General features: G+C 46.0%; 3 protein-coding genes across 7 annotated transcripts in view; all 3 read right to left on the bottom strand.

The window, feature by feature from the left end:
• Window positions 1-283: 283 nt before the first annotated feature.
• Window positions 284-8,990, bottom strand: LOC137534582 (oocyte zinc finger protein XlCOF8.4-like). 4 transcript variants are annotated; one of them, XM_068256146.1, is made up of 7 exons: window positions 8,722-8,990; window positions 5,687-5,814; window positions 5,152-5,286; window positions 2,808-2,886; window positions 2,619-2,698; window positions 2,400-2,487; window positions 284-1,666 (listed from the first exon to the last, which is right to left on the bottom strand). In XM_068256146.1, the coding sequence occupies exons 2-7, from the start codon at window positions 5,765-5,767 to the stop codon at window positions 1,116-1,118; spliced, it is 1,014 nt and encodes a 337-aa protein (XP_068112247.1). In that variant the 5' UTR covers window positions 5,768-5,814; window positions 8,722-8,990; the 3' UTR covers window positions 284-1,115. The 4 variants fall into 4 exon arrangements, with proteins under 4 accessions (XP_068112247.1, XP_068112248.1, XP_068112250.1 ...); XM_068256147.1 differs by having other exon boundaries at window positions 5,687-5,817; window positions 8,722-8,796; XM_068256149.1 differs by lacking the exon at window positions 8,722-8,990 and adding an exon at window positions 7,766-8,697 and having other exon boundaries at window positions 5,687-5,817.
• An 8,131-nt stretch (window positions 8,991-17,121) lies between these two features.
• Window positions 17,122-45,547, bottom strand: LOC137534581 (oocyte zinc finger protein XlCOF8.4-like). The gene is made up of 7 exons (XM_068256145.1): window positions 45,528-45,547; window positions 34,953-35,067; window positions 31,339-31,524; window positions 28,898-29,021; window positions 28,686-28,783; window positions 28,447-28,567; window positions 17,122-18,558 (listed from the first exon to the last, which is right to left on the bottom strand). Exons 2-7 carry the CDS (start codon window positions 35,028-35,030, stop codon window positions 17,918-17,920), a joined length of 1,248 nt encoding a protein of 415 aa, XP_068112246.1. The 5' UTR covers window positions 35,031-35,067; window positions 45,528-45,547; the 3' UTR covers window positions 17,122-17,917.
• Window positions 45,548-50,598: 5,051 nt separating this feature from the next.
• The window catches only part of LOC137534570 (gastrula zinc finger protein XlCGF53.1-like), a 21,561-nt gene continuing 11,211 nt past the window's right edge, over window positions 50,599-60,948 (bottom strand). For both annotated transcript variants that reach the window (XM_068256131.1, XM_068256132.1), the window contains exons 11-15: window positions 60,764-60,861; window positions 60,519-60,630; window positions 58,624-58,721; window positions 57,733-57,838; window positions 50,599-51,673 (exon numbers count right to left, since the gene is read on the bottom strand). In XM_068256131.1, the coding sequence (XP_068112232.1) occupies window positions 51,051-51,673; window positions 57,733-57,838; window positions 58,624-58,721; window positions 60,519-60,630; window positions 60,764-60,861 (1,037 nt within the window). In that variant the 3' untranslated portion in view covers window positions 50,599-51,050. The remainder of the gene's footprint in view (window positions 51,674-57,732; window positions 57,839-58,623; window positions 58,722-60,518; window positions 60,631-60,763; window positions 60,862-60,948) is intronic.

The following is a 60,948-nucleotide window of genomic DNA, read 5'->3' as shown; positions in this document are numbered from 1 at the left end:
AGCAGGGAGTGGCAGAAACAGCACAGAGGGGCCCAGGAGAACATAAGGAATAGAATGGTATGCTTTTTGCTGTAAAATTTTTAGAGTACAGAGTCTCTTTAAGGCCGCTATCGAACCATCCTGGGCCTCCATAACACCTGATCAGTGCCACAGGCTGATTGCCTCCATGCCACGCCACATTGACGCAGTCATTTCTGCAAAAGGATTCCCGACCAATTATTGAGTGCATAACTGAACATAATTATTTGAAGGTTGACTTTTTTTGTTTTAAAAGCACTTTTCTTTTATTGGTCGGATGAAATATGCTAATTTTTTTGTGATAGACGTCCCTGATGATCTATTTGAGAAAAGATTTCTCATGGGAAACTGGGTATCAGCTACTGATTGGGATGAAGTTCAATCCTTGGTTACAGTTCGTCTTCCTGAAGTAGGTGTGTAGGTAAGAAGGGTCTCACAGGGGTTTCAAGACACCTAATCTGTATACTTGTTTTTCCAGTAATAACTTAGACATCATAACCATGAAAAGGACATAGTTTTTCTAGTGGAAACTGTGCCTGCTGTTACTCTGCATGAGCTCTTCTGAGCCTGTGACATTGCAATTGTAGGATCTATCCCTTGGATTGCAACATCTCAGGTACACAATAACAACCTGAACAAAGTTGATAAATCAAACATATTTATTGCAGTTCACTGTTTTGAGATTTTAACTGCATTTACCATAATGAGAATCCATTCATAAGGGTTAACCCCCTGCCCACCATAATGTGTAAGCTGGGTGGGTGGAGATGGGGCCGTACCAATCTCCCTTCTGCAGTCTTTCACTCATATAAGAAGCCTGTGGCGGATGTCAGGATGGTATGGCCCATTTACTGCATGAATCACATACAAGGGATTCTGTTTGTTACCGTTACCTGTCCGCCTCCAAAACTTACAAACCCACAGGAATTACAACAGCCCTACTGACTGGCTGCTGGTACGTGAGCAGTAACATCATGATCAGGTAAGTGTTTCTGCTGAATCTCCAGCAGTTGGCAGCATTGCCTTTTAGTTATCATATGGATATTGGGGTAACTCTAGAGGGAGTGGGTTGACCCTTCGGCAGGCTTTGGCAAAGGTCACGTCTTGCTGCCGGTATGAACTCTCTGGTGATAGAGAAGATTGGCCTTCTGTGCAAAACTTTTACCACAGTCTGTACAAATAAAGGGTCTTTCACCTGTGTGTGTCCGATTGTGGATCACCAGGTGCGACTTGTGCTTGAATAACTTCCCGCAGAGCGCGCAAGAAAAGGGCTTTTCTCCAGTGTGAATGCGCTGGTGCTCAGAGACGTGAGACTTGCGGGCAAAAAATTTCCCGCACACAGCACAAGCGAAGGGCTTCAGCCCCTTGTGGATCTTCATGTGGCGGATCCGGTTGGAGATATGCGTGAAACTCTTCCCGCACTCCGAGCACGGGTAGAGCTGTTCATTAGGCCGCTTCCGTGTCCGTGTGCTAATGTGGTCTGGTAGCCAGTCTGAGTCTGAAGGGTAGGAGGAGAGAGCTGCTGACTGCAGGCCGGCTACTACAGAGTGGTCCACTGAGGAAGCTTGCATGCCGTCCACGTCTTCTGTCTTCAAATGGGACAACAAACTTGGTGAATCTCCTGTGATCGATTGGCTATAGTTTCCATCTGTAATGGATACAACATAATTAAAAGCTGCAAGAAGAACTATATTATAAGGTCCGATCACTGTTCGATCGTTTTGCAGCTCGATTTGTCATTGAAGAGAATTGAAAAAAGGTAAGAAAAACGAGCGGTAGATAAGAGAATAGAGTGGGAATCGAGCGGCAAAAACGATCGCCAGAATCGACCTGTGTATTCCCAGCATTAGAGAGTGGATTGGTAGAGTTAACGTGTTGAAGGATGTTGCGAATCAGATTGCTCTTCAGCATGATAAGTTGGAGGCCTTTAATGAGAAGTGGTAGAAATGGTCGGAGTTTTATGAGTCAGCAGAATATTGTGATGTGATATTAGGATGAGGGAATATACTGTAATTTGTAGGACAGGTAGTTCTTTTGTGGTTTGTTTTGTTTTTCTTTTTGTCTGATGAGGATCTGGATGTATGGGTCTGGAAGGGGAGGAGGGAGGGGAATGTTTTTGTGTTTGTTCTTGTGTTTTTCATTTGTATGCTAAAATATGGAGGGGGGGGGGGGGGGGGTGGAGAGTAATGTGTCCTATGGTGAAAATTGTAGATTTTTTTGTGTATATGGAGGCATTCTCTTTTCTTCAATAAAAATTATTATATGAAAAAAGGATCCTCCTTGCCTTTCCTCTGAAGAGTGAATCTTATTGATAGTGTCCCTCACCCCAACCAACAAATAAATGGCTAAGAAGGTGCTTTTGTTTAGTCCACGCCGCTCACCTGATGTGATAAATGCAGGGCATTGCTCTTCTAAATACACATCTTCACCCTCTACAACTTCTACTTTGATACCAATTAAGTCTTTAACCTATAGATAGAAAAAAAAACTAATATGAAACAATTTCCACAACAACCAAAATGAGTTTGCGAGTACCACATAAACTCTGTATTGATCACATTTCATCTAGTCACTATGGTGAAACCCTCAGATCTACCTACCGGAAATTGGTGAGGGTTACTTTCCCGGGAATGAAGAGATCCTGTACGTCTCTCCGATGGTTTTTTGTCACTGAATTCATCTGTAGGAAACACACACACCGAATAATTGTTTTTATCTGTCAGTCAGATGGCACAGGGAACTCACTGGACCCCTCCAAGTCGCTCATCATTAAATGGAGGGCTATTTACCTGTTGATTTAGGCACTGACTTATTCTCTATCTCGATGTTCTTGTCCAAATCACTGCCGTCCTCTTCATGCTTCCACTCCTAACACAAAGAAAATTATTTTTGTACTTCCAAAAATTCAGCTTTATAACATTGGGCTTAGTTATAACACCATGAGGTGAACTGGGCACAACAAAGAGATAGAACATGCAAAGTAATACAATTCTTCCTTCTTGGACTTTTGGGGATAAATAAGCCTAAAATTGAATTATGAAATGAATTATTTGGCATCAACTCTTATTTGGGGATAAATAAGCCTAAAATGAATTATTTGGCATCAACTCTTAGGCCATCAATAAGAAAGTCGTGTTAGTGTTCGAATTCTGTATTCAGAAACCTGATTTAACCACTTGAGGACCCACCCTTTACCCCCCCTTAAGGACCAGCGCTGTATTATGTGATCTGTGCTGGGTGGGCTCTACAGCCCCCAGCACATATCAGGTAGCACGCAGAGCGATCAGATCGCCCCCCTTTTTTCCCCCCTATGGGGATGATGTGCAGGGGGGGTCTGATCGCGTCTGCGTGCAGGCATGTTGCGGGGGGGGCACCTCAAAGCCCCCCTCCGCGGCGACATTCTCCCCCTCCCTCTCCTACCTCCCTTCCCCGGAGATCCGGGCTGCACAGGACGCTATCCGTCCTGTGCAGCCTGTGACAGGACGTCCCCTGTCACATGGCGGCGATCCCCGGCTGCTGATTGGCCGGGGATCGCCGATCTGCCTTACGGCGCTGCTGCGCAGCAGCGCCGTACAATGTAAACAAAGCGGATTATTTCCACTTGTGTTTACATTTAGCCTGCGAGCCGCCATCGGCAGCCCGCAGGCTATTCACGGAGCCCCCCGCCGTGATTTGACAGGAAGCAGCCGCTCGCGCGAGCGGCTGCTTCCTGATTAATCAGCCTGCAGCTGGCGGGCAGTACTGCGTCGCTGGTCCTGCAGCTGCCACTTTGCCGACGCACGGTATAAGCGTGCGGTCGGCAAGTGGTTAAGCCGAACTTTGCACTTCAGCACCCGAGCTACGGCATAGCCAGGCCTTCACCGGGTGCATCACTGGCACTTATGACTGATTGGAGGAGCGGCCTGTTACCATGGCAGTGAAGGACTCCTCGATGACATTTGTATTTCGGAAGACTCAAGTTTGTTGACATCGCCAGCTGCTGTGAACCTTACGTAATAGCGCTTGCCGCAAATTAAACCATAAATCAATGTAGTTGACAACCATAAAACCAAAAACCTGTAAAAGACTGTATATGAGGAGGGGCAGGGCCACAGCAAGCCAGAGGGAGTGTCTAGCCTCTATCTTGTAGAATGCACGCCTCTCCCCCCCCCCACCCCCATTTCATCACTCGGAAATATAAATACAAGCTTGTTAATTTAGTGCAAAGTCTGCTGTATGCCGTTACTACAGACATCCAAATACAGACTATGTGCAACCTAAAGGTGGCCATACATCAGGTGCCTTGGCGGCCGATCGACCATCCGATTCGATTATTATGATCAGATGAAAATTTAAGCCACCAAGAGTACAATGATGCAACTGGACCGAAATTGGTCGTGTATCGATCTGACATGCTGCCGGATTTAATCAGGGCTGATAACAAGCAGGCTGAACAGTGAAGGATGAAACAGAGAGCAGGGTAGGTGTTTCTCTAATGTTTCCACTGATATATATGGTGATATACATGAGGGTGCTTCGTCTCTGGTTCACTTTAAGGGTCAACAATAAATTATATAAATCCCTCCACAATGCAACGCGTTTTGCAGGTTTGATCCCGCTTCATCAGGCAATAAAGGAGCATTAAACTTGTACAAGTGTGTAGAAAGCCAAGCGCCTTTCTTTTGTGGAGTGATTTATTACATTTATTGCTGACCATTAACCAAGAGTCTTGCGTATTCCTGGAGGAGGTAAGTCCACCACAACCATTACCTGCTCTTTTTAAATCTTTAACAAATTTTAACCTTTTTGGTGCCTCTGTTACAAACTTCAGTATTTTGTCTAGGCCACCCTTGGTGGAGGGGTGTTAACCCATTCTTCTTATGTACAGAGAGTGACTTTTTAACCTGAGTGGAGTCAGGTCTAATCTCCCCACCTGCCTTCACAGTGGTTGCCTTGGTGGTAATGGAAGAAGTCAACTACTTTACCAATCATATTTTTGTAGGCACCAGACTGTTGCGTCTTCAGCTATCACCCAGACATTCACAAAATATACACTGACTGCCATCATGATCACCCAGCAGTTATTGACCCAGCAGTTATCCCTCCTGCTGTGTTATTGCTGCATTTTGTTTTATAATTTCCAGCATGGCTTACCTCTCCCGACAGCAGGTCTATGATCTTGGTGGTGACTTCTAGAATTTTCTTGTCATTAATTTTCTTCTTCTTGCCTCCTGGATGACTCTTTGGACTCAAATGTTCTCCAGAGGTTTTCTTCACTACAGTGTAATCCTACGGAAAGAAGCAGAAATAGTAATACTTATAAACTGAGATGTTCCCTGAATCCCTTAGTGGGCAGCATGGCGGCTAAGTGGTAACTACTCTCTCCCTGCATTACTAAACCCCAGGTTCCCACACCAGAAAAGACACTTTCAATTTATAGTTTGTAAGTTTTCCACACGTTTGAATGTGTTTCCCCACACTTTAAAAACATACAATGGGTTAACTGGCTTTCTACTCAAAACTATGACCTTCTGCCTTCAGCCACAAACACGGATTCCTGTTCTCTGTGAAATGGTGTCACGTTATGTAAGTAAGTATATGCCACTGTGTCATAGAACAGAGGCCCTGTATTAGTATACTATTAGTGATGCATCATGTAATGTAGTGACACTCCCAGAATTCTCCTCACCTCTCCAGTCAGCAGGTAGATGATCTCCAGGGTGAGGTTTAATATCCTCTCAGTCATGTGACCCAGCTCCTTCTCCATCATGGAGTCCTCAAGGGTAGTGTCGGGTCTTGGTCGTAGCAAGATAATTGCTGCTGGTATAATACTACATATTAGTAATGTGGAAAAAAAATTGAAGACTAGCTCCATAACAAAACTGACATTTCAATGGTGCTGGGAAAAATAATCTCCTAATTTCATCTCTCTTCTGTGACTCCAGTGATTAGATCTGATCTGCTGCAAAGTCATATTACCTGGCTCTGTAACATAAACCCAAAAATACTTTGCTGCCATGGCTCTAATGCTGAGGATACACGGTACGTTTGTGTACCGTGTATCGACCAGCTGATCCGGCCAGCTGAGAATATTCAGCTGGCCCGATCCAGCCGCTCGACCCGTACCCGCTCGATTCCCGCAGATTAGGAAGCGCCGGCGGGGTCGAGCGGTAATCGATCCACGCGGACGAGCGGGGACGCAGCTGGGGTTGATCCGGCAGCTAATCAAGCCGCCGGTCGACCCGTCTATTCCCACCATAACAGTCATAAACATGTGGCGAACTCACAACAACCAAGACTTGTTAACAATGGTAATGAAGGCAAGAAACGTTTGCTTCCAATGTCCTGGAGCTAATACTATACTTATACTCCCCTTCAATGGTCACACCCCTTCCCTTGCCTCCCCTGGGTGCCCTTCACGGCCTTAGGGCCCATCTCACAAGGGTCATAAGACAAGTGTGGCCACCATGATCTTCCCACCCGTAACAAGTCCCCTGTATCAGAGGAAGGGAAGGTTAGTAGTTGGGGTCCCCCACAGTTCTGGGCTTCCCTGCAATCCCCCCATGCAGGGGCTATTCTTATCTAGTTACTCCCCTGCTAATACTAATAGTCTTGTTTTTGTTGTTCTTCTCACAAGCCTGGTTATGCCACTTGATTCAGCCGAGAACCTCTCTATGCACCCCCCCTCCTATCATGTCAGTACCCCCTCCCTTTAGATCATACATGTCAAAATCTGGCCCGCAGAGCTATGAAATTTGGTCCCCAAGTGGTTTCCCCACTTTGCATCATGTTTGGCCCACAATAGACCACCAGGGAAGCTATATTGGAGATAAAGCCCTAGATCACCAGGGAGACCATATGGGGAGGGAGTGGGAAAGCACTAGACACCAGGGCCCTGTAAAGGGGAAGGAAGGAGACACTGGACACCAGGGAATTGTATAGGGGAGGGAGGAGGGGGGACACTAGAAACCAGGGAACTGTATTGGGGAGGGAAGGGGCCACTAGACACCAGGGAACTGTATAGGGGAGGGAGGAGGGACACTAGACACCAGGGAACTGTATAGGGGAGGGAGGAGGGTCACTAGACACCAGGGAACTGTATAGGGGAGGGAGGAGGGCCACTAGACACCAGGGAATTGTATAGGGGAGGGAGGAGGGACACTAGACACCAGGGAATTGTATAGGGGAGGGAGGAGGGCCACTAGACACCAGGGAACTGTATAGGGGAGGGAGGGGAGACAGACATCAGGGATCTTTTTAAGGGGGCCACTAGACATTGAGATTGGTCAGCAACTTGGTCTCAGTGTTCAATATCGGCCCTCTTTATACTTGAGTTTGACACCCCTTCTTTAGATTTTAAGACTTTGGCAGGGCCCTCCCACCTTGTGTGTCCTACCTGATCTTGCATCCTGCCCACAGAATAATGTGATGAATTACTGGGACTACTTCTCCAGTGTATGATCTGGCATTGTGTACCTTATAGCTTACTGTCTGTATTGTGTTGTCTGTCATCCCTGTTATCATTGCCTGTAACCTTATGTATTGTACAGCGCTGCGTAATATGTTATCACTATATCAATCCAATCAATAATAATAAAAATGCTAGGACCTGAAGAATTAACATGCAAGAGCTACAGACAGCAAGGATAGACTTTGCTTATAATTGGATGAATAGTGTGGGTGTAATATTGCTACAACCTATCTAATCCCTAGCAGTTCACCCAATCACGTTAGCTGCATTTCTCTACAAACTTTCACGCTGACTCACCTCAATCATACTTGTGCCAAAAGTATTGGCGGCAGTGGATCAACAGGACAGCCAGGTAATGTGCATTAGTTAAAAGGAAAGAAATATGTCAGCCTTCATACGTCTTTCAACTTGGGATCCATGTCTTCAGTTGACAGCAATCACTCTCACACTACTTTCCCACTAGGCTAAAGCAGGAATTGTTCATTAGTGGGTAGCTGTACATCTCCGAGGAGCAGACTGGGATCTATGAATTGGTTTGGTAAGTACTTTTCTTTTTGCAAAAACTACATAAACACATACCTCTCAACTTTTTGAGAAGAGAAAGAGGGACACATAAGCCATGCCTCTGCCACACCCCTAGTCACGCCCCTGTCATACACCTAGTCACACATACCATAATGATTTCATAAGAAAAATAAGTTGTTTTATCATTCAAACCACACTGGTCTTTTCTATCCTGGTTAATTTTCCTTCATATTAACATTTTAAAGTTAGTAATATATCAGTTTAAAGAATGGGAATAGAGTTTAGAGTCAAACACATTTTTCAGTAGAGAACTATATATATTTACATAGAAAGAGGGACAAATGAGGAGGAAAGAGGGACAGGGCTCCCAAAGAGGGACAGTTGGGAACTATGCATAATCATTTATGCATAGTTACAGTCATTTAAAATAATGTTTTGTGGAATATATTAAAAGCAGTGCCTAAACTAAGACTATACATTGGAGGACCAGGATTTCCATGTAAATACACCAAGTTAAAGATTTACATATAGTTTTGTATTATAATGACAGCCACATTTGTCAGCTAAGCATGCAATGCAATCACACCCTACTGCATACAGTGTTGGAGATTACTAGATTTACTTATTACAAATACCTTCACAGAACAGACACTCTATTTCTGGGGGGAAAGAAGCCATATTTATGTGATAATATAGTAATGATAATGTATTACAACGATTAATATTACCTCGATCAGGAGTTATACCATAAACTCAGATCCTTCACGTTTGCCATCAAACAGGAAGCAGAAGAACTACAGTAAGTGAGGATTCTGGGAATTGTAGTCCAGTAAACTTTTCTTATTGCATTAGGCCACAACAAAATGGCTCCCCGTGTTAGCCTAGAAATGTCCACCTAGTTTAGGGGTCAAGGAGAGAGAAGTTGCTAGTGTGAATGTAAAGTCCCAGGCAAAATCTATCCGGTTTACTGATCTTGAAATTTACAGGTGACTAAACTCAAATTTTCTGCTTTCTTCTTAAGGTCTCTGTGGACTACAGTAAAATGGCCGACATAGTTTATCATTACAGGAAGTTAGCCAGAATACAGATCTCAGGCAAAGCAGACACAGGAAGTTCCAGGTGAGAAGTGAACAGGGAGGAAGTAGATAGCAGCCATTAGTGGGACTGGCAGTTAGAAATTGAATGATATGAATAAATATAAAATAATATGGGGTATCCAAATTATAATTATTATTATTATTAGTTAGTACTAGTAGTAGTACTATTTGTATTTATTACAATTTCATTTTTTTTCAGGGCAATACTGTTCTTATTAAATTAAAGTATACTATCTTTTTTTATTAGGCTGAACAGGATTTCAGGATAATTCAAAAGATTCCCTCATTGAAAATGCATGTTCAAAAAATAATAATCCCTGATAAAACTGGATGCGGTTAAGTCCCTGATGTTTCAGAATATTTGGTTAACGAGTGTTCCAAAGCCAGTATACAATATACCTGGTTTCCCGGATAGCTCAGGGGTGTGCGGATTATTCCGCATATAGCTAATCACTCAGCCTAGGCTAAACATTACTGGAAGGGCAGGACTACATTCAATATGCAGTCGTATGTAGCTATAGGAAGTATTTATGATGCTGAAACCAGGAACATGACCTTGAAAGTGGGTATCCTTAGGGTTGCCAGGTCGGCTGATGGAGAAAACCGGACAGGGGGTGGAGTTAGGGGTGGAGTCAGGGGCGGAGTCAGAAGCGCACTTTTATGTAGAGTGGGGCTAAGCAATGGGCTTTTTTTTTTTAAAAAGTATAGTATTTATATCGCACTGACATCTTCTGCAGCACATTACAGAGTACATAGCCATGTCACTAACTGTCCTCACCAGTAGTACTGGTCCAGTGCACATAAGAGACAGTTTTTCACCAGTAACTGCACATAAGAGACAGCTTTTCACCAGTAAATGCACATAAGAGACAGCTTTTCACCAGTAAATGCACATTATAAGAGACACCTTTTCGCCAGTAAATGCACATAATAAGAGACAGCTTTTCTCCAGTAAATGCACATAATAAGACACATCTTTTCACCAGTAAATGCACATAATAAGAGACAGCTTTTCACCAGTAAATGCACAAAAGAGACAGCTTTTCACCACTAAATGCACATAATGACAAACAGCCAGTGTTCCCAGTATATGTAGCCAGGGATATATGTGCCCAGTATATGTAGCCAGGGGGTATATATGTCCCAGTATATGTAGGCAGGGGTGTAAATGTCCCAGTATACGTAGGCAGGGGTATATATGTCCCAGTATAGGTAGCCAGGGGGTATATGTGCCCAGAATAGGTAGCCAGGGGGTATATGTGCCCAGAATAGGTAGCCAGGAGCTATATGTGCCCAGAATAGGTAGCCAGGGGCTATATGTGCCCAGAATAGGTAGCCAGGGGCTATATGTGCCCAGAATAGGTAGCCAGGGGCTGTATGTGCCCAGAATAGGTAGCCAGGGGCTATATGTGCCCGGAATAGGTAGCCAGGGGCTATATGTGCCCGGAATAGGTAGCCAGGGGCTATATGTGCCCGGAATAGGTAGCCAGGGGCTATATGTGCCCAGAATAGGTAGCCAGGTGTCCCCCCCCCCCCCCCGCAGGAGGAGAACAGTGCAGCAGAGAGAGAGCTGGGAGCAGCGGTGGAGAAGGGGGGCAATCTCCCCCCCCCCCCCCCTTGCCTTCCCTCACCTTAGGGTGCTGTCTCTCTCCCTCGCTGTCTCGTCCTCCAATATGATGTGCAGGCTGGCGGGTGGCTGCGGGCGGAACTTACCTCTGTGTCGCAGGCGCCGGAAGTTCGGGTCCCGCAGCCGCTGAGATTCGAGTCCGACTCAAAAAACATCCGGATCAAAGATCCGAATCATTCATGAGCCGGCTCATGAATGAGATTCTCAGCGGCTGCGGGACCCGAACTTCCGGCGCTGGAGTGACACAGAGGTAAGTTCCGCCTGCAGCCACTCGCCAGCCTGCACATCATATTGGAGGAGACAGCGGGGGAGAGAGAGCACCCTAAGGTGAGGGAAGGGGGGGGAGATTGCCCCCCTTCTCCACCGCTGCTCCCAGCTCTCTCTCTGCTGCGCTGTTCTCCTCCTGCGCTGCGGCCTGCGGGGGGGCTCTAAACCGGACAACTTAATTGTCCGGTTTAGCATGTTTTTTTACACCGGACACAGCGCACAAAAACCGGACTGTCCGGTGTAAAACCGGACACCTGGCAACCCTAGGTATCCTAAATAATTTACTACCTTCTACTATATGTCACTACATTGCCTCTTTAAGGCCTGGGGCACACCAAAAACCGCTAGCAGATCCGCAAAGCGCTAGCGGTTATTGAAACGCTTTTTCTCATTTTTATGAAGCGTTTCAGCTAGCGTTTTGGGTAGCGTTTTTGGTGTAGTACATTTTATATATTGTTACAGTAAATCTGTTACTGAACAGCTTCTGTAACAAAACTGGCGTTTTTCAGAGCGGTTTGCGTTTTACCTATACTTTACATTGGAGGCAGAAACGCCTCCGCAATCCAAAAAATGCCTCAGCCCAGGAGTATGCGTTTCAGCAAAACGCCTCCTGCTCTGGTGTGAACCACCCAATTGAAATACATTAGCCACGCGTTTCCACAGCCGCAAGCGGCTGTAAAAACGCGAGAAGACCCGCTCGGTGTGCACCAGCCCTTAATGAGTACTGTAACCTTACCTGGGGTTTCTACTGCCCCCCCCCCCCCCCCCCCAGCAGAACAAAACGATCCTCTGGTCCCCGCCGCAGCTTGCTTCCATTTTTTTGCAGCCTCCAGTTCACAAATAAGTGCATTTGCGCGGCCCTGACTGTGCCGTGTCCTCGCTCCTGCTGACATCGCCAAGAGCTCCCTGAGCAGGCACAGCTCCGAAGATGTCAGCGAGGACGCGGGCGGCTAGGGCTGCACAGATGCACTTGTTTGCGGAGGGGGGGGGGGGGGGGGGTCGGTTTAACTTTTTTTTTTTTAGAGGTTGCATTACTCATTTAATGATAAGTTAGTAGTGTCGGAATTGCACCAAAAACAAGCATGCAGCTGTTGTCAGAAACACCTGATCTGCATATACTTGTTCTGGGTCTATGGCTGGAAAGTATTAGAGGCAGAGGATCAGCAGGGCAGCCAGGCAACTGGTATAATAAGAAATAAATATAGCAGCCTCCATATCACTCTCACCTCAGGTTCAATTGAAACAACCATGCCACAAATTCAAGCTGACTTCAAACGTCTAATTTGCATGCTTGTTCAGGGTCAATGGCTAAAAGTATTAGAGGCAGAGGATCAGCAGGGCAGCCAGGCAATATGCATTGTTTAAAATAGTGACCAGACGTCCCGGATTCTAGGTCCGCTGTCCCAGGCTGCATGAGGTCCAGGGAAACGTCCCGCTTTCAGCAGCGGGACGTCCCGTCCTCGGGACTCTGGCCACTCTATCCTCATGAACTGGCAGCGGCGTCTATAGACGCAGTGCTAGTTCATTGCCCGCAGCCCCGCTCCAGCCTCCTTAGTCTTCCGGTGTCTGTTCCGACACCGGCAGGCGAGCAGGGCTACGGCAAGATGGCTGCTGAAGCCCTGTACTGGAGACTATTTGTGTCTCCAGTACAGGGCTTCGGGCGCCATCTTGCCGTAGCCCTGTCAGCGCGGGAGACGAGCAGGAGGAAGGTGGTCCCAGGAGCAGCGCGCCAGAGGCCGGAGACTTCTGCCAGGTGAGTAAATGCTTTCTTTTCCAGGTGAAATTTGCTCCCATTACGTTTCTTTTCTGGTGAAATGTTTGCCCGCATTGCATTTCTTTTCTGGTTAAATGTTTGCCCGCATTGCGTTTATTTTCTGGTGAAATGTTTGCCCGCAATGCGTTTTTTTTCTGGTGAAATGTTTGCCCGCATTGTGTTTATTTTCAGGTGAAATGTTTGCCCGCATTGCGTTTCTTTTCTGGGGAAAGGTTTGCCCGTATTGCGTTAATTTTCTGGTGAAATGTTTGCCCGCATTGCGTTTATTTTCTGGAGAAATGTTTGCCCACAGTGCGTTAATTTTCTGGTGAAATGTTTGCCCGCATTGCGTTTATTTTCTGAGGAAATGTTTGCCCGCAGTGCGTTTATTTTCTGGGGAAATGTTTGCCCGCATTGCGTTTATTTTGTACTGACATGTTTGCCCGCATTGCGTTTATTTTGTACTGACATGTTGCCCGCATTGCGTTTATTTTGTACTGATAAGTTTGTCCGCATTGCGTTTATTTTGTACTGACATGTTTGCCCGCATTGCGTTTATTTTGTACTGACATGTTGCCCGCATTGCGTTTATTTTGTAGTGACATGTTGCCCGCATTGTGTTTATTTTGTACTGACATGTTTGCCCGCATTGCGTTTATTTTGTACTGACATGTTGCCCGCATTGCGTTTATTTTGTACTGACATGTTGCCCGCATTGCATTTATTTTATACTGAAATGTTGCCCGCATTGCGTTTATTTTGTGCTGACATGTTGCCCATTGCGTTTATTTTCTGGTGTCCGGGGTAACTGTTGCTGCATTTATTATTTAATGGTCATAGATGGCTATGTTTGCTGCTTTGTGGTTTCGGTATACTATTAGCATCACACAGTTTCTGCACACCCATGATGCAAAGTCTTGTTTGACCACATCATGGCGTAAACACTGCTTTCTTATGCCTCGCTGTTACATCATTACGTTAGCTCCGCCCATACAATGTCATGACCACGCCCATTTTTTGCCCCCCCCCCCCCTTCATTGCTGCGCGCTCCTCAGTCCTCCCCACTTTCGCAAAAAAGACTGGGCCATCACAGGGCCCACTGGGTAGAATCACAGCTTCCTACATATATATTTGTAGCCGACCTACCAACATGGCTATTCAGTACCTGTGCAAAGTATATTATCTGTGTAATAAGATTGCTGGGATTTGTAGTTCTATGAAATTCAGCTCTGAAACAGTTGATAGTTTGCTCTGCTTGCATTTTCCCTCCTACATCTAGGTGGAGAATGCCTGTCACCAATAGGAGAGCAGCTTTTACACTGTGGAGATTTTTAGCCAATGAGAGAATGCCTTAGCTCATAGAATAGGGAATGTGCTAGAAACTGCAGTGATCCTGTTGCAGAGGGAACTAGAGGAGTCTGGAGAGATATCTGGGGGATTACATAGTGTTCCACACACAGAACTGAGCTGTCTGTGAGCTGAAATCCTTCCTCCATAGTCTCCTGTGACTTTATCCTTTCTGAAGAGGAGTGTACAGATCACTGACCGTTTCCTCCTGCCTCATCTGAAAGAACTATTCACTAGGCCAGCTTTCAGTGAGTGATTTTCTGTGGATTGTAACTTTCACATACTCAGGCCTCCCAGGGTCTTATGCAATGCAGTTTGTAGTTAGGACTAGAGACAAAAAAACTGTTGTATTGGCCTAAAAATCTGCTCTGGGGTGTCTAGGCCTATCAGAATAGTATCATTCATATATATCTAATAATCCAGCTTGGATCATCTTCCTGCAGCTTCTCTCCTGAGTGAAGCTCCTTGTGGATTACAAATACTGTTTTATATACGAGATCCGACTGCCGGCCTACTACTTACAATAGATTAACATTGGCCAATGTTTAGGGAAATTAGCCTAAATGTATATCTGTGTTTAATTATAACAGACTGTTTATACATTTGTCATTTAAAGTGCACTTAATGATTTACTGTGATTTTTTGGGGGATTTTACATATCTTGATTTTCTGGTGCTTTTTTGGGCCAAACCTTTTCCGGAGACTATGGAGGTGTATATCCCTATTGCATTCATTCGCAAGCAACTGTTGGTATTCCATTATTGCCATAACTGTGAATTCAGATGCTATGACCTGTTAGACTATATTGCGAGAAGGTAAATTGTTAATTGTATCTTTATTTCTGAGTCTCCGAATCCAATAAAATTGCTTAGCATAGGGGCGTGGCCAAGATGGCATTCTGAGCAGATGGCTTTCTCTGGAGCTCCGCTGCCCTGCAATCATAATCGCTCACATCGGCTCAGTACACAACACGACCCAATCTTGCTCAAAATTGCTTAGCATATTATACTGCTGGTTTATGTGTATCACCGGAGGTTGTGGGTGACACCGGAGTTGGACAAGAGCAGGACCCATCTAACATAGCTACACCTACATATACATTTAGCTCAGTTGAGTGAAAATTTGGACACAGACCATATGGTAGAGTTGAGTTAAATGTTGTGCAGACACAGAGAATGGTGGACTGGGGTACAATTCTCAGATAAACCTGGCCCATTTACCCTAGGTGTCCCTTTATGCTTCCTCCACCTATGAGCAGCTGAATGTTCATTTGTCATGTATGAACCTTGGACAGGACGTGAGACACAGCTATAGCCAAGTAGTCAAAGCCCCAGAGCCTGATAAGGGGCGTAGGGGCAGGAAAATTGTCATATGACGAGGAATTTTTTTTACCATTGTTCATTCAATAAAGACCTCTCCCCCTTTGAAAAAAGTTTTCATACACATAAAATCACTAGCGTAGATCCAGTAATTATGTCACACACTGGCCTAGACCCCTCAGCATTCAGTGCAGTGGGGCAGTGACCAATATGGCAGCTGTAGCAATTCCTAAAATGTCTTGTACTCCTGTTAGCTGTCCTCGGCGACCATTGCTGAAGGCAGCTCTTGCTTGCTCTCCCTCCTCACTTATGATCTCTTACCCAGGAGGGTCTCCTCTGTAATGCCTACATTTCAGGGCAGATCAGTAGGTATAACTGGATACTAATTGTTCCCCTTTCAGCTGCAGTTCACTGATCATGCCCTCTATTAACACACATCCACCTCATCATGCTGCTTATAATGTGACTAAGTCATGTGACAGGCATAGAGGAACATGTCTAAGGTAACAACAATTACTGACCTGCGGAGGGATGCATTAGGAGGACCAGAGACTCTTACTGGAGGTGCCAAGGCCCATTCATATCATTTCAGGCAGCCATTCCACATACAAACACACTGCTTGTCGATTAGCTGAGAATTATCTTCTGTTCTGTGGAGAGGAGAGGAAGAGCAAATTGACTGTGGTCGTTTTCCTGCACGTCCAATTACTGTGGGTGTCTGGAGACAGCCATTCACACTATGAGGAAGTAAGTGCCTGAAGCGATATGAGCGATTGCTTTGGGCATTCTATGTTGCAAACGTGGACAGGCGTTTGCTATACACCTATTATAGTTGTGCCTCTGGTTCAGAAGGAATGCTGTAAAGGTTCACCACCAATTCTAGTAAATCGAGGGGTCATGGAGAGGATGTGGCTGGAGCACAGAATTGTTTGGTGTGATGTAGATAACTGTAATGGGGGTGGCGCCATTCTGCCACTAAGCCTTCCTCCACTGTTGAGGCATCCACACATCCCACACCCCTTGAACTAAACTGATACACTCCAAACCCACCCCATACCTACAGAGGTCCTCAGTCTTGGTAGACATCATCCATCTCTGCATGGACTGTGCTGCTCCTACCTGCACTAGATGGGGTGGGGCTGTATGGACAGCCAGAAGCTTGTCTAGTGCAGGTAGGAGCAGCACAGTCCATGCAGAGATGGATGATGTCTACCAAGAATGAGGACCTCCTTAGGTATGGGGTGGGTTTGGAGTATATCAGTTTAGTTCAAGGGGTGTGGGATGTGTGGAGAACTGAGGATTCAGATGTAGATCCTACAAGGAAGATAGAGGTGCTCATTCCTGTCTCATCTATGCCACCCGGCACAACTTGTTACTGACCCAAGGAAGCAGGGACAGCCTGTGAAATGCGTAGTCATTATGCTATAAATGTATTTTCTAGAAGCCATTGGATGACTGGCTCATTCTTCTAGAGAGGAAGGCCAACCTATCACTCTCAATTTTAATCTTTTAATGTATTTAATATTCTGGGCGCCTCATTCATCATGGAATTCACCATTATTACATTGCCCACAAAACAGCAAATAGGTTGGAACTAACTGGGTAAATGTGTGGTACATTAACTAAGTCTTAACTGCATTAAGTCAACCAGGATTTGTAAAGTGTTCTGAAATGGTCCTCAATCAATACCATACAATAAACACAGCAATAATCACACACTTTATTGACAGTTATATAAAACCATTATTGACACCTAAACATGTTACAGCATTTCCAGTGTAATTCTCCTACAGCCACTGGTCTCCATCCAGTGAGAACTCATATCTGTTGAAGTAGCTTCTTGGTTGGTTACCTAATTTCTATAGTTTCAAGAAAAAACTAAATGTTTTGAGTACTCAAGACAGACAAAGCAAGTCAAACCATCTGCCAGTTGGGGAAAAAGTCTCTTGTGTCCCTGCACGCTCCTCCCAAATCCTGGCACTGTGTCTCCATCACTTACCCTTACCTTCTTGTCAGCCACTAGCAGCTTCTGTTCCATGCCAGAAGAGACCTTCCAACATTCCAACCTAGTATCCAGTAGTTTCTAAGGTTCATCAGGTAACAGCTTGGCACAAAGACAGGAAGGGTCTTTAGGAGAAGATGTGTTGGCCTTCTAAGTATAAGGAAGTATATTGTGTAAGTTCCCACACATTTGCTAAAAACTGAGGTTTGAGTTGACACATCCAACAATTTATTCTTCCTAGCACAGTTCATTGTCACTTGCAACCACTGAATGAGGTTTACCAATTTACAAAGACCTGGGGATAAAGATGATTAATTTTCTACCAAGGGATCTCTAATGCTTATCAGAACTTTCCATCTATGAAAAACATCTCTTGCATTCCAGACATGAAACAGGGTTTGTGATCGGTATGGACAATAAAACTTGTTAAAATGTAAACATTTTGGCTATTTCTGAAAGTGAAATGTTGTTCTGGTGGTCACCAGTCTTCATGTATGACACACAGGTGTCTTCTACCTTCGGTGAATTTCCTGATGTCTACCCAAGTCCGACCTCTGGGCAAACCGTTTCCCACATATAAAGCACGGAAATGGCTTATCACAAATAGACAGCCGAAGATGGTTGAGAAGGGAAGATTTCTGCGAGAAACATTTACCGCAACGAGCGCAAGGGAAAGGCTTCTCTCCCGTGTGGACTCTCAAATGTCTCACCACATCAGACTTCTTGGCAAAGCATTTTCCACACACTGAACAAGGAAATGGCCTGATTCCCTGGTGGATCTTCTCGTGGTTAACCAGAATGCCCTTCTGTGTGAAGCTTTTCCCACAATATGAACAGGAAAATGGCTTCTCACCGGTGTGAAGTCTTTGATGCATGAGAAGACCCCCATATGAGGTGAACCATTTTCCACACACGGTACAGGGAAACATTTTGTTCCCTCTATGGCCCATATCATCCATGTTCTCCAAATTATTAGGAGAAGATTCATCAGGGTGAAAATGGTCGAGTGATCCATCTTCATTGTGAAAACCTGAGAAGGCATTTGGGGTATCAGGCTCTTCTTCTAGAGAGTCTTGAGAAAATTCATCTTCTTTCAGATGTCGATCTGGAGATAAAAGTAGACGACCTTCAGATATCTTCCTGACCCGACCATCTGACAAGAATAAAGCAAGAGAATATTTAAAAAACGGAGGTCATTTTCAAGTGAACACAAGTCAATGTTACATCATTCTAAAGCACAGTCTGACAATGTATATGGTTTAACATATATAAAAACGTATACATAAAAGGCACCACCATTCTCCAACTGTGAGGAACTCGTACACTGTTGGATTTCAGCCTGGCCACATGAAATAGCTATTAGCTATTTAAATATGAATATGTACAACTTTGTTAATGTCCTAATCCAACCTCGCACTTTTCAAATGCGTTTGACAGCAGATTTCTATCACTTAGCAATTCTCATTGTTTTGTGCATTGCAAATCTGTATATTTTGAGATAATTACTAAAGTTATCAGGCTGACTCCTACAGTCCCATTCCCTGCTGAGGTGACAGTGTGACAATACTAGGGAGAGAAGATAGCCTTTCCCTGTGTGCACAAGTCATTCAGCCATCGGACCCCTACTCCTTTGCTGGCAAAAGATTAACTCTCTGTGGCCAGCACTGCAACTAGAGAAAGCAGAGATCTATAATAAGGGCTAAGCTGCCGTGCTGGCTACAAAGAGTTCACTACTTCAGTTGTACAAGGAGGAGCTTGAAGATGAACCCTGTTCATTAGCTAGGGAACATCCACACTGCTGCCAGCCCCACACATGTTGGCGGGATCTCGGGGTCAGGTGACTCACTTTTCCTAAAAAAATTTCACTGGAACAACTGCATCAACTACACAAATTGTGCTACTGTACAGGCAAAGCCGCACTTGTGCATGTACAGTACATCTGTTTCAAATGTTTTTTTGCTTCTCATCAGCACATGGATTGACATTGCTGTATTGGATAGAGCTTGGACCAGTAATACAAAGTACCCAAACAGCTCATGGTGACCCAGAACCATTAGGCAAGTAAAAAGAGCTAAAAGAGACCAAAAACCCCTCTATTAAAAAGCAATGCTAAATGTATTTTTGCCTTTTTTTAAAAAAAGAACTTATTTGTGATAACTCAGATATAAGTGAGCAAGTGTGGTTTCCCAGGATGCATCACTCCTGAATATGTGAATATGCAAATCATCTCTTCATGCACCTCAGTGAAAACCAGGCACGCATCCAGAACTGCTGCTGTACAGTGAACCTATAGCTAGTAGACATTACAAAGACCCATCATCCCAACATGCACACAGCCTGTTTTGGACTTTCTGGTCCTCATCAGTGCATGGTATGGATTGATATGGCTCTATTGGATAGGGCTTGGACCAATAGTAAAGAATACTAAGACAGCTTATGGTGACCCAAAACCACTAGGAAAGTATAAGGGGCTTAAAGTGAACCAGAGACGAAGCACCCTTGTGTATTTTACCATAGAAATCAGTGGGAACATTAGAGAAAACATTTACCATGCTCTCTGTTCCATCCTCACTGCTAAAAGTGTCTGTTATCTAGCTGAGATAAGAATCCCGGACTGAGCATTGAGTCTGGCTTTGCTATAATGACTCAGCTATAATGATTCCTGAGCAAAGCCAGCAGGGGGCAGGCTTGGACTTGAAGACAGCAAAGAACACAGTCTCAGCTATAATTATTCTGTAGCAAAGCCAGACCGACTGCTTAGTCGGGATTCTTATCTTAGAGGTGATAACAGGCAAATTAAACAGAGAACAATGTAACAAAGAGCAGATTAGGTGTTTACTGTCATGTTCCCACTGATTTATAAGGTAAAATACATGAGGTTGCTTCATCTCTGGTTCTCTTTAAAGAGACCATAGAAGCCCTAAAAAAAAGCTATGCTAAATATCTATTTTTCATGCCATACACTGATGAAGAGCAGAAACTCTGATATGGCTGTCTGCATGTTGTGTTGATGTGGCTCTGAAATATGTATAAGCTACAGGCTCACTATACATCAGCAAAAAGAACAAAATGCATTGGGCCTGATTCACAAAGCGGTGATAACTCAGTTATCACGCCTAAAAGACTTTAGGCGTGATAAACTTTGCACTAGCAGAGTTATCGCTGCTTTGTGCTGCTGATCGCGCGAAGCTCATGCGCGCAAAGTTTTAGTCCCAGGGCTTAATGGGCGCTGCGTGCGCACCGCGCTGCAAAACTTTGCGCGCTGGAGCTTCGCGCGAGTTACTTGTGATCACGCCTAAACTAAGTTTAGGCGTGATAAAGGGCTTTTCACAGGCGTGCAAAGTGTTTGCACCGCTTTGTGAATCAGGCCCATTGGGTTTGATTCACTAATGATAGCACAGCGTAACAGCACGAGTTAGCTACTGTTATGCGCGCTAGTGAATCAGTGTGCCTTAAAGAGAACCAGAGAGGAATAAAATAACATATTTATACATACCTGGGGCTTCCTCCAGCCCAATCAGCCTGGATCGCTCCCACGCCGCCTTTCTCAGCTGCCTCTGTCCACCGGTACTGGGTCCCGTCATTTCGGCCAGTCAACGCAAGCGCAGTGCGCTCCCTCCGTACTGCGCAGGCGCATGCGTACAGAGCCAGAGGGAGCCCCTGTGCATGCGGAAGACTGTGACGGGAACCGGTACCGGCGATAGAGGCAGTGGAGGACGGCAGCATGGGAGCGATCCAAGCTTATGGGGCTGGAGGAAGCCCCAGGTGTGTATAACATCTTTTTTTCATTTTTAGAATACGTTAGTCTCTGGGTCTCTTTAAAGGATACCTGAAGTGACATGTGACATGATGAGGTGGACATGTGTATGTACAGTGCCTAGCACACAAATAACTATGCTGTGTTCCTTTTTTTTCCTTTCTCTGCCTGAAAGAGTTAAATATTAGGTATGTAAGTGGCTGACTCAGTCCTGACAGGAAGTGACTACAGTGTGACCCTCACTGATAAGAAATTCCAACTATAAAACACTTTCCTAGCAGAAAATGGCTTCTGAGAGCAAGAAAGAGATAAAAAGGGGAATTTCTTATCAGTGAGGGTCACACCGTAGTCACTTCCTGTCTGAGCCACTTACATACCTGATATTTAACTCTTTCAGGCAGGGAAAGGAAAAAAAAAGGAACACAGTATAGTTATTTGTGTGCTAAGCACTGTACATACACATGTCTATCTCATCATGTCACATCGGGAATCCTTTAATGAGCGTTTCCTGCACGCTACGCATGCTAGTGGCAGCGTATGGTGTGTAATCAGGCTCAGTCGGGGAGCAGGCACTCTGCACACACTATGCTGCTGTATTGCAGCAAAGCGATCGCTAGTAAGTTCACGCCCATTCCACTCCTCCCGCCCTGAGCCCCTTCGGGTCCAGTCACATTATCGGACGTGATCCCCGCACTCTGTTTGGCCCTATAGGCTGCATGCCACTTGACAGACAGCCTAGTGGGCCAATCAGAATGCGGGGATCATGTCCTTTAATGTGACCAGACCTGAAAGTGCTGAGGGGAGGAGGAGTGGAACGGGCGTGAAGTTACTAGCATTCGCTACACTGCAATACAGCAGCATAGTGTGTGCTGAGTGCCCGCTCCCCTGACTGATCCTGATTACGCATGCTACTCTGCCACAAGCATGCGTAGCGTGCAGGAAGCCCTCATTAAGGCACGCTGATTCACTAGCGCGCGTAACAGAATCAGAAATCAGAATCACAAATCTTTATTTCGCTAAGCATGACTGGGTCATGCCCGGAATTGTTTTTGGCACAATACATCTAGCTCAGAAAAAGAAGACATAGATAGAGACATAGATAGAAAGCAACGAGCCGTAGAGGCATCAATTAGCGTGAGTTAGCATTACATTACATCACATTACATACCGCTATACCTTGCATTGCACTATACATTGCATTGCCCTATACCTTATATTGCATTGCCCTAAACATCCCCACATATCACAGTCCCCAGTGTGACACCGAGGTGTCTGACAGTTAGTCTAGTGAGCTGGTTGGTGCGGTTGACTGATCCGCCATGGCAAAGACCGCCCGCAGCTCGTCGGGGCTTGCATTGTTGGTAGTATGTGGAGGGAATTTAGGAGGTTGACTGCCGAGGGGAAGAAAGAGTTCCTGTGTCTCGTGGTCTTTGTGGTGATGGCCCGAAGCCTCCGTCCCAATGGCAGCAGGCTGAAGTAGCGGTGGCCTGGGTGTGAGGGATCATTGGCAATCCTTAGAGCCCTGGATTTCAGTCTATTGTTGTGTAGCAGGGCAAGTGAGGGGAGGGGGCACCCAACGATCCTCTCTGCTGACCTAATGACCCTCTGAAGTTTGTCCTTGTCGCTGGCAGTGGCCCCAGCATACCAGACCAAGATGGAGGAGCAGAGAATTGACTCAATGGTGGCGGAGTAGAAGCTGGTTAGGATTTCTTGGGTCATGCCGAACTTTCTCAGCTGGCGGAGGAAGAAAAGTCTCTGCTGGGCTTTCCGTTGGGTGGCAGTGATGTTGGGCTTCCAGCTGAGATCACTGGAGATCGTAGTACCCATGAGCCGGGCGCATGGCACTCTGGCTACCTCAGTGCCGTCAATATAGAATAATCAGTGCCGTCAATAAAGGTGGCCATACACTGGCCCGATTCGCGGCCGTTTCGACAGCAGATTCGATCCTGGGATCGAATCTGCTGCCAATCATTCGTGGTAAACGCACTCGCCGATCCGATTTCCTCCCGAAATCGGATCGGTCCGTCGATTGCGCAGTGCGGGAAATTACCCTCGATCGCCCGCGGGTAGGGAGTGCGTCGCTAGCGGCGGCCGATCCGATCAGGTATACATTACCTGAAGCTGGCTCCCGGGCATCTTCTCCGCGCTGCACGGCTCTGTTCCGGCTCCATCCCGGCGCTTCCTGTGTCACTCCGTGACCAGGAAGTTCAAATAGAGGGCGCTCTATTTGAACTTCCTGGTCACGGAGTGACACAGGAAGCGCCGGGATGGAGCCGGAACAGAGCCGTGCAATGCGGAGAAGATGCCCGGGAGCCAGCATCAGGTAATGTATACGGGGGGGGGGGGACAGGCGGCAGGAGTAGCTCAACAGATTGTGATCGGTTTCAGGCTGAAATCGATTCACAATCTGTTTGCAGTAAAGGTAGCCATACGATCCCTCTCTGATCAGATTCGATCAGATAGGGATCTGTCAGCTGGTCGATCTAATGGCAAATCGACCAGTGTATGGCTACCTTAACAGTAGCTAACTCGTGCCGTTACGCTGCGCTATTGTTAGTGAATCAAGCCCAATGTTGGCAGACATCAGTAAAACTGAAGCAAAGTTGTAATGATGAATGACCCAAAACTCCTCCACAATGATGTGAGACACTGATAAAGCCACACAGAAAACAATTAACCTTATTGCTGATAAATTTGCTTCAACAAGCTACTGAATCACTGTTTTTTCCCACAGGGCATTTTAGCTTTGTTTTTAGCACTGTAGAATCTGTTATATGTTGTTCAAAGTTAGAGTTAGAGGTTTTAAATCATTTTAGAATCTGCTAAGGCCCAGAGAGATGACTTTTATTTATTATGTCCTTATTAGTAAAACCTTAGAACTGAAAGAAGGTGAACTTTCCTTTTCTCATGACTCTAGTCATTCTAGAGTCTGTTCATAAAGTTAAAGAAGAGAAGTGGTCCAAGAAATAAGCCTTAACCACTTGCCGACCGCGCACTCATAACGCGCGTCGGCAAAGTGGCAGCTGCAGGACCAGGCTAATTAATCAGGAAACAGCCGCTCGCGCGAGCGGCTGCTTCCTGTCAATTCACGGCGGGGGGCTCCGTGAATAGCCTGCGGGCCGCCGATCGCGGCTCGCAGGCTAAATGTAAACACAAGCGGAAATAATCCGCTTTGTTTACATTTGTACAACGCTGCTAACAGTAGCAGCGTTGTACTAGATCAGCGATCCCCGGCCAATCAGCGGCCGGGGATCGCTGTCACATGACAGGAAGGAGCCTGTTAGAGGCTGCACAGGACAGATCCGTTCCTGTGCAGCCTCCGATCTCCGGGGAAGGGAGGGAGGAGAGGGGGAATCCTGCGGTGGATGGGGCTTTGAGGTGCCCCCCCCCTCCCCCGCCAGCCACACGCAAGCAGGAGCGATCAGACCCCCCCAGCACATCATCCCCCTAGTGGGGAAAAAGGAGGGGCGATCTGGTCGCTCTGCCTGGTGTTTGATCTGTGCTGGGGGCTGTAGAGCCCACCCAGCACAGATCAGCAAAATCAGCGCTGGTCCTTAAGGGGGGGTAAAGGCTGGGTCATCAAGTGGTTAAAGAACACCTGAGGTGAAAATAAACTAATGAAATAAACAATTGTCTCTATCCTTCTTCTCCTAAAAATGACTTTTTAAAGATATTCCATAGATTTATTTTATATTTAAATCTACTTTTTAAGTTTTTACTGTTCTATTGTTTTTGCTCAATGACACATTCATTGATTAATTACAGAGCTAAAATCTATGAACAATTGACCCTTTTATGTCTTTCCTGCTCTCAGAGGCCATTTTCTGCTAGGAAAGTGTTTTAAAGTTGTAATTTCCTATCAGTGAGGGTCACACTGTAGTCTGACCCAGTCCTAACTCAGACAGGAACTGCCACTTACATACCTGATGTTTCAGGCAGAGAAAGAAAAAAAGGAACACAACATAGTTATTTGTCTGCTGGGCACTGTACATAGACATGTCTGTCTCATCATGTCACATTGGGTATCCTCTAGTGTTGTCCGGATCATGAACGATTCGGATCTTTGATCTGAATCTCTTTTGTGAGTCGAATCATCCGGATCATCAAAATGAACGATTCTGTTCACAAAGAGGGTGGAGCCAGGAGCGGCACGCCCCCCTCTCAGCGGGCAGCAGGGTCCTGGAAGCAGAGCGGAGATGGATCGCTCAGTTGGAGGGGAGCCAGCCTTGCATCCAAGGACAGGTAGATGAGAGAGAGGGGACATAGGTGCCACTGCCAGATATGTGTAGAGCACACGTACTGGCTGTAATGTGCTGCTCATTTTAGGCTGTCTGTTCGTGCATAGTGAACAAATGGGAAAGTTTGGGCTCAGAAGCACAGCTCAGTAACTTTGCAGACAGCATGCTGGGCTACAATGACAGGGTGGGCACTGTGATTGCAGTGCAGTATGATCCTCCTGCACTCTGCTATAAACAGCTGCACTTAACTTCTCCCTAAATTTATGATGAGTGTTGGAGGTGAGAAAAGGACACATTGAGGAATGCTTTCTTTCACTGTGAGACGTTTGCATTCAAAGTATACAGATGAACATATAGGTGAAATATTTTTAAAGCATATGATTGCAACATGTGGGTAATGTGTGCAAAAAAACATTTCTGCTCTCTGCTCACCCCTCTTCATCCACCTCCTCCCTTCTATGTCCACTCCCTGCCCTTCTCTGTCTACCATCCCCCCTTCTCTGTCTGTCCACCCCCTCCCCTTCTCTGTCCACTGCAGGGAAAGTCCTGTCCTGCTAGTCATTTCACCCCCAAATTCTTCCCTAGTAAAATGATTCGAGATCCAGATCAAAGAGCCGTATCTTTTCAATGATCCGATTCGAATCATCTGAATCATTGAAAAGATCCGGACTTCCCATCTCCAGTATCCTTTAAGGTACTGCAGCTGGGAGCAGGAGAAGAGGGTGTGGAAAACCCTAAATGTCATATCTGAGTCGAGAGAATGTGATACGCTGTATACCTAAAGTGGATAGAATGGAAGTAGTAGGGAGTGATCAACAGTGTTGCATGTTGAGGACAGATCAAGGAAAGAGAAAATAGTGATGGCCTTTGGCTTTTGCAGTAAGAAGATCATCAGTCAATTTAGCTGCTAATATGTAATTTGTCTTCTTAAAACAGAAGGTATTTACTATAATTCAGCTTTAAGTGAACATCTGTGGTTACCCACAATGCACCGCTACTGAATATGCAAATTATCCCTTTATGCCCCTGAAACCAGGCTCACATCCAGAACCACTGATGTACAGAAAGCTTAAAGGGAACCTAAACTGAGGGGGATATGGATGTTTGCTTTTAAACAATACCAGTTGCCTGGCTGTCCTGCTGATCTCTTTGGCTGTAGTAGTGGCTGAATCACAGACCTGAAACAAACATGCTAATCCAGTGTGACTTCACTCAGAGCACCTGATCTGCATGCTTGTTGAAGGGCTGTGACTGAAAGCAAAAGAGACACGGGATCAGCAGGAGAGTCAGGCAACTGGTATTATTTTAAAAGGAAAAATTCATATCCTTCTCAGTTTAGGTTCCCTTTAACACCAGCAGTTCTGGATGTAAGCCTGGCTTCAGGGGCATAAAGAGAATTTGCATATTCCATAGTAGTGCATTGTGGGTAACCACAGGTGCTTACTTAAAGCTGAATTATCGCAAACACCTTCTGTTGTTAGAAGGCAAATGACACTGAGCATTGCTTTTAGAATCTGCTAAGTAGGAGAGCTTTTCAGTCTCTTAGTCCCCTATACTTTCCTAGTGGTTTTGGGTCACCCCGAGCTGCTTGGGTATTCTGTTTAGCTGTTAAAGTGACTGATGATTTTAGAGTTAAGCAAGAGCAGTTTCAATGCATTCCAATTGACTGCTGGTGATGAAACAGAGGTGATAAATACCATCAGCCCCCGTATACTTCAGGAAAATCTCGCTGCCCTTGGAGTCCACCCCACCCTCCGCCTCTGGATCACGGACTTCCTAAGGAATAGATCCCAGGCCGTCAAGCTGGACACTATCATCTCCCAACCAAGGACCACCAATACAGGAGCCCCCCAAGGGTGCGTACTGTCGCCGTTCCTATTCTCCCTATACACTAACAATTGCAGGTCCACTGCGGACTCCGTCAAAGTCCTCAAGTTCGCCGACGACACCACCATCGTTGGCCTCATCTCGGGTAATGATGAGCAGGAGTATCGCCAGCAGATTGACAGAATTTGCCACTGGTGTAGGGAGAACGGGCTGGTCCTCAACACTACAAAAACGGTCGAGATGATTGTTGATTTTAGGAAACGCGCCACCACCCCACCCCCGATCAGCATTGACGGCACGGTAGTTGAGAACGTCCCCTGTGCACGCCTCCTTGGCACGACAATCTCTAAGGACCTGACATGGAAAGCCAACACTACCTCAACCCAGAAAAAAGCCCAGCAGAGGCTATTTTTCCTACGCCAACTTAAGAAGTTCGGTATGGCCCGCGAGCTTCTGACGAGCTTCTACACTGCCACAATTCAATCTGTCCTCTGCTCCTCCATCCTGGTCTGGTATGCTGGATCCGCCGCCAGCGACAGACACAAACTGCAGAGGGTCATCAGATCAGCAGAGAGAATCATCGGGAAACCACTCCCCTCTCTTGACCAGATTTTCAACTCTAGACTGCGTTCCAGAGCTCAAAAAATCGCTAATGACCCGTCCCACCCAGGTTTCCGCTTCTTTAGTAGGCTCCCCCTAGGCCGGAGATTCCGATCCATCTACACCAGGACCACAAGGCACAGGAACAGTTTCTTCCCTTCAGCCGTAAATTATCTGAACTCTTAGAACTCTTAGATCCCTCCTCATCCTACCGCGACAAGCGGTGTCTGGTGGCACCGAGCCTGACCGCACGGGTGCACACTTCATATATACGTGTTCAAATGTGGCCAAATGCTGTAACTGTACCCTTTATATTGTCTGTCTGCTTACATATATGTATCGTTATGTCCTGCTTGTTCTCACACTAGCCCTGAACTTGCCAAACCCAATTCCGGGCACGGCCCAGCCGTGCTTGGCAAAATAAATGATTCTGATTCTGATTCTGATAAATGATGTCAATGTGGACATGCCACAGTAGTTCAGATATGAAGAGAAGAAAAGAGTCAGGCCAATTATTAGAGAAGGCAGGAGGAACCAGTAATTGTTTCTTAATTAATTAATTTTGTGGTTGTGCCAATCATCTACAATCTTACCAAACCAAGTCATTGTTATCCCTCACCTGTGCCGATCTCTACGGGAATTCCCTCATCTTTACAAGGCCAGTAATCTCGTATAAACATCACTTCTTCTTCTTCCTCTTCATCCACTTCTTCAGCTTTAATATTTATCAGACTTTCAAACTAGGTGACACATAAGATTACATAATTAGAGTCCCGCATGCAAGCACCCCAAAGCTTTGCTGAGTATCATACAAGATGGAGTCACTTTGGTGTTGATGAACCTTTCATTTTCACATACCTGATAATGGTGTGGTATATGGGGGTCTTTCTGTGTACTAGCCCGAGATAGAGGAGGACTCGGACATCTCTCTGGAGGGTTTCTGTTACTGGATCCATCTGCAGGAAACGCACACACTGACTAAGAACATTGTTTTTATAAGATGATAGAAGAATCTAAGTAGACCCTCCATACTGCTCTCTCCTTTACAGGAAATGAATGTCCCCACTTACCTGGTGATGGGAGGGGCGACTGATTCTCCATTACGATATCATTGTAGAGGTCCTTATGTTCTTCTAAATACTCCCACTCCTCCATAGAGAAATAGAGAGCGACATCCTGACACCTCATAGGAACCTGAAGCACACAATACAGTAGTTTTAGTCATTCCACACATTCACTTTTTCCCAGTGAATGGACTAGACAGCAGCAGAAACGCTGATTTCTTTTAATAACAAAAAATGTAGGTGCAGTTAGCTACTTCTTTTAATAACAAAAAATGTAGGTGCAGTTAGCTACAGTGAGCTCACCCTAAATGACATCATCTGGCAGAGTGATTGCATGACAACCATAATTATAATTATATTTTACATTTCTCTGAAAAGTAGCAACATCGGGGTCTCAAAACAACTCTCAAATGACCTGAAGACAAAGATTGTTCACCATCATGGTTTAGGGGAAGGATACAGAAAGCTGTCTCAGAGATTTCAGCTGTCTGTTTCCACAGTTAGGAACATATTGAGGAAATGGAAGACCACAGGCTCAGTTCAAGTTAAGGCTCGAAGTGGCAGACCAAGAAAAATCTTGGATAAACAGAAGCGACGAATGGTGAGAACAGTCAGAGTGAACCCACAGACCAGCACCAAAGACCTACAACATCATTTTGCTGCAGATGCAGTCACTGTGCATTGTTTAACCATTTGGCACACTTTACACAAGGAGATGCTGTATGCAGAGGAAGCCTTTTCTCCACCCACGGCACAAACAGAGCCGCTTGAGGTATGCTAAAGCACATTTGGACAAGCCAGCTTCATTTTGGAATAAGGTGCTGTGGACTGATGAAACTAATATTGAGTTATTTGGGCATAACAAGGGGTGTTATGCATGGAGGAAAAACAACACAGCATTTCAAGAATAGCACCTGCTACCTACAGTAAAATATGGTGGTGGTTCCATCATGCTGTGTGACCAGTGCAGGGACTGTGAATCTTGCCAAAGTTGATGGACACATGGATTCCACACAGTATCAGCAGATTCTGGAGACCAATGTCCAGGAATCAGTGACAAAGCTGAAGCTGCACCGGGGCTGGATCTTTCAACAAGACAACGACCCTAAACACTGCTCAAAATCTACTAAGGCATTAATGCAGAGGAACAAGTACAATGTTCTGAAATGGCCATCTCAGTCCCCAGACCTGAATATAATTGAAAATCTGTGGTGTGAGTTAAAGAGAGCTGCCCATGCTCGGAAGTCATCAAACGTGAATGAACTAGAGATGTTTTGTAAAGAGGAATGGTCCAAAATACCTTCAACCCAAATCCAGACTCTCATTGGAGCCTACAGGAAGCGTTTAGATGCTGTAATTTCTGCAAAAGGAGGATCTACTGAATATTGAGTTCATTTCTTTTTTGTAGTGCTCACATGGCTGGATAGTGTAATGGTTAAGGGCTCTGCCTCTGACACAGAAGACCTGGGTTCGAATCTCGGCTCTGCCTGTTCAGTAAGCCTGCACCTATTCAGTAGGAGATCTTGGGCAAGTCTCCCTAACACTGCTACTGCCTATAGAGCGCGTCCTAGTGGCTGCAGCTCTGGCGCTTTGAGTCCGCCAGGAGAAAAGCGCGATATAAATGTTCTGTGTTTGTTTGTTTGTTATGCACCTGCCTAATTTTGTTCTAACAATTATTGCACACTTTCTGTAAATCCAATAAACTTCATTTCACTTCTCAAATATCACTGTACGTGTCTCCTATATGATATATTTAACTGATATGTTTTATCGTAACAACCAAGACTTATACAGGAAAATCGTGATGATTAACAACGTTGCTCAAACTTTCGCATCCCACTGTAGGTGCTGCAGTAAAGGTTACCCAGTGTATAGGTGCCACCGTACATGTTAGCCAGTGTATAGGTTCCACAGTACATGTTAGCCATCCAGATCCTCCTCCCCCTTTAGTGTATATTGGCAGATCCCCTTTAGTGTAAATAGCCAGATGCCCCTGCCACTGGTACCTGATCCTCTCCCGGCCCCCTCCTCCAGTAAGTTGTGATCCCAATTGGCCTCACCGTATTGTATTGCCGCGTAGTGAGCCATGGTGAAGAGGCAGCGAGTGTTGTTTAGTAACGCTGGCCACCAGGAAGTGTTGTCACACTTCCTGGTACAGTCCCTGAACACCTGCTGTCTCTTCACTGCGGCTCACCGCGCGGCAGTGCAATGCGGTGAGGCCGAATGGGATCGCAACTTACTGGAGGATGGGGCCAGGAGCGGAGGAGAGCAGTTGGCAGTGGCTAAAACCACCGCAAAACCAACGCTTTCACGATTCCTAGATCGGCTTTCCCCGATCACGATTTTCGGTTTTAAACCGAAAACCGTTCAGCCCTACTATACAGTCACCATCCAGACACATCCCTTGTGTTACTGTATCATGTCCCATAATTCTCAGCGTTGCTCACCTCTCCTGTCAGCAGCGAAGTGATCTTGTTGGTGGCTTCTAGGATCTGCTGCCTGTTGTTTCTCTCAGCTGATGACGAAGGTGAAAATTTGGACGGGTATTCGCTTCTGTGAAATGCTTTAGACATTCGTTGGTTCCTCATGTGAGCCATATGTTTACCAGCTGTCTTTTTCACTAACTCGTAATCCTGCATGGAAATATGTTGTTATTATTGAGTATTTATGTAGCGCCAACACCTTCACAGTGCTTTTACAGATTATATAGTCGTGTAGGAGCTCACAATCTAATCCTTACTAAAGTCATATGTCCATTGTAGTCCAGGGCCAATTTTTAAGGGGAAGCCAATTAGCTGTATGTTTTGGGGATGTGGGAGGAAACTGAAGTGCCCAGTAAAAATCCACACAATGCATGGGGAGAACATACAAACCCATAAAAGTGCCCTGGCTGGGATGTGGACTGGGAACCCAGCGATGCAAGGCGAAAGTGTTATCCACTACATCACCATGCTGCCCTGGTGAAATACGTTATCAACACATTGTTCCCACAATCCTCCTCACCAGCCAGTCAGGTCTGTGTTTTATTGATTGAGATAAGTGTTGTCATTTGACACTCCCAGAATCCACCTCACCTCTCCAGTCAGGTCTGTAAGATAAGAGTGATGTCACATGTCAGTCCCAGAATCCTCCTCATGGCACAGTCAGTTTTGTGTTCTAATAATGGTCTGATATAGGGCCTGATTCACAAAGCGGTGATAACTCAGTTATCACGCCTAAAAGACTTTAGGCGTGATAAGCTGTGCACTGCTGAGTTAGCACCGCTTTTGCTCTTTATCGCGCGCAAAGTCCCGCGTGCAAAGTCTTGCGCGCGCAATCGCGCAATTCCGCGCGCAGCGCCCATAAGGTTTAATGGGCACATCGCGCGAACTGCACCGTGCGCCGGGCGATTGCGCTTGGAATTTTGCGCGAGTTTCATTTTATCACGCCTAAACTGAGTTTAGGCGTGATAAAGGGCTTTTCACAGGCGTGCTAACACTTTGCACCGCTTTGTGAATCAGGCCCATAGTCTGCTATTTTATTACATACAAGTGACCTTAGCCTGTTTGAAAACAGGCTAGGTCTGTCACTATTCCGCGCCGCGCACACGCCCACCACTCCCGCACGCACACATGCCAGTCCCTTCTGGCCCCGTCCACCCTCAGCTCTCCTCAGTGTCTCTTCGTCCCTCCCTGCACATGTGCAGTGCAAAAAAGCACTGACACAGGGACATAGCAGACGCAGAGACACAGGGATATTATATAAAGAGATGATGGTAAATTTATACAGTGGCTTGCAAAAGTATTCGGCCCCCTTGAAGTTTTCCACATTTTGTCGTATTACTGCCACAAACCTGAATCAATTTTATTGGAATTCCACGTGATAGACCAATACAAAGTGGTGTACACATGAGAAGTGGAACAAAAATCATACATGATTCCAAACATTTTTTACAAATAAATAACTGCAAAGTGGGGTGTGCGTAATTATTCAGCTGCAATTTACTGCAATTACAGCTGCCAGTCTTTTAGGGTATGTCTCTACCAGCTTTTCACACCTAGATACTGAAATCCTTGCCCATTCTTCTTTGCAAAACAGCTCCAGCTCAGTCAGATTAGATGGACAGCGTTTGTGAACAGCAGTTTTCAGATCTTGCCACAGATTCTCGATTGGATTTAGATCTGGACTTTGACTGGGCCATTCTAACACATGGATATGTTTTGTTTGCTGGATGGTAAACCTCCGCCCGAGGCTCAAGTCTTTGGCAGACTCCAAGAGGTTTTCTTCCAAAATTGCCCTGTATTTGGCTCCATCCATCTTCCAATCAACTCTGACCAGCTTCCCTGTCCCTGCTGAAGATATGCACCCCCTGAGCATGATGCTGCCACCACCATATTTGACAGTGGGGATAGTGTGTTCAGAGTGATGTGCAGTGTTAGTTTTCCGGCACACATAGCGTTATGCATTTTGGCTAAAAAGTTCCATTTTGGTCTCATCTTACCAGAGCACCTTCTTCCACATGTTTGTTGTGTCCCCCACATGATTTGTGGCAAACTGCAAACATGGCTTCTTATGCTTTTCTGTTTTCTGTTAACAAAGGCCAACTTTGTGGAGTGCACGACTAATAGTTGTCTTATGGACAGATTCCCCCACCTGTGCTGTAGATCTCTGCAGCTTGTCCAGAGTCACCGCGGGCCTCTTGACTGCATTTCTGATCAGCGCTCTCCTTATTCAACCTGTGAGTTTAGGTGGTCGGCCTTGTCTTGGTAGGTTTACAGTTGTGCCATACTCCTTCCATTTCTGAATAATCACTTGAACAGTGCTCCGTGGGATGTTCAAGGCTTTGGAAATCTTTTTGTAGCCTAAGCCTGCTTTAAATTTCTCAATAACTTTATCCCTGACCTGTCTGGTGTGTTCTTTGGACTTCATGGTGTTGTTGCTCCCAATATTCTCTTAGACAACCTCTGAGGCCGTCACAGAGCAGCTGTATTTGTACTGACATTAGATTACACACAGGTGCACTCTATTTAGTCATTAGCACTCATCAGGCAATGTCTATGGGCAACTGACTGCACTCAGACCAAAGGGGGCTGAATAATTATGCACACCCCACTTTGCAGTTATTTATTTGTAAAAAATGTGTGGAATCATTTATGATTTTCGTTCCACTTCTCACGTGTACGCCACTTTGTATTGGTCTTTCACGTGGAATTCCAATAAAATTGATTCATGTTTGTGGCAGTAATATGACAAAATGTGGAAAACTTCAAGGGGGCCGAATACTTTTGCAAGCCACTGTATTAATTAGCAATGCACAAAGTTTTGTATGTTCCATGTCTTTGTGTTTTTTTGTGCAATAAATGTAAGTCTGCCTGGCAACTTGACGTTGCCTCCCCAGGCCACCTTTTCTCACAGCAGGACTACAGCTTTGCAGTTCCTCCCTGACAAGAGTAAAATAAAGTACTAAACCCTGCGTGCACATTCATAGTTTAATAATAACAATATGCACATGGCCAATGCTGGACACAAAGAGTAATCTTTCAGAAGCACTTCATAGGATGTAGACGGGGTGAAGACTGGCTATTCTAGCCTTCCACCTCTCTGACAAATTCCTGTGCCTGAAGATGGGATATGGGAAGGGATTTGGACAGTTTAAAAATTGCATTTCAGTCTAGCCAAGCTGCATTTGACATTCACACAAGAAGTCAGCTTTGCAAAATCCAGGTAATAAAAATAAATGGTGCAAAACATTACTTTGTGCATTGCAAATCATGATATATTCCACACAACTATTCTCGGAAAATCATGAACCTGAACTAAGGCTTAAATACATATAATAGCAATGTCACATGACAATCATAGAATCCTTCTTTGTCACTTTTGTGGTTTATTAATAGGGATGAGTGATGTCATGTGATGCTCCCAGAATCCTCCTCACCTTTTCAATCAGGCCTATGCTGTATTGATAGAGAGTGATGTCATGTGACCCACCCAGAATCCTCCTCACCTCTCCAGTCAGATTTATGTTATCTTTATGTACAATAAGAGTATTGCCATGTGATGCTCCCAGAATCCTCCTCACCTCTCCAGTCAGCAGGTAGATGATCTCCAAGGTGAGATTTAGTATGCTCTCAGTCATGTGATCCCAGTCTTCATCCATCCTCTCTGATGCAGTTATGTGATCTTCACAGATCTCTCTGGGTAGGAAAGAAAAACTGTGACTGCAGAGCTAAACATACATTTTATGGAAAGTAACATTTCAAATTAATTTATTTAACCCACTAAAGCCCACCTTCAGATTTTTCTTATAGTGTAAAAGAAGTTTAGAAACATTTCAGGGTTATTACTGCTGTCTCTGTCCCCAGTGCAGAGATTTCCTGAACGTTGTGCGTTTTAACATGAAAACTGGCGTTTTTGAGGACAGGAAATGAGGTCATCGCAATAACAGCAGATTTTAGCTCTCCCCCCACTGTGCAAAAAATATGTAATGCTTGACATTTGTGTCACTCTTGAAGAGATTCTCTCACATTTTGTCTGCACAGAAATGAGAGAAATTCTTGCATAACTTCAATTGGAGATGGTACAGGATTGACAGAATGAAGGTACTATTGTATCCAGAGCCTACCCTCTACTTGGGTATGTATCAAACCTGAAGGTTTTCTTTAAACTCACTGATTTCATATGAATCTGTAATGGCAAACTAAAAATAACTATTTTGCTGGCTAGTTTCCCACTGTATTCCTCCTGAACACAACCGCCTACATTATTTTCACTGCAAATCCTGGGAGACTCCTTCTTTTGAGTAATGGTGGCACTTGTTAATTCCTTGCGGACACGAAACAGGCACTCTCTAAAGGCACTCGAGTCATATTCCTAGAAGCCGCACGGCACCTTTTTTTATATTATTGACCTGAGGAATCGGTGAACGCCTGTGAAACGCCTTGTCTGAACCTATTCCTGTGCAATAAACTATTTCAATTTCTTTTAAATTGTACTGGCTACTATGTTCTACAGGGGAGGTAAGCTAACCACTGCCTTTCCTTTTTTTGTTTTATATTGTTTTATTATTTTTGGAAACCTCCAACCTGCAGTTTTAAGAACCACAATACCATTTTTAAAATGGGCCTTGGTTTTTAAAGGGGTATATAAAGAGGGTATATAAAAATAAATTACACATACCTGGAGCTTCCTCCAGCCCCCTCCAGGCTGAATGCTCCCTCGCCATCCTCCTCCTCTGCCTGGATCCTCAGCAACTTGGCCCGAAAAGTTCTTTGGTCTAGGATGTACTGCGCATGCACAGCCCACGCGTACCCCCATCGCACTCCCGTCACCAGGAGCGTCCTGTGCCTGCGCAGTACTACGATGGGGGGAGCGCACATCCGGACTGCACATGCTCCAACTGGCCCGGACTGAAGGACTTTACAGGCCGAATAGCAGAGGATCCAGGTGGCTCGGGAGGATGGCAAGGGAGCGATCATCCTAGAGGGGGCTGGAGGAAGCCCAGGTATGTATAATTTTTTATATATCCCCCCATCTCAGGTTCCCTTTAAATTGTAATCATAGGTTAGTTTGCAACAAACCTTGCTTGTAGACTGTAAATTAATACACATCTGAGGTATTCCATATCTGTGCATAATATGTATACACTAGTGGACCCATGCCCGTTTAAAACGGGCTCTAGGTCTTTTTTTCCTGCCGCCGCCACCAGTGCACATGCGCGCGCCCTGCCGTGCACGCACCCACCCTACTCCCTCGCCTTGCTTCGTGGTCCTGTCCAGCTGTCCGAACTGCGCGCATGCGCAGTAGGCAAATAACAGGGACAGCTGGACGCAGCGACACAGGGATATTATAGTATAGGATTCTCAGGTTAAGGGCCCCTTATAGCCCATGTCCCGTTTATCCTGGTTTGGTTGACCCTCTTGTAGCCCTTTGAATCTCATTATCATCCTAATCTAGAAGGCTACTAGAGAGCTTTATTCCTAGAATAATTCCTGTTGTTTTTTTACTATAGATAACTCAGGTTGGGCATTACATTGAACATGTAACAGGGATTAGTGTGTAATCTTTCATAGTTACTCAACAGTTCTCATTTTTTATACAATGTCTAATGTCTAAGTTTACATTTCTGATTGAACTTTATCTTATCTCTTTCAAATTGGCTCTTAAAGATGGTTGTAATTAGGGCTGAGCTCTCGGATTCCGAATTTCGAGTTTGCCATCGGAATTTGGCAGTTCCGAGTAAGCACTCGAAACTCGAAAATTCGGCAATTCCGAGTACCAAATTCGCGTTTATATTGAAGTCAATAGTGCTAAATTCCGTGGTTAATTGTGAAGCCCCCTTACATGCTATCATCACTAAATTTGGCATGTATATTAAGCAGATGAGTAGGAACATGGTAAAAAAATTTTTTTTGTGAAAAGACCTTATAGTTTTTGAATTAAACGATTTTAAAGTTTCATAGGAAAAATTGTTTTTAAACTGTGTAAAATGACACTGCTGCAGTACAGGTTACTGCATTCCGAGTTCTGTATACATATTGTATACATTTCATGAAAACAGACAGCGTGGGGTCCCCCCTCCCAAGCCTCCTTATCCCCTTGTCCCCCATGCAGGCTGGGATAGCCAGAATGCGGAGTCCCGGCCACGTGGGGCTTCGCACTCTGAGCTATACCAGCCCGCATGGTCCATGGTATGGGGGGGGGGGGGGCTCTGGAGGAGAGGGGCGGCCAACCTCCCCCTCTCCCCCAGAGCACTTGTCCAATCCATGGACAAGGGGCTCTTCCCCACCTCCGGTGCCCCAGGAGGAGGTGAGGGCCACCGACGTCCTGGGGGGTTCATGGTGCCAGCCGGGGGTCCCCTTTAACAAGCAGGCTCTGGAAGCCGCCCCCTTCCCAGGAGAAATGAGTATAGGGGTACACGGTACCCCTTACCCATTTCAGCAGAGTTAAAAAAAGAAATAAAAACACGACAATGAAAAAAATCCTTTATTGCTCTGGATTAACCAGGGATACTTACCTTGCAATAATCCTACGCCAGTATCCTCAGGAGTGGTCCCACGCCAGTATCCTCAGGAGTGGTCCCACGCACCCGCCCAACTCACATAAGTAGGTGGGTCCAGGGGACCAGGGCACCTCCTGCTCTGGTCACCTGGACCCACCATCTATGTGAAAAATGGCTGGTTTCGCCACTCTAGTGTGGCCTCCAGCGTTCCGGGATTTCCCAGTGGCCATTTTGGTTGCATCACTGTTTGCCGAAATTTCTTGTTTCAAAGGCAACATTTTCGTGTTCATAGCCTCTGCTATAAAGATCCAGAGGCTGACTGTGACCATTCAATGGTGGGAGTTCGTCAGTGTGGGAGGATGGTGAGATGTCCTAAGGGCCCGTTCTCACCTGAGCGGGAATCGCGCGATTCCCGCTCACGGCACACCGCTAGTGGTTCTGCAAAATCCGCTACACTATGTAGCGAGTGGCAGTGTTCTCACTGCCGCGGTTGCGGTTAGCAATAACCGCAACCGCTCTGCATGCAGCAGTTTGCCGGCGACGAGCGTTCTGCGATTAGCAATCGTGATTAGCGTGCACAGCACGCTAATCGCGATCGCTCCAAAACCGCCGCAGTGTCCAGCGATTTTTCCGCGCTAATCGCGGGAAAATCACTCCCGCAAAACGCCGGCGGTAATCGTTCTGCGATTGCAAGTGTGAACGGGCCCTAAGAAGATACTGACGTGGGACCACTTCTAAGGATACTGGCGTGGGATTTTCGCAAGGTAAGTATCCCTGGTTAATTTAGAACAATAAAGGACTTTTTTCGTTGTCGTGTTTTTATTTCTTTCTTTAACTCTGCTGAAATGGGTAAGCGGTACCGTGTACCCCTATACTCATTTCTCCTGGGGTGGCTTCCGGGGTCCGCTTGTTAAAGGGGAACCCCGGATAGCACCATGAACCCCCCAGGGCACCGGAGGTGGGGAAGAGCCCTTTGTCCATGGATTGGACAAGGGCTCTGGGGGAGAGGGGGAGGTTGACCGCCCCTCTCCTCCAGAGCCCCCCCCCCCCCATACCATGGACCATACGGGCTGGTATAGCTCAGGGTGCGAAGCCCCACGTGGCCGGGACTCCGCATTCTGGGTACGTGGAGGCCGCAATAGCAGCATAGGGGGCGATATACAGGCTGGGAACGCGAAGAATCACTCGCGTTCCCATGCCTGTCGGCCGGTGACGGCCAAACCGGAAGTGTTCGCTGGCGGGTCCTGGAGCCTCAGAGCAGGGCTGCGAGGGCACCGATCGGCTGCAGGGGGCTGAGGGAAGCCCCAGGTGAGTAAATCTCATTTTTTTTACTTGACTTAAGGATCACTTTATGACCCAGATGTATAGGTAGCCAGATGTGTAGCTAGGTATAGTTAGCCAGATGTATAGCCAGATGTATAGTGAGCCAGATGTGCAGCCAGGTATAGTGAGCCAGATGTGCAGCCAGGTATAGTGAGCCAGGTGTTTAGCCAGATTTATCGGTTGCCAGATGTCCCCCCCCTCCCGATTCTCTCCTCCGCCCCCTCCTAGCACGGTGTGGGTAGCGATCTGTGCTACCCACAGCGTGCAGAACAAGCATCCAGCCACCCTAGGGAATCCCTGGGCAGCCAGCGGGGCAGAGAATGTGAGGGGGTTCCCCTTGTATGCGGAGAATGTGCGGGCGGGGGATCCCTCTCTGTGCGGGTGGGGGGATTCCCCCTTCAATGGTGGCTGTGCGTGCGGGGATCACCCTCTGTGGGAGTGGGGGATCCCCCTTCAATGGTGGCTATGTGGGCGAGGGGATCCCCCTCTGTGTGGGCGGGGGGTTCCCCCTTCTATGGCGGCTGTGTGGGTGGCCTATCCCCCCCCCCCCCCCCATCTCAGCCCGTTGAGTAAATAGATGTACTCACCCGAGGGCTTTCTCCAGCGACGGCTGCAGTGCACCCCCTCCTCCATTTCCGAAGTCTCGTTCACCGTACAGTTACATTACGAGACTTGGACCAAGGGGGATAGGCCGCCCGGCTGGATAGGCGGTAATGACGAGCTGAGCTCATCATTACCGCTTTTTGCAAGTTTTTGCTGGACGAACTCAGCTCGTCCATACCGCCAGGGAGGCTACGGTTTTCTGTTAGATTTACCTGACAGATAGATAATTTCCAACATGTTGGAAATAATCTATCTAACCATCTATCTGCCGAGCAATTAAGCATTAAAGAGGCACTTAAGTCTCCCCAAAAAAATGAGTTTTACTCACCTGGGGCTTCCCTCAGCCCCCTGCAGCTGATCGGTGCCCTCGCCATGTCTCTGTGATCCTCCCGTCCCCGCTGGCAACCACTTCCGGTTTCGCCGTCAGGAGCCAACAGGCTGGGAACGAGAGTGATTATTCGCGTTCCCAGCCACAATATTGCCCCCTATGATGCTATTGCGGCCTTCCTTGCCGCAATAGCAGCATAGGGGGAGATATTGTGGCTTCGAACGCGAAGAATCACTTGCGTTCCCAGCCTGTCGGGTCCTGATGGCGAAACCGGAAGTGGTTGCCGGCAGGGACGGCATTATCGCAGAGACACGGCAAGGGAACCGATCAGATGCAGGGGGCTGAGGGAAGCCCCAGGTGAGTAAAACTCATTTTTTTGGGAGACTTAAGGTTCACTTTAAATGGTCAATACGGATTGGACAAGATGGGGTGTTTTTGGTGGTTAAAAAGGCGGGGGCACAGTGGTATGCACCCAAGGGGCGTAGAGCTAGTAAAAGGCCCTGCAAGTGTCCGCCACTAATACTGCTCTCTCCGGTGCTTGCAGAGTATTGCAGAGTATTAGCACAGTAAAATAATCTGACATACACCTCTTTGGCCGCGCTCCTTCCTGTGTGCTTCCGTCATCTCCCGACGCTCGTATCCTGTGACCCAGCGGCATGTATAAATTGGCATAGCACCTCTATGTCACACAGTAGAGGCACTGGGAAAATATAGAAGCGCACAGGAAGGAGTGCCCGACTGGACAGGTGAGTGTCAGAGGTTTCCACTGTGCTAACACTGTACTCTGCAGGGGCCCTGGGGAGAGCAGCATTTAAAGCGGACCCAAACCAAACATTTAATTCAAAATATTTAGTTGCACTACTCTGACACATACAAAGATAAATAAACACTCCTTCAAGCCTATGAGCATTTCAGTGCATGCTTTTCACCCTTCTCTTTTCATAACTAGGGTTATACTAGGTGGCAGCCATTACTTCTGAGCTTAGTAGGAGGTTTTAGATCATGGGTGTGTTTGTCATCAGCTACCCTCCCTCACAGGGGCATCGTCTATGTGTAATCTCACACAAACTGAGATCCCCTCCCCTGTGACATCATCAGTAGCAGCCTGTGTTTTGTTTTTGTTTTTTTATCTCCTCCACCAGTCTGCTGGATTCTATCCCGGCAATATGAAAGGAAGGAGGGGTTCTGCCAATAAATGTAAAATATTTTATATTTGTCATCATGCAGCTGAAAAAAGGCTGCTATTTATTATTATAAGTTAGAAAACAGATTTTATTTCTGAAATCTTGTATTTTTAATTTGGGTCCACTTTAAGGACACATCCAAGGAGGTTAAAAATTAAAAATCCACTTACTTGGGGCTTCCTCTAGCCCCTGCCAGCCGTCCTGTGCCCTCGCTGCAGCTCGGCTCCCCACCGGTGGCCCGGAGTCCCCTCCGACTCAAGATTCCCACTGCGCATGCACGAGCAGCTCTCAGAGTTGCACTGACGTCATCCGGATTGTACTGCACAGGCGCAGTACAGTCCAGGGAGGCGCAGTACCCAGGGGACCAGGAGCCACCGGAGCTGAGGCGAGGGCTCGGGACAGCTGCCAGGGGCTGGAGGAAGCCCCAGGTAAGTAGATTTTTGATTTCTATTTTACCTGGACCTTCCCTTTAACAAGGGAGACACCTGGGAGAGTGACAGTACTATTGATTTTAAATAGATTTCCTGCTGAAATCCATAAAAAAATGATGTGCAGTGAGTCACAGTGATAGATCCCTCTCTGATCAGATGTCGATCGATCTTTTGGGCACATTGGGAGTAAGTCTGCCAGTGTATAGCAAGCTTTAGATTGACACTGCCTGTCTGACTGGGGGGTGGATTGCTCTGTGGGTTTGGAACTTTCTGCTTGCTGGAATGGAGTTTAAGATTTTTAAAATGCACATACTGTAAGTATAGCTATTACTTACTTCACCATTTGATGCTGTATTTATAGTGTGTGGAATGTAGATGGCTGCTGTGAGTGGAGTGCTGAGCCTGTGTGCCCAGCTTCTGCCTATGCCGTACCTTCAAGCACGGTCCCTGCAGCCAGTGTCCATCCCCTCCTCCGGGGATTGTGCAGCGTGTTTAGAGGAGAGGGGGAAGGAAGGTCAGAGGGCACAGCCAGGCAGAGGACAGTATCCTGCATGTTACAGTGACAGGAGATGTGTGGGGAAGCAGACACTGCAGGTTTGCAAGGAAAGAGGAGAGCAGAGCAATCATCCAGGGCTTTGTAAGGCCTTGTTCATCGGCGTTAGGCAGTCGGCAAGAAGTTAATGCTGTTATTGCTCATTTGCGTTCTTTGTTTATATTTTTTAGATACCAGCCTACAGTGTATTTGTGCCTTTAAGCCGAGACTAATATGCTACTCCTGAAGAAGTGAATTATACAACTGTCTTTTTCATGAAACGCGTCAGTACATCGAGTATATCTCGGCCATTGTATATCTATTACTATTTGAGTTTACGCGGACACTCTGATCCCAGTGTTACCCCACTTGAGTTTATATAGTGGGGTCACTACTTGGGAACGAATTCCATTTAAAAGCCCCACATACAGGGGAGCAATCGAAAAATTGTATGCATTGTTATTGTATGTAACACTTATTACTGTGATGGCTATATCAGCTTGTGTCTGTTCTAGCTATATGCAAATGTTCTTACATATGTTTTATGTGTCTATAATAAAATATATGTAAAAACTAAGAAAACCCTAAGAATCCTCCATGAGGAGATGGACTGGCCCAAAAACCATCGGTTCTGTCAGATTTTAACTGCCTACTTTCTTCGCGATAGTGGTCCTTTGAGCTTTTTCACAATGCACTGCTATGGAGAAAAAAATGCATTAGAACAAGCAATTTAAAGGACACCCGAGACGCAAATAAACGAATGAAATAAATGATTGTATCTATCTTCCTTCTCCTAAGAGTGACTTTTTAAGATATTCCACAGTTTTATTTTATGTTTAAATCTACTTTTTACGTTTTTACTGTTTTTGCTCAATGACATTTATTGAAGTATGCTAGAGCTAAAATCTATAAACTATTGAACCTGTTTATCTCTTTCCTGCTCTCAAAAGCCATTTTCTGCTAGGAAAGTGTTTTATAGTTGGAATCTCTTATCAGTGAGGGTCACACTGTAATAACTTCCTGTCTGAGTCAGGACTGAGTCAGCCACTTCCATACCTGATATTTAATGCTTTCAGGCAGAGAAAGAAAAAAAGGAACACAGCATAGTTATTTGTGTGCTAGGCACTGTACATACACTTCTGTCTCATCATGTCACATGTCACTTCGAGTATCCTTTAAGTGTAAAAGGGCCCTTAGCCTACACTGACAGTTCCTGGTTAGCACAGAATTTACTAATCATTATGAGCATTTTCACTGGTGGCCAACTCGTCCTACTCTCTAGTCTTGCTTCCTGCTCCTCTGACTCCTGCCTTGTTCCAGACTCCACATCATCCTGATCTTTGCTCATCCTGTGCTGCTCATCCATGATCCACTGGCTACCTACCCCTTACCAAAGCCTAGACAGTTCTCAGCCATACAGCTGGTCGGGGCCATCTCTGTGGAGAATCTAGTGTGTGTACAGCGACCCCAACCCTTCTCTGTGCTTCAGCCATCGATCAGCCTAGTAGAACGTCTTGATCGAGGGGAATGATCTCTTACTCAGTTGTACCGCTCTGTGAAGCTACATTTGCTCCATCGTTCCTCCTCCTCCCTCCCTAGCAACTAAATGCATTGCTAGCCTACAGGCTCACGACGCGGCTCTACAGCCTCAGCCCCGCAGTGTCACTGGAGGGAAGGACTCCTGATCCCTGCTGGATGAAAGTCCTCATATGTGTGTGCAAGTCTATATTTCAGACTACAGATGGCCAATAAGAGGCCGATTTTTGTGACTTGCATGCAAATTTAATATAAGACAAGACACAGATCATTTATATTGTGCTTTCCTCCTGGAAGAGTCAAAGCACCAGAGCTGCAGCCCCTAGGGCGTGCTCTAAAGGCAGTAGCAGTGTTAGGGAGTCTTGCCCAAGGTCTCCTACTGAATAGGTGCTGGCTTACTGAACAGGCAGAGCTGAGATTCAAACCCAAGTCTCATGTGTCAGAGGCAGAGCCCTTAAAGTGGACCTGAACTCAGAACTTATCTCTGCTCTAAAAGATACACAACAACATAATAACCTTTAAACAAAAAACTTGTATTTGTTACAGCTGATACAAATCCTAAAATAAATCTGCAGTTTATACTTCCTGATTCATGGAAGCAGACATATTGTTAACATACTGTGCTTTCAAATGGGCTTATCTGCTTATCTGCCATAAGCAGTCACGTGACACAGGGAGGGATCCAATTACAACTTGTGATTAGACACAAATGAGGGGGAATTAAACAGGCCAAACTCTCTAAATACATACAGGGTGCATTTCTCTACGTTTTCCTTCCGTCCTGTGCAAGAGTTCAGGTCCACTTAAACCATTACACTATCCACTAATATAAACTATATTCAGCTTGGAATTGCACTGAGTATAAATGATCACCATTAAAACTTTTAATTGTTAATTCCCAGTTGATTCCATAAAACAACAATCTGTTAGTCAAGTGTGGGCACTATTTTAGCACGCTACAAATAAAAATTGTATAAGAACATTTAAACAACAACAAAACGTACTCATAAAAAAAAATCTTCCTACGGTACTCTTTAACCTCACCACTATTTCTAGTAAAAAAATGTTTATTGTAATAGAATTGGAAAGTGTTACTGTATTAAGACACATGGTGATCTAAAAAGTGCCAGTATTTTAAAACAGAGCAAAAATCGGTAATACATTATTGATCAGAGAGCAGCCACATTTAATTATGAGAACATTTACATTAACACTTAAAACAACATTGGTGCAAGAATATCAGCTATGAGCAATGCCAGCACAGAGTTATCAATGATCATTATTACTATGCTGAACCTCAGCAATAGCCTAATGAGTCTGCCCAGCAGAGTGGTCCAGCATCATGAGACAATGCCTGACAAGGCATGCTCAGCATCACTTCTGTGGAGAACAATATCTGCATAATGACTATGTTATTATAAAAGCAGGACTATGAATACGTTGTTATTGCTGTGATTCTGCCATAGGCTGGGCTAATGTATCTGATTTTACAGGGATAGACAATTCCTCCCTATATATGAGACTCAGCTGACACACAAAGCAGTCATCACAAAATAGATTTCAGCTGCCCTCACTGTGTCACATGACCTGCCAGGTGATCTCTGCAGGCCCCACCCCCTCCTGCACTGGGGCCTGCAGCCAAAGTGCACCAGAGCCTGCTGCCTTCGCAGATTAATCACATTCAAATGTTAAATGAGAGGCTGTATTAAATATCATTACCTGCCGCCAGTAACAAATATGTCTTCTGCCCAACTTCCTTTCCCAACCGGAAATGGTCGTCGGTGGAACAAGTCACCTCCCCGCTGTGCGTTTCAACTCTTAAATTGTGCGTTTCAATGTAGCGTGTTTCTTTCGCCATCTTGTGGCCACTTTGAAAAAGACAAGCACAGAGGATTCACATTGAAAATCGATGGTTCAAAATTAACGTTTTGCCCTATTTTTGGAAGTAGTACAGATGCCTATTTACACAGCTACTTTGTGTGTGAAATTACTGCTTTTATTTTTCCCTTAAAGTGATCCTGAACCGATTAAAATTATTTAAAATGAACACGATATTGATATACCTGCAAATGAATATTACATATTTACCCTCGCCGTCAGTTCCTCTGAGAAGCTCACTATTTTTTTCTTACAAGGATTCCCTCCAGTTCTGACAAGATTTTGTCAGAACTGAAATATATCAGTTGCTGATAGGTTTAGATCAGTTGCTGTCAGTTATAACTGAAAAGACAACTGATGAGCAAGGTGACGTCCATGTTTCCCTATGGCAAAAGTGGGCGATATTACAGTTTAAGGGCCTGTTTCCACGACACGCAGATTGGATGCAGAAAAACTAACTCCAATGAATGCCTATCGGAAAATCTGCATCAGAAAAATTGCGTTTAGAGGAAACCAGGCACATAGGCATTCACAGACACATTCTGCATCCAATCTGCGTGTAGTGGAAACAGGCTCTAACAGTGTGCTGACCAGGAAGCTGTTATGGGGTAATGGCCATTATCAAAATAGAGGACAGAGAATTCCATTGATCACAGTGGGCAAACAGGACGCAGAAGAGAAGAGATTCATGAGTAGACTACAGGGAGCTAAGTATGACGCGTTTATTTTGACTTTTCAGTTCAGGTTTGCTTTAAAGGGATCCTTAACGGAACCTGCAAAAAAAAAGTTTCACTTATCTGTGGCTTCTACCAGCCCTCTGCAGACGCGCCACAGGTTCAGTTAAGGTTCCCATTAAGGTAGCACTATTTCATGTTGTAAATAGATTCTGCGATGAATAGATGGAGGGACAGATTCTGCCATACATGTGGTAGATTTATGTATTTTGAGATATAGATGGATAGATAGTGCCTGTATACCCTTTTTGCATTGCTGAGTTGATTTCTGCAATGCATATTAATTTGCTATACACAGGGACAGGCACTGCCTGATGGGCACACATCTGCGTTGCTTATCAGTGCGGTGTAAACAAGGAAGGATGAAGCAGCACCTAATGAATCGGCTCTTGGTCCATACCCCTATCTCAGCGCCTCCAAGGGTACACAGATCAGTAGTACAAGGATAGGTCGGCAATGCCAGTAATAAATTATAGCTCTTTTATTTAACAAGGCTGCAATGACAGACTGCTGTTTCGGGCAAAGCTTTCCTTTTCTAAATTGCAAAAAAGCCTAATTTGTAGTTTGAGAAAGGGCAGCTTTACCCGGAACAGCAGTCTGTCATTGCAGTCTCGTTTTAAATAAAAGAGCTAAAATGTATTACTGGCAGTGCCGACCCATCCTTGTACTACTGCTTATCAGTGCTTTCCAACAATGCCTTGCTGCGTGTATTTCAGTACAGTAAGTAGTGCTGTCCTTGTCCTGTGTTTGAGTGGGTTTCCTACACGCCTCCCAATCATCCTGGCTTTGCCGGGACTGTCCCGGGTTGGTAGGCTCTTTCCTGTGTCCCGTGCACCCCAAATAATGCCCTGTAATCTTGTCCCACTCGAAGTATAGAGACCGGAGAAGGGAAGTTACTTGACCAGCATTCCTGTACAGAACTCTGTAGTGGGAGGGAGGGATACGGAAAACTACAAGGACACCAGGGGAAGCTGCATGGGAATGGGATGGGGACACAACTACCAGGGACTACTTGGAGTGGGAAAACAAGTCCATCCCTACGTGGGGATGGGGGAACCACTAGACTACCAGAGAAAACTTTATACAGTGGCCACTAGACCACCAGGGAATACTGTAAAGAGGAGGAGGGACCGCTAGAACACCCAGGAAACCTGTAAGGGGCTCAACATAGGGATCGCTATGAGGCTGGGCTGCAGACCAAAGGGTATTATGTTTGAGGATTTAATAGAATCCTCTGTCTAATTTTCTTTGGAGGAACCCCTGCTTATTGAAGTGAAATGCTTCCTAAATAAGTTTACGGAATCTGCTGCCTAATTATGCTTCTTTTAGGTGGAAAAGTGCCTATTTTTTGGGGTGGGAAAACACTGCCTTGCTATGTTGATTTGGACCAACACTTCTGCTGGTGTGTCAGGGAGCCTCTAGGCATAGGCAGTACAGGCCATTGCCTGGAGTGCCATTGATCCAGGGGGTGCCATGTTGGTGGATCAAGCCCCGCCCCCCTACGTAAGCCCTGCCCCCACGGGTGTTCTATTACTTGCTTCTGCTGCATCTGCTTAGCGCAAGTTGCAGGCAGCTGCCACTGTGTCCCTCTGTGCCTTGTACATCCTCCCCCCCCCCCCCCTTTGTGCCTCCTTCAGTCCCTTGCGCCATGTCTGACCCCGTTTGTCCTTCTGTCTCCCTTTGTGCCTCCTTCTGTCTCCATGTGCCTCCTTCAGTCCATCTGTGCCACCTCTGCCTCCTTCTGTCCCCCTGTGCCTCATGTCCCCTTGTTCCTTTCCTTGTCCCTCTGTGCTATCTCTGCCCTCCTGTTCCTCCTTCAGTCCCACTCTACCTCCTTCTGTCCTCATGTGCCTCCTTCTGTCTCCCGCTGTGCCTCATTCTGTCTCCATGTGCCTCTTCAGTCCCCATGTGCCACCTCTGTCCCCTGCACTTTCCTCTGTCCCCCTGTGCCCTCTTCTGTCTCCCTGTGGCTCTGTCTGACCCCCTCTGCCTCCTTCTGTCTCCCTGTGCCTCCTTATATCCCTCTCTGCCTTCTTCTGTCACCCTTGTGTGCCTCCTTCTTCCCCCTTTGTGTTTTTTTTCTGTTCCCCTTTGTGCCTCCTTCTTTCCCCCTGTGCCTCCTTCTTTCATCCTGTGCCTCCTTTTGTCCCCATGTGCCTCCTTCAGTCCCCGTGTGCCTCCTTCAGACCCCCTGTGCCTCCTTCTGGCCCTTATGCCTTCTTCTGTCCCCCGTACCGTCCGCTGCGCCTCTGTTTAACTCCTGTCCTCCCTCTGTCCTCCTTGGTGTCTCATTCTGACCACCATTGTGTCTCCTTTTGTTGCCCATTGTGCTTCCTTGTGTCCCCCTTTCTGTTCCCTTGTGCCTCCTTCTGTCCTCCTTTGTGGCTTCTTCTGACCCTCATGCCTCCTCCTGTCCCCCTGTGCCTCCCTATGTCGCCCTGTGTGCCTTATTCAGTCCCCTTGTGCCTCCTTCTGTCCCCCTTTGTGCCTCATGAAAGTGGGGTCCTGCCTATGTGTATTTTCTGGTTAAATGCTACCCGCATTGTGTATTTTTCTGGTGAAACGCTGCCGCAATAAGTGTAATTTCTGGTGAAACGCTGCTGCATTGTGATTATTTTCTGGTAAAACGCTGCCACATTACGATTATTTTCTGGTGGTACGCTTCTACAATATGTATATTTACTAGTAAAATGCTGCTGCATTACGATTATTTTCTGGTGATACGCTGCAGAATTACAATTTTTTTTAAATAAAACACTGCGACTAGTTTCATGGGGGGGGGGGGGGGGGGGGGATGGAGGTGCCACAGGTTTTCTCGCCTGGAGTGACAAAATGGCTCGAGGCAATATTGCTATGTCTGTTTATCTATTTTTGTATATATGTTTCTTTAGAGTATTGTAACATATTTGAATATTTAAAATTATGTTTATAATGAATAATTCACATGGTTCATTAATTCACATGTATGTGGGCATGTTATTTATTTATTTACGGAGCCTGTTTTACATATAGCGCAAGCGTAAGTTAATAATTCCTTCAGGACCTGGATGATCACGATCATGTGACCCAGGCCCTTGTGGACACGAGTGGCGTGCGCCGATGGGTGCGCGCGCCACCCGGATGTCACGTGTACGGCCGTACACGTCATGACGAGGCTCCGTTTTTGATATTTAATCCAGCCAATCCTAACTTTGAGCAGCCTCTTTTGAAGCAGCAGATCGGCTGCGACCGCGTCAGGCGCGCTTCCTCTCCCAGCTTCCAGTTCAAACAGCTCTGGTAAGGATATTTGGTCACACTACATGCACTATATGCTTATTTCTATCTCTCCCCATATACCTACCAGGGAGTCGTTTGTTCAGCATTATTTTTGCACGGGTTCTGCGCATGGCGGTGTGTGCATGTGCATCCCCAGATTTTTTGTCTTGGGCTGCATATGCACGCAGCTATCACGCGCACATCTTCACAGTTTGTTTATGTATACAATATTTATTGCATGAATCTATTTATTCACAGGCACTAGTCACCTTACGAGTTGTATGTTATCAATTTTGGATTGTTGTTTGTATGCGCTGAATTATTTGTGTACAGATGGATAGCTGTAGTTAAGGCATCTTTTTGCACTAGCCACTTTGTAATTGTTATTTTTGGTTTCTCACTTTGAGTATCCTTCTGTGTATGCTTGTGCATTTTATTATCAGCATTATACTATGTATATATATATATGTGGCAGTACCCAAGTACCCATACACTTTTCTATGAGCTAGAATACCATTTACTTTTGGTTTGAATTGGGAGTTTTAACTAGTTTTTAATGTTTTATCTCATTGGTTTGTTTAAATAAAGTTGATTTTATATCTTTTTGCACCATAAAAACGTGTGGAGCCATTATTGTCAGATACGTACCTTTTGTGACCTAGATTGGCACTTTTCTTAAGAGATGGGTGTTATTGATTAGCCAAACGGGCACCGAATTTGATGTCAATTTTTGGGCCGATTGGCCCTTATCGCTCATTTGTTTTTGTATTAAAAATGGCTAGAGGCGCCCGTGTGTGTGTGTCTGTGTGTGTTGGGGGGGGGGGGGGGGGGGAGACAGAAGACACATGGGTGACCACAAAAGGAATTTGTACTTATTTGTACTGCTTTTCTTGTAACACCATCAGTGGAGTAACATACAGGTCTTAGGAAGACGTACTTGATATTTTTATTAGGCAAGTCCTATAACAAGCATATGGCTTCTGAACTGTACTTATCCAGGAAATGAAAGCCACTGGCTGTCAATCAATTGGCTAGCAGCAGGTTATGTACCTGGCGGCTAGAGGCTTTGTTTTTCTAGACTTCTTGCTCTCCCCTGGTTCAGCAGAGGCTTACATGTCAGGACAATATTCTACTCAATGCCAGTACAGCAGTGCTGTCCAACTAGAGTCCTCAAAGTCCAAGGTCCTCACACATTTTTGGCACAGCTCAAATTAATTGATGGGACTGAATCAGGAAAGGTGTGGTTCATCAGGTAGTAGACATTTCTCCACTGATCCTAACACACTGGCATGGATGTGGCCCTTGAAGGCTGGAGTTGGATATCCTTGTAGTACAAGTCCATAATACAAGTCCACATAGCTTCCTGCTACTGGTCTCAGTTGTCTTGCCGAGGTGTGGAGAACTTTCTTGCCCCATATGGTTTAAACCTCCCAGGGTGAGTGTCCATGTGTCTCTCAAGGGCCTGCCTTTCTGAAAATCGCTCATTGCACGCGATGCATGGAAAGGGTTTGATGCAGATCTGATCCTCAAGGTGGTAGACTAGTTTGCACTTCTGGGAGAAAGGTTTCTTACAGAGGGGGCAGGAAAAAGGTTTCTCTCCCGTGTGGATGAAGTTATGTCTCTCCAAGTGAGCCTTCTTGGTGAAGCACTTTCCACACTGGGGGCAGGGGAATGGCTTTTCTCCTCGGTGAAGCTTCTGGTGGTTGACGAGAAGGTACCTGTGCGCAAAAGATCGCCCGCACTCCGGGCAGGAGAAAGGCTTGTTTACAGGGCAGGGAGTGTCTTGCTTCAGAACCTCCCCCTGTTTCGTGAGCTGGTTTCTACCCACAAAATGTGTGGAATTTGCTGCTTTGACCAAACTGTGAGGTCCAGGATAGATATTTGGGTTGAATGATATTTCACTTGGGTACTGCCACATTATCTCTGAATTTCCTGTATTATAACCTTCGGATAACATAAATCCTCCTTCCAAGGCTTCTTCTTGAACATTATATCTACCTGATGGGAAAATAAAATTGCATATCATCATTTATTGAAAAATACAGCAATAATGCCAGTGCTGTTTGTAAAGGTGGCCATTCACAATGCATTATTTGTGATGGCTCAGACCAGCGTTTCTCAACATTATCTTGTGGTATCTACTCCCTAATCAGTGTTCTCCTCAGAATTTATTTCCAGCCAGGTGGCATGAACAAGAAATCGGGTGGAGCACGACGGGGCAATGCAGGGCCATTGCTTCTCTGCACAACTATGCTTAAAGCACAGAAGGAAGATGAGGAGGCAAGCCGATGACAGCCGGGTGCTCGCCAAAATTAACTGGGTGGAGCACCCAGCTAAAAGAGCCTGGTGAGAACACTGCTAATGAAAGCCCGTCTTACCCGTCTAAGGATTCATTGGTACAAGTATGATTTCTCAAGTGCCCTAAAGTACATTGATTCAAGCATTCACATAAAACACTAAATGTAAAATTCCAGGCAAAACTAAAGTATTTTTAAGGACAGTATATACAGTACCCCTATGTATGTGTGTGACTGAACTTTTCTGAAGGAGACCACAAAAGGCACTAACTCTCTTTTTGACCTTAGCACTAAAAACACACCTCTTGGCGGTATTGACAGTTATACATGTCAGTACAAAACATGCAGTGGCGAGCATACACATCAATACTCTCCTGCACTGTATACTAGACCCTTGCTTGACACATTTTGGCAAGTTACAGGAAATAAAAGGTTATGGAAAATAATTAGATCCTTTTTGCACAGAAATCCTGGGGAAATTGAATGCCAGGGAGGTTAAGCTGGCCTACCTGCCTCTACCGCACCTTAACTCTTTCAGCCAAGCACCTATTCCGCAGCCCTACCTAGTGTGCCCCCCCCCCTTTAGATTGTAAGCCTTTGGCAGGATCTTCTCCTCCTCCTCATGCATCCTTCTTGATCTTGCGACCCCACCAATGACACACTTCCCATGGACTAACTCGGATTTCTGAATCTCTGTAAAATCGCATGATCATGTATCTTATACCTTGTTTGCATGTTGCACACACTTAGAAGCCACTGATTTGACTGGGATTATCCAACTCCAGAAAAGACCCCACCCCCCACTAGTGATAAACAGTGGTTGATTTAAAATTGTGCCAAATTATTAACTGGAAATTCATTGGAAAAGGTAATATCTATTACCAGTCATACTGTAATCATTGAGAAACTGAAAGGTCAATATAAATATGATCATCAAACTAAAAATGGGGTCAGTAGTGCTTCATATGGATCGTACCACAGACTGATGATAAAACACACGAGGCAGATACATACATTTTTACTTTTAGGCCCCTCTTACACTTATCTCATTGTGTCACTTCCACCTACCGCGTCTCATCGCAATAGCCGTTAAAGTCAATGGAACATTACACTTCCTGTGACTGAAGTTCTCCAGCTGACACAAAAGCTGCAGTGCGTTAATGCGCACGGCACCGGTAGCATTGAACTTCAATGGTAACATGCAAATTTTGAATTTTTGGTGCATTGCGGTAAGGTGCGCAGATGCAGATTTTCAGATGACGTATTCCGAAGAATGATAATCCTGTCCAGCAGTATACACGTGACTGAAGGGTGCAACTTTCCGAAGGCAGGTTGCCTTCAATTTCCCTGTCAACATAGTCTGCCGCATACACAAATGCAGTGTTCTCCCCAGGTTCTTTTAGCTGGGTGCTCCACCCGGCTAATTTTGCTGAGCACCCGGCTGTCATCGGCTTGCCTCTTCATCCTCCTTCTGTGCTGTAAACAGAGTTGTGCAGAGAAGCAATGGCCTGCATTGCCCCGTCGTGCCCCACCAGGGAGTACATTTGAAATCGGCGCTGGGAGACTTGGGCGCAGGATACAGCGGTATATGGCTGATCCTGTTTCTGCACAAGTCCGGGCCGTTTTAATTACTATTCCCCCTCCAGGCCGCCATGGATAGTGGGGAATGAAATAATTCGGCTTCCAGCGATTGCTGGAGGCCGAATTATTGTGTTTTTTAAGCAACCTCGGCTCCGACGTTACTCACTGAGCGCTGCAATAGGAATGATTCCTATTGTAGTCTATGGAGGTGCCGGCTGCGCCCAAATCTAGCAGCGCTGAAAAGCACTGCTCCGCCACCAGGCTTCCTTTTCCATGCCATCTGGCCGGAAAAAAATTCTGCGGAGAACACTGAAATGGTAGCCATTTTTCCGCTTGCAAATCGCATTTCACCAAGTGTAAAAGGACCCTTAGAGATATGTTCAATGAGCTCATACACACCTAATACCAATCCCAACAATACAGTTCCATTAAAAATTACATATGCGGAGACTGCCTTAACCACCCTGGCGTTCTGATTAAATCGCCAGGGTGGCTGCGGGAGGGTTTTTTTTAAATAAAAAAAAAAAACTATTTCATGCAGCCAACTGAAAGTTGGCTGCATGAAAGCCCACTAGAGGGCGCTCCGGAGGCGATCTTCCGATCGCCTCCAGCGCCCAGAATAAACAAGGAAGGCCGCAATGAGCGGCCTTCCTTGTTTTGCTTATATCGTCGCCATAGCGACGAGCGGAGTGACGTCATCGACGTCAGCCGACGTCCTGACGTCAGCCGCCTCCGATCCAGCCCTTAGCGCTGGCCGGAACTTTTTGTTCCGGCTACGCTGGGCTCAGGCGGCTGGGGGGACCCTCTTTCGCCGCTGCTCGCGGCGAATCGCCGCAGAGCGGCGGCGATCAGGCAGCACACGCGGCTGGCAAAGTGCCGGCTGCGTGTGCTGCTTTTTATTTGATGAAAATCGGCCCAGCAGGGCCTGAGCGGCGACCTCCGGCGGTGTTGGACGAGCTCAGCTCGTCCAGACCGCTCAGGTGGTTAAAGGACACCCGAGGTGAAAATAAACTAATGAAATAAACAATCTATCCTCCTTCTCCTAAAAATGCCTTTTTTTTATTTTATTTTTTTATTTTTTCTTTCGAACTCAGCTCTGTATCTATGGTACCAGACTCAGCAAATAGGCTTCATCGCAAACCCCTTTATGTCTGGTATATCAGTTTGCATCAATTAGAGGTCTTTTGGGGTAAGCATTTGGGAAAATGTGTTCAGATAGACCAAATGGAGGCAATTTTTGGCATTGTTGACTCTGAAAGTAATGTGCTTGTAAAAGAATTGAGAGAAATTGGTTCATTGGTTGCCGGTAATAGCATAGCTCAGAAATGGAAAAGTAAAGACCCCATTAAAATATCGGAGTGGCTAGCGGGTATGTTTGATTTTTGGGAGGAGGCGGCCGCTGCAGATGGAGAAATATATAATGTAAAAATGCTTGATAACAAACTGGCTGGGGAAACTTAAAAAGGGGTGGATGGAACTAGTGGTAGGGGCAGATTGTTAGAAATATAAGAGATGATAAATGTTGAAAGGGCTGTAGGAATCCATGGTGGGCAGAAGGGAGGCATACGTATGTGTTACGATCAGTATGCTGGAGGTTGTTGGGGCCCTGTCTGCATGGTGCGATTCTTCTGGCTTTTCGGTGGCGGCTCTGTTTTGCGGCCCGGCCGGGTCCGGTGTGTCCGGTCGGGGTTCGGCTGGGGTCGGCTCGATTCGCCATTGTTTGTGGTGGCGGGTCGGGTTGGGCCGGGTCGGGTCCTGGTCGGGCGTATCGGGGCTGGTTGGGTCATGGGTGGAGTCGGGTCGCACCGGGGGGCGTGCCGTGTAGATTGGGCTTTAGATGGGATTAGTACCCATACAGAATATAGGTAATATTGGCTGACGAGGAGTTTGGAGAATGGTGTGAATGTTTGGTTGTTAGAGGGGAATGACTAGGTCAGTATGTCTGTATGTGGGTATATGAGCCTGTATTTATGGGTGCATGAAGGTATAGATGGGTCTGTACGTGCAGTAGGATGTTTGGGGGGGTGTATGTATTGGTTTGAATATGTGGGTTGGGTTGTATAAGAATATCTGTGTTCGGCTTGTATATATTTTGTTGCTTCAATATGCATTTACTTTGTACGGATAAAATAAAAGAAAGTATATAAAGAGTGTCGAACTATGATGCAAACTAAAAATGACTTTTAAAGATATTTCACAGTTTTATTTTATATTTAAATCTACTTTTTAAGTTTTATTGTTTTTGCTCAATGACACATTCATTGAAGTATGCCAGAGCTAAAATGTAAAAATTATCAACTCTTTTTATCTCTTTCCGGCTCTCAGAAGCCATTTTATGCTAGGAAAGGGTTTTATAGTTGGAATTTCTAATCAGTGAGGGTCACACTGTAGTCTGACCCAGTCCTGACCCAGACAGCACCTGCCACTTACATACTTGTTCTTTAACTCTTTCCTGCCAAAAAAAAGGATCACAGCATAGTTATTTGTGTGCTTGGCACTGTACATACACATGTCTATCTCATCATGTCACATGTCACCTCGGGTAACCTTTAAACTTGAATCAATGTGATCAAGCTACACACGCTGCCTGTCGTCCTTATTTGTTTTTTAGTTCTGTAGCCTTTGTAATGAGTTTTAATAGACAGAAGACAAATTTCTGCAGATCACCTGCCGTTGGAGAGAGAGGGAATAAAGCTGCACAACAATGTGGCAGATGTAGCATAGCTGGTGTACACAGTATATAAGCTGCCGAGGAGGTGAAGGGTTTGTAAACTTGAGAATCAGCAATAAGGTATAATTAGATCAGGCAGTAATGTGTGACTCATTTTATATGTTATCCTGTAGCAATTGCAGCCCAGGATTGCAAGATCAGTGATGTAGCAATAGGGAATGCACAGGGTGCGACCACTCCAGGGCCCTGGACCAGAGGGGCCCACTAGGGGATCTACTTTATCCATTTTATTAGCTGTGCATTGGTGCTACGTTGGTAATGAACACCTTCATATGTGCATTGAATAGTAGTGATCCTTAAAGAAAACCTGTAACTAAAAAAAGTTCCCCTGGGGGGTACTTACCTTGGGTGGGGGAAGCCTCCGGATCCGATCAATGCTTTCCCAGTCCTCCTGTGTCCCACGGCGGTCTCGCTCTGGCCCCCCGAACAGCGGTGCATGTAAATATTTACCTTCCCGGCTCCAGCGCAGGCGCAGTATCGGCTCTCCGCTCAGAGACAGGCGGAAATAGCTGATCGCTGTCGGGCCGCTCTACTGCGCAGGCGCAAGTCTACTGTGCCTGCGTAGTAGAGCAAACCCGAGGGAGATTGGTTACTTCCACCTATCTCCATGCTGAGAGTTGCAACAGCGTCCCCCGCTGGAGCCAGGGAAGGTAAATAAATCAGCACTTATCAGGCTTGTCGGGGGAGGATTCCGGGACGCTTCGGGGGAGCCAGTGCTGGATTGCTTGCAGCTACAGGGATGGGGGAGCCTCATTGGGACCCTGAGGCTTCCCCCTCCCGAGGTGAGTACCCCCAGGGGATTTTTTTTTGTTACAGAGTCTCTTTGACAAACTTTTTTTTTTAACTTTGATTACATCTCTCTACACCACTTTCCTTTGTAAAGCAGCTTCCTTTTGTAAGCTTGATAAGTTTTGAGGCTCCATAAAAATAGAGTGCTTGGGGCCCTATGTAAAATTCACACTTGGGCCCCAAGCTCCTTAGTTACGCCACTGTGCAAGATAAGTTATATTATCCAATATTTACAGCCAAGTAGGATTTTAGTAAATGGGCTCAGTCCAATGCTCGATGATGTCTGTAATTAGTGGCTTGTTAAATCTGGATTGTCTAATACGTAAAGGACAACTGAAGCGAGAGGGTTATGGAGGCTGCCATATTTATTTCCTTTTAAGCAATACCAGTTCCCTGGCTATCCTGCTGATCCCAATACTTTTAGCCATAGACCCTGAACAAGCATGCAACAGATCAGGTGTTTCTGACATTATCGTCGGATCTCACGAGATTATCTGCATGCTTGTTTCTGGTGTGATTCAGACACTGCTGCAGCCAAATAGACCATCAAGACAGCCAGGCAACTTGTATTGTTTAGAAGGAAATAAATATGGCAGCCTCCATATTCTTCTCCCTTCAGTTTTCCTTTAATATTCCCACACATCTGGCTTATTACTGACCTGTGCTGTGATCGATAGGATTCCCCTCCACCTTACACTGCTGGTAACTTCTCATCAGGGCTTCTTCCTCCACATCCACAACTTCAATATTAATCCAGTCTTCAAGCTACACAAACAGGATCCAAACAACGGATGTATTACTTTTATCACAGAAGAAAAATACAAACATACAGTCACTTCTCTACAGACCATACCACAGGGAATGGACTTAGGCCTGGTTCACATTAGCATTAAAAAGTGGACCGGAAGCGTAACTGATACTGTACAAACGGAACGCATCCAATGTTAACTAATGGAACCGTTCACATCCGTCCACTCGAACAGATTCGTTCCGTACATTTCGCTGGACGGAACGCTGGTTTCCTGCTGCACCGGAACGCTGAGCCCAGCAGACCGGAAGCGGAAGCTAAAGCATTAAATTGGGAGCAATGAGAGAATGGGATGTTTCTTCACACTAGTGAAGAAATGGACTGTTCTGGGGCCAAAATCCACTGGGGGTGGGGGTCTGGGGGGGGGGGGGGATGCTCCACTGGGGGTGGGGATGTGGGGACTGGGAACACTAGACTCCTGAGCAGGCGGGTGAGGGAGGAAGGGTTTCTTACCTAGGCTTCCGTCTCTTCCACTTCACGTCATGTGACTACCATGCTTCCTGGTAGGAAGAGAAGGAAGCCTAGGTAAGAAACCCTCCCTCTCCCTCCCTCACCTGCCCACTCAGCAGACCGGAGTGGCAACGAATCCAATCGACCGGTGATCAGATGAGTTTTCATGGATCCGTTTGTCAGTGTACACCAAGCAAAGCGGAGACCGGATCCGCTTTACTGGATACATTTGGTTTTAAAATACAGTGTGAACCTGGCCTTAGTATTTGGTGAGACCCTTGCCTCCACTTACCTGATAATGCTGGGGGATATTGTGATCTTCCTGTGGCCAATGCTGGGAATAAAGAGGACCTGTACATTTTTCCGCTGGGTTTCTGTTACTGGATCCATCTGCAGGAAACACAAACACACACACTGATTGAATACATTAGGGTGATTCATTAAAACTCATCAACTATCTCACCTTATTTATTTTTCATCTCAACTGAATCATGAGAGAAGGAGCCTCATGCATGAACTGCCAGTGATATTGCTGTGCACACTAACGCCAGCAGCATACTATGCGCAATCCATGGTACATGGGTAACGTAAGCATTGCTATGGTAACACGAACCTCTTAACGACCAGCCAACGCCGATAGGCGGCGGCTAGTAGTTTGTGGGTTTCCATGGAAACGTTCCATGTCAGTTCACGGAGGGTGTCTCTGTGAACAGCCTGCAAGCCTCCGATCGCTGCTCGCAGGCTAAATGTAAACACGCGGGGAAGAAATCCCCAGTGTTTACATCATATGGAGCTGCTGCGCAACAGCGCAGTAAAGGAGATCGGCGATCCCCGGCCTCTGATTGGCCAGGGATCACTGGCATCTGATAGGCTGAAGCCTATCAGAGGCGGCACAGGACGGATCGCCGTCCTGTGACGCCCATATGAAGGAGGGGAAGGAGAGGGAGGCTGGGAATCGCTGCGGAGGGGGGCTTTGAGGAGCCCCCCCCCCCCTGCTCGGCCACACAGAGCGGCGGCGATCAGACCCCCCCAGCAGGCCATCACCTTAGTGGGGAAAAAAAGGGGGGGGGGGGGAGTCTGATCGCCCTGTCTTTTACCCGATCTGTGCTGCGGGCTGGAGAGCCCACGTAGCACAGATCTAGCAAAACACCCCTGGTCCTTAAGTGGTTAAGCGCATTACAATATAGCAACAACTGCATTTCCCCTTTACTGTGGGTCGCTCTAATTAGGTAACGCAATGTACTCTGCTGGCGTTAATTCTGGTAATATGTCCTGGAGCTGACTGTGTACAGCAATATTACCAGCAGATCATACATCAAGCCCAGGGAGGGATAAATTACTAGGGCAAATAAATCACAAGCTAAGAAAGAGAAGGAGAGATAAATCATGGCATAAAGAAGGAGGGATAATTAAAATCTTTGGTCCTTAAAGTGTACCAGAGACCACCTAAAAGAAAAAAAATGTATACATACCTGGGGCTTTCTCCAGCCCCCTTCAGGCTGATCGCTCCCACGCCGTCATACCACGCTGCTGCCTGGATCTTCCATTTGGCGGCCCAATAATTCCACCAGTCGGTGCAGGAATGGGCAGTACACCTGGCTGCTGGAATTACCAGGCTGCCTAACGGAGCATCCAGGCAGCCTAGGAAGACTGCAAAAGACCGATCAGCCTAAAGAGGGCTCAAGGAAACCCCAGGTAAGTATTGTTTTCTTTAAGTTGGTCCCAGGTACACTTTAAGGACCAGAGATTTTTTTTGGTCAGAAAACGGGGTTCACTGACATCATGCTGCGTGGATGCATCTTTTTTCGCCATTCACACTGCTCTCCCGTCACTGAAGCCTACTCACTCTGCTGTCAGTATGACAGCAGAGCTCCATGAGGCGGTCAGATGTCGATTTCATTGGCTCCTGACCCTGTGATCCCTGTGAGCCAATCACAGCCAAACATAGTGATCACAGGGTTAGAAGCCAATGAAATCATCTCCTGACCGGCTCATGCAGCTCTGCTGTCATACCAACAGCCAGTGGGCTGCAATGGTGGTAGAGCGGCACGACTGGCGGTAGCGGCGTAAGCATGCGGCATGGTGATTGAAATCTACGCCGTGGAAGGGATAACAGGCCGTAATTTCAATTATCTAGGTCTGGAAGAGGTTCATGAGATACGTTTTGTGAATTAACCCCATGCTTACCTATGCTGATCTCTGTGAGAATTTTGTCCTCCTGTCGTTGCCGATAACTTACAAAGGAGACATCCTCTTCTTCTTCCGCATCTTCTACTTTAATAGTGATCCGGTTATCAAACTAAATGCAAAGATTACTAAAGTTATAGTCTCTTTCTCAGAAACATAAGCTGAGTACATAAGAGTCTGAACATCTTTCCTACAGACCCTGCACAATGGAGTCACGTTGGTCTTCGGTGATAAACTTTACTTGCCTGATAATGGTTGGGGATGGTGTAACCTTCCTGTGTACAATTCTGGAAATAAAGTGGACCTGTATTACTCCCTGGTAGGTTTCTGTTACTGGATCCCACTGTAGTAAAAAAACAAAACAAAAACAAAACACACACTGCATGAAAACATAAGGCATTATTTCCTAAGCTGTGATTACTTCAGTTTA

Source organism: Hyperolius riggenbachi, chromosome 10 (genome assembly GCF_040937935.1).
Source record: "Hyperolius riggenbachi isolate aHypRig1 chromosome 10, aHypRig1.pri, whole genome shotgun sequence".
Classification (NCBI taxonomy): Eukaryota; Metazoa; Chordata; class Amphibia; order Anura; family Hyperoliidae; genus Hyperolius; species Hyperolius riggenbachi.
The sequence above is the reverse complement of the archived record's forward strand: the minus strand, read 5'-3'. Positions and strand labels throughout refer to the sequence as shown.

What these genes read in the sequence shown, in the direction of transcription:
- LOC137534582 (XM_068256146.1), bottom strand. Translation starts at nt 5,767, where the DNA reads ATGATGGAGAAGGAGCTGGGTCACATGACTGAGAGGATATTAAACCTC. An exon ending in TCTACCTGCTGACTGGAGAG is followed by an intron (nt 5,287 to 5,686) that starts GTGAGGAGAATT and finishes TTCTTTCCGTAG; the next exon opens with GATTACACTGTAGTGAAGAA. An exon ending in GTCAGTGCCTAAATCAACAG is followed by an intron (nt 2,699 to 2,807) that starts GTAAATAGCCCT and finishes TGTTTCCTACAG; the next exon opens with ATGAATTCAGTGACAAAAAA.
- LOC137534581 (XM_068256145.1), bottom strand. Translation starts at nt 35,030, where the DNA reads ATGGATGAAGACTGGGATCACATGACTGAGAGCATACTAAATCTCACC. An exon ending in TCTACCTGCTGACTGGAGAG is followed by an intron (nt 31,525 to 34,952) that starts GTGAGGAGGATT and finishes ATTTCCATGCAG; the next exon opens with GATTACGAGTTAGTGAAAAA. An exon ending in GTCGCCCCTCCCATCACCAG is followed by an intron (nt 28,784 to 28,897) that starts GTAAGTGGGGAC and finishes CGTTTCCTGCAG; the next exon opens with ATGGATCCAGTAACAGAAAC.